The 72,089-nt window shown below is 37.0% G+C and overlaps 1 long non-coding RNA gene across 1 annotated transcript; it reads left to right on the forward strand.

Annotated features, from left to right (window-relative positions):
* The first annotated feature begins 19,051 nt into the window (after positions 1 to 19,051).
* LOC143668320 (uncharacterized) lies at positions 19,052 to 39,037 on the forward strand. The gene is made up of 3 exons (XR_013168385.1): positions 19,052 to 19,124; positions 23,402 to 23,485; positions 38,799 to 39,037. It is a non-coding gene; the product is annotated as an uncharacterized LOC143668320 (long non-coding RNA).
* Positions 39,038 to 72,089: the final 33,052 nt, after the last annotated feature.

Raw genomic sequence — 72,089 nt, forward strand, 5'->3', positions numbered from 1 at the left:
GGCTTGCCATGAACTCAACTCAGCTTCATGACTTCTTTTTAGCTTGAACTTATAACACCAACTGGCACAGACTCTCTGCAGCATTTAGGAGAGAGAATTTAGTTGTTCCAGCTCATCTATTTTTTTTCATTATTCTAGTAAGCTAAAGGATTAGCTTAGCCCAGATGACCACCATTAACCTAATTACCTGAAGCCCTGAGTGGGGGTAGGGAGGTTAGAGGAGGGTGGAGAGAAAAAGAATCATGTGGTTCAATGTATAATTGTCTGATATTAGGAGCTAAGGGTAGAAAAACTTCCCTTAAAAGACAGTGTGTTTGAGTAGGCACCAATTGACATCTCCAATTCAGTGAATAAGATGGATCCTTCAGGAGGAATTGAGACTCAACTGGGGAGTTTAAATACCAGCACTAACTACAGAGAGATATTTGTGGAAGAAAATGGAACCAATATTCAGGAGCCCAGCGAAGCCCAGGTTGGAATAGGAGCAGACAGTGAGCTATCCAAGAAGGGCTTTAGGGAACATCTCTAATGGAGGCTGATCTGTTTCTTTTCAGAAGTCACCATCTGCCACTCCTAACCTACAGGGCAAGTTTTCCAGGCTATCTACACATACAGAGCATATAAGACTAACCCAAGACATGAGCTGAAGGGAAACTGAGAGGCAATACAACGATGTTTAGGGTGCTCCCATGCTCTGTTCCTCATTCACTGAAGACTAATGTGGTTCCAGGCACGATTGTGGACAGTGGGAATATGGCGACTCTCCCCAACCCTCAGCACACCATAGCCTCCTTCTCCGTGTTGTTTTTGTTCATAGAATTTTTAACTTTATGAAACACTGCCTATTTTACTTGTTTCCTTTTTCTCTCGCACCCTTAGAATCTAAGCTACATGAGGGCAGTGTTGTTTCCTGTCTTATTCACTATTGTGCTTGCAGCGCCTAGAAAGTGCCGTGTTCAATACTTACCTGTTGAATAAATGGATGAACTTACATCATGCATCTGAGTTACTGGCACAAGAAAGAAGGAAGATCACATTCATAAGACCATAAAAACTGTATGTTTCCTGGACACACTGAAGGGGCACAAATAAATGTTTGCATTTTAGGGTTTCCTCTCTTATTGGGTTTAAATAAGAATGTTTTCAACATGTTAGCCAGTATATTCATCAGTATGGGGTACACTGTGTTGTGATAACAAATTATCCTCCAAATCTCAGAGGCTTAACTCGGCACAACATATGCAATACTGAGCACCAGGAGGATCTGCTCCATGTGGTCACTTCAGGAGTGTAGGCTGGACTAAGGCTCCACCGTCCAATACCACCTCAACATGAGACTTCAAAATCTGTTCCTATAAGACAAGAAGGAACAAGAAAAACTCATAACTCTCTGCATGTTTGTTCCAAGTTTATTCAACAGAACCACACCTTTCCCCAGTATGACCAACATACAGGGAGATCTTCCTATATGTCCAGGAAAGAAAGGGGATCATTGTGTTAAGCACAGTGATCTCTGTCATAGCCAGTGCCAATGCTGTGGAATTAATATTTAATGTGGAAACCTTTAAAGGCAAATAATTTCCTTCTTTAGGTTAAGTTGTTCATTATAGCAAGGTTTTAAATACAGGGTTAGAGCTAAATAATGATAATTACGTGGGTGTTATACTAGTTTGAAACTGTTATATGCCCCATAAAAGCCGTTTTCTTTCTCCTAATCCAATCTTATGGAGAACAGACCAATTGTTCAAGGGGGAAACTTTGATTGAATTGTTTCCATGGAGATGTGACACATTCAATTCTGGGTGAAATGTTTGATGAGATTTTTTTCATAGAGATGTAAGTTACTCAATTGTGGGTGTGATCTTTTGACTAGATGGAGTTGGGACTCCACCCATTTAAGGTATGTCTTGATTGGTTTACTGGAGTCATTTAAAAGGGAAACATTTTATAGAAAGCTCAGAAGTGACATGGACACAGACATTTGGAGATGCTTGGAGTGCTGAAGGAGATGCTTTGAGGACTGACTGAGAGCAGACATCTAGACATGGATATTTAGAGATGCAGAGCCCAGCAGACAATCACAGGTGCCTTCCCATGAGAATCTAAGCAAGCTAGAATCCAGAGTTTTGCCCCAGAGAAGTTAAGTGAAGGCCTACAGATGCTTAGAGAGGAAGTCACTGGAATTAGGAGCTAGAAGCAATGGAACCAGGAACAAGGAGCATCAGACGCCAGCCACATGCCTTCCCATGTGACAGACATTGACCATTTCTTAAAAGTCAAGGTATCTTTATCTGGATACCTTAGTTTGGACATTTTTATAGCCTTGGAACTGTAAACTCATAACTTAATAAGTCCTCTTGATAAAAGCCAGTACATTTCTGGGAATATTGCATTCCAGCAACTTAAGCAAACTAAAACAGATGTTATTGCATGTGTATGAGCAACACTTAAAGTGAATTTTTCTCAGTAAATAAAAGGAAAAAAATATCACTAGGATGTCAAGAAGTGATTGTTGACCCACTCAAGTGATTCAATCCAGACCCTTTGGACTGTCATGAAAATGTTTTCTTGCCACTTCTGCCAGCCCCCTCTGAATTAGTGCTTCTCAGTAGTCATTCTCTTTTCCCTCCTTGAGGGAATTTGTTACCTCCCATTGTTGTGAATTTGTTCTAGTTGAATCTATGTTTTGGAACAGAAATGTCCATGTGGACCTAACCCTCAGGCCCCATTAAGCAGGAAAAGCAAGTACACACTATCTTCAAAAGATGACAAATTCTGGCTTTTTATCTTGTGGATGAAATTCTGTCATAGCAGCTCAGTCACTGACCTTGAACATTCAGGCTTGGCAGGAGGGGCTGTGCACTTTGTCACTGGGCCAGTTTTCTTAAGTTCACCCTGCTTTTTTGTGCAAAATGTTTGTAGACAGCATTTTGATGAGCAAGCACTGCAGGAAAACAATTAGACATTTCTTATTCCTCTTAAATTTATTTTATTTTAATTTCTGGATAGTTGACAAATTGCCTAAGATAAAAGCAGAAAATTAGGTTTTGTTAAAATAACATTCTCTTTCATTATTATAAATGTACTTTAGATTCATTGTAAAGAATTTTAGAAAATACAGAAATGAACACAGAATGCAACTCAGCAACAAAGATTCAAAAATATATTTATTATCTCCTGGTAGGCGCTAGAGATAAAACTATGAGTAAAAAAGAATCCCTGCCCCTATGGAGTACTATTCAGAGATAACTGCTGTTAAACTGTTTCATATATATCCTTCCACATTTTTATTTGTGTGTGTATATAAATTGAAATTAGGCTTTAAATATTCTTTTGAAGACTATTTTATTCTTCTCTTTCTTCCTCTCTCTCTCCCTCTTCCTTAATCTCTCTCTCCATTGTGGTAATCTTTCCATGTAATTAATAGAAATTTAACATTTGACTTTAGAAGACTGAAACAAATAGGAACATCCACAACTTACAACTAGTTCATGTATAGCCTATTTTCAAATCAAAATCATTGTCAGAGTATATCAGATCTTCCAGACTGGGACACAGATATTGGCCTGATATTTTGTATTACAAAAATCCTCATATGCAACGTGATTGTTGCTCCATTAACAGTTCACAGCTACCTTTCAAGTATGCGAAACCTCTCAATCCATTACAAGGTTTAATATTAAGTTGAAGTCTTAGTTAATGTTAAGGCTAATGATGACCTGAACTACATGCCAAATTTTAGCCAAAACAAATATGTTTCCTAGAGGCCAGAGTTCAAATTCAGTAAAATAGCAAAGGCGGGGGCAGGGGGACTGCCTGGCCAAAATTGGTAAAGCAACTCTTCCTTACTTTTTTGAATTCTATTATATTTTAATTCTTTCTTTTATACTCTCCTTCATTTAGTAATCAAGTACTAGAATCTCTTTCTTTTTTTGTTTAATTTCTTAATTCTTATCACACCAGGTCAAGTACGGTCCAGATATAGGCTAAATATAATGATAAATTAAGGTGGATGAACTTTCTTTTTATTTTTATTTTCTTTCTACTCAAACTATTAACATATGATAAGGTGAAAGGGTAAAATCTAAAGTTAAAAAGAGAATGCTAAGAAGAATATAATGATCGTGTTGCCATGTTTTATTTGCCTTTTACCCTGCTTGAAAAGTTTAAGTAAAAAAATGACTAAAACTATGCACAGGGGAACAAGAAATTAGAAGGAGAGTAACAGAGAAACTAAGCACTAGGTTGAAGCACCTTTAGCAGTCCTGCCTAACAAAAGGTTTCAGGCCAGTAATCATGGCTTAGCCTCTGGGTTTCTTAGGTGGAGATATATATGCATATATATTCAATTTCAGAGCCTAAACTTATTACTCTGTACCAAGAGCTAAATTCCACTTCAATCTCTTTTCAGCTATCAAGTGCATTTTCATGGTTGAGAAGGGTCATCTATTGTTTTAGGATCATCCATTAAATGCCAGGGACACTTGGAATGAATAGCCATCCATTCAGAGATCTGAGGATTAGGAAGAGAGTATTGCTTGAATACCATTACTGTAGTTTACGTTTTCCTGGTACCGCACAAGTGGGCTTTGGCAGCAGCGGAGTGTCTGCCCTTCTCCAGAAGTAGCTGCCTTTCTGTGACATTGGGAAGGCTTTTCCCTGCCTATGAATAAAACCGAAGGTGAAGTACCCTAAGGTGTTCAAGATCACTTGGTGTGATTTATGAAGGAGTCAGCTGCCCACATTCTGAAGGCTGCAGGGCACCACTGGGAGGAGCAGCTGGTATGCATGTGGCTGCTAAAGACTCGCATCAGTCCAAGATGCAAAAATAGAAAGCACCAGCACCAAAAATTAGCTTTGCATTTGGATGGAGGGCACAGTTATCACTTCTCTTCAGGGCTGATTAATTACACAATTTGCATCTAGCAATCAATTGTAAATTATAGGCAGCAGGCAGCAGATGATACTGTAACTGTGTCTGTTCAATAGTAATTTTCAGAGAGGGGTGTTCAAAATAGAATGGTTTAGAAACAATGTAATTAAATAAGCAGCAAAAAGAAAATATTTCAACTCTTCTTATTGCCCTCTTCCTTTTGGCCAAGAGAAGTCCTTTCTTAGGGTTGATTGTTACCGTTGCTTTCTAAGGGGATTCCAGTGTTAACTTTATAGCTGCAGCTCTGTGATATCCAAAAATGCTTTTAATGTGTGCCAAATCTATTCAGCTGTTTTAATCTTCCTTTTATGTTATTTGTGTTCTAGAATCATAGAAACTTAAGAATTAAAAGAGAATCAAGGAAAAAAAGAGAGAGATTTAAGAGAAATTCCATCCAAGGAAGGAATCCTCTTTATTTGAATAACATGTCCCTGAAGAAAAGACCAGTAACACTTTATGCCAATCAAACAACAAAAAAATAACAACAGTATAATAACAACAGAAAGACCAAGCACCTTTCCACACCAAGCAAACAACAGACCAATCCAGTCACCAAACAGCCAATCACACTGTATTAATCTTACATTCTGCAAAATTCTTACAGGTTAAATAAGTACAGTATTTTTATAAGCTCATTCAAGTTCATTATCTATCTGCAGGAATGAAATAAACTAAGAAATAACAGTAATTTAAAAATTACATTCATCCTCTGCTCTGCACTCACACTAAAATAATGGCATCTTTAAAGAAAGACTCGAGTGTAGATGGTAAGGAAACATGTTGTTCTTGAAGACCTGTGCAATATTCCGACCTGTAATGTTTGAAGGATGCAGAATGCTTTTTGAATATGAGTTACCTTTATTACCTAAGACTGTCTTTTAACAGAGTTGGAATGTAGCATCAGTAATTGCCAGTAAATTAAGAACATTGGCAAACAATTTATCATGCTCTCCACTCCCTGGAATATTCTTTCTCTTCCATGACACTACCACCGTCTTTCCTGGGATATTCTACATAGACTCTGGAGAAAATAAATAACCCTGAATTAGAGTTGGGGGTATTTGATAATGTTCAGAATAAACAGAATCTGCTCTAAATAGCCTTCCAGAATTCATCACATCTTTTCTTGATTTTCAAAAGACATAGTATCAATATGGTGAATAGCACAGTCTGTGAAGTGAGAAACTGAGCTCAGATATCTGCTTTGTCATTAAATATAGGTGACCTTAACGAAATTACCTCAACATATCAGTTTCCTAATCTGCATAAATGTTAATCATACCTACTTCATAGGATTTTGTCTAACACAGTGCTTGCCACAGAACTGCAAAGTAAGAATGACTGAGATTATTTCTTGCTGGCTATCTATCTTGGATGTGTGTGTATGTTTGTGTGTGTGTGTGTGTGTGTGTGTGTGTGTGAGTGTGAACACTTAGACACATATCTGTATGTTAGCAATCAATATAAGGTAGTTATATAATGTCTACAGTGGACACTCTCCTTGCTATTCTTAACTGGGAATCTCCTCTTCAGATTCTCCACATCTGTGAAGTTTATTTTGTGAGCAAAATGAACCAGCTTTGCTTAATATAAGCAGAAAAGAAAGTGTATTAAAAGATACTGCTGAAAGAAGTATAAATTCAGTGAAATTTGCATTGGTACAACCACTTATGGAAGGTTAATTCAGCATTGTCTACCAAAACTGAATATATGCATATTCTATGATCTGGCAATTCCATTGCAAGTTATATGTCCAATGGTAAAAATGTATATACATGCACCAAAAAGCATGGATAAGGCTACTCATAGCAGTATTATTTGCTATAGCCCTAAACTAGGAACAATGCAAATGTCCATCAATAGTAAAATGGATAAATTGTGATATATTTGCACACCGGAGGACTAGATAGCTAAGAAAGTGAATGAATTATAGCCATACACAATGGCATGAATGAATCTCACAAACATAATGCTAAGGGAAAAAGGAAGATATAAATACTGCATTATGTATATGAAGTTCAAGAACAGACATAAATCTATGGTGTGAGAAGTCAGGAAGGTGGTTTCCTTTTCAGTAATGAAGAAGAGGTGTAGAAGTCTCCATCTGGCTGGGGTCCTGACTGGCCTCCAGGTTACTGTCACTGAGACATCTGGGAAACCCTAGTCTGCGTTGCTTGGGGATGTAAGGAGAGAATTGAGTTCATTGTGGGACATGGGGCAGGGACAACTCTATTTCCTAAAACATGCCCTATGTCTGACTTTTTATTTTTACTTTTCATAATAAAATTTCAAATAAAAATGGTATTGGTATGCATCCTTTATTAAACTTAATATTACTATAAATTCTATATCGTATTTTAAAGAGAAACTAACATTTGTATGGCACTATTCATTCTAGTTTGCAGGTCGTGCTCATATGCTGTATCTCATGTGGGGTGGTATGATAGTTAGTTATATGTGTCAGCTTAGCCAGCTAGTGGTGCCCAGTTGTCTGGTCAAGCAAGCACTGGCCTAACCGTAACTGTAAGGACATTTTGTGGACTTGAATCATCAGTAAGTTGATTGCATCTATGACTGATGATATCTACAATCAACTAAAGAGAGTGTATTCAGCATTGTAAGACATTTAATCCAATCAACTGATGACTTTAAAAGGTGAAGTGATGACTTCAGCAGTCGGAAGAGAAAATTTCCATTTCTACTTCAGCCAGCCAGCCTCTCCTGGGGAATTCATCAAAAACTGTCATCGGAGCTCCCAGCTTCAAGCCTGCCCTGTGCAATTTGGACTCATGCATTCTCACAGTTTGCATAAGCTACTTTTATAAAATCTCATATTTGCAGATATCTCCTGTTGGTTTTGTTTCCCTAGACAACCTTGACTAATACAGGTAGTGTTGGGAGAATTATAGACACTGTAAATATGCCCCTAAGACTGGGTCTGAACAGAGTGGCCATTTATAACAAAACAAATTGGCTGAATGGACTTGTAAGAGAAACATTAGTAGTGTCTTTATTTTCTTTTTGAGAAATCAAAAATAGAAAACATCTCAAGCCCAAATCTTCTGACTCTAAATTCCATGCCCTTCCATTTTAATGCAGCTTGGATAGTAGATGACACCTGCTAATAAAGAAAATGAGATAACTGGCTAAAGGATTGAAAAGTAAAGTAAGTGCACAATGTTATGCCATGAAACCCCACTCCTCCTGCTTCCCTGGACCTTCCACGTAGGAGTCACCTCTGGTCTGTCATGAGGAGGCACTCATCTATTAGATGGATCAATAACTGCTTCCATAAAACACTGTTCCTGTTTCTGAGATTAGAACCATAATCACATCTAAATACCTAAAGGAATGTAGATTATATGATGTAGAGTCTTCTATGTGGACAATAATTTTAGGAATCTTTTGCCCCTGTTAAACTAGAGATTTAAATGGGTAGGGCTGATTGGGGCCCATAAATCACTGTGATGTGAACATGCATTCAGGCCAAGACCCAGTGATTGACAGATGCAGCTTCTGGTACCTTGTTGCACTCCTTTCTCATTTGCAGTCATTGCTTGTTCCTCCCTGCTCTATTTCTTATCAAAACCTAGTCTTCAGAGGTCATGCTTCCTCACTTATTTCCCCCCTTATTGTGAATTTAAACCAATTTGCTCTCACTCTTCCATGGAACTTTACATATAAAGCATTTTGCAAACTATTAATCACAGAATGAATGGCTTTTCCTTGGAAAAGAAATTTCAAGGGGGTGTAATCAATGAGTGGGGCATTCTAACTGAAATTGCATCATATATCTTCTCTCTGGGAGAATTCTATCTATGTGTTATGACGCCAACTAGAATGTGATCTGCCAGCTGACTCTACTTAGTTTCTTAGTAACACTGGAAATTCTTGTGAAACCTAGTTAATGGCTAACTTGTTTGGAAATATTATTAATGTGCATGATTTTGAATAATCAATTCTGAACAATCTGTTAGTTTCAAGGAGTGAAGATCGATTATATTTTCCTCTTTACTATGTTCAGAGCTGTTTGTCTTATAGGAGTTAGTATAATCAATGGTTCCAAGAGTTATTATAAAGTAAATGTAAGAGTAGTAGCCAAAATGGATCTGCCTGGGAAACAAGGAAGCCTCAAAAATGTATTATAAAGGCTTGTTTCCTTTTCCTTAAAAAAGTTGTATTTGGGTATAAAGGATGCATGGGTATTTTCTCTTTTTATTAAGTTTAGCATTGCATAAAAGTTTTACTAATATAATTGATTTTATCTTTGATAACAGAAATTTTGTTTGTCTGTGTAGTCTCAGAATCCAAAGCTTAGCTTGAGCCTATAATTAGAGTAGTCTCAGCTGCTTAGACCAGATGAAGTTCATATACTTTCATTCAGATTTTATTTGGTGATTTTGGAATCCAATTTTTACTATCTTTGTCACTTGTGTATTACATGAGCTCCTGATTTGGGAGAAGTGCTGCAGTGTATAGAGTACAGTTTACCATAGTCCTCCTTTATTACACCAAGATAAATTTTCCTGAGAGTGTAAGTTTCACCGAGTGGCCATGCACTCCATGGCAATTTATATAAACAAATCAGTTTTTAAACTACAATTGAATTTTGTCAGTTATTTCTTTAAATTGTTACTTACCAACAGGATTGGCAATTTTCTTGCCTGTGCTTTAGTACCTGACAATGCTTTTGCTTTCAGAAGAGCTGACTACATAGTTTGTAGGGCTCAGTGCAAAATGAAAATGCAGGGACCTTTGTTCAAACTATGGGGAAAAGTACTGTTAAATGTACTGAAATATAAAGCTTTTCCTTTCTTCTATTTGTCGTGGTGGTTTTACATTTGCTATTTGTTATTGTTCTGTATAAATAAAAGTTTAAGTTTTAAATCATTAGCATGAATTTTATCATTCATTTTTATATTTTACAGTCTGTTTTAAATGTAAATATAAGAACATTTGACTCATACACAGAATCACTGGAATTACATAATTTATATTTTGTAGCTCATACATAGCTGTATATTTCATTCTTACCTGAACGGTGGCAACACTGCACATCTGACTCAACTATTTTTATCCCACTTCTTGATACACACACATAATACCAACATTTTCTACCTTTGGGTTACTGATGAGTACAGGACTTACTGATGAGAATGGAAGAGCTGAAAAGAGAAGGAACTATGGATTTCCCTATCTTTCCCTGTCCTTTTATGTCATTATTTTCAGCACAATTGTTGGTTAATATAGGGAATATAGTTTTTTTTTTTTAAAGGATATTATAGGACTCCTTGGTTGTTCATGTTTCTTGAAATACCATTGCTTTCATGCTGCCTTCGAAGCAAGTTCTGTTTGGAATGGAAAGCATAGTCTTTTGGGGCCGTCAGCAACCCTGCTTACTCAGTTGTAGGCATAGCACATTTATAGTCTACTTGTTTTGAGTGTTTCTGAACAGCCACACATTGTAGATCCTTTGGAATCCTGTGCTCGTGGTTTATGGGAAATAATATATGCAAATATGCCACAGGAGCAGTGGCGTGCATTTTGTGCTTTTCTACTCTGCTCATGTGCAAGCTCCATTGTCCCAGTAGGCTTCTCTTATAAAATAAAGTCTAAAGATAAAATTATAAGGAATTTCAAAACAGCAACAGCAGAACATTTTACTAAGTGTGGGGCCCTTTTGAACACAAGTTAATACTTCAGGTCTTATGCCTGTGAAGCTGGTTCTGAATGTCAGAGTGGAACTATTAGCAAAGATAATGTGTTGCCAAAAAGTCATCCAGAAGCGTTATCTTCTATAATTTATTTATATCTTGATTTTTATTCACATCACCTGTGCACATGCTGTTGCTTTACCCTAAAGCAAAAATATGCCTTATTCTAAAAGTGATGGTGAGACCCAGAATCCTCAATTCAGGTGAGGTTCTTATACCTTTGATTGGCACCTTTCCTTTCACATACCCCAACTAAACTCTGATAATCCCTCTGTTTTTCTTTAATTTGGGGTCACAAAGGCACAATACTAACTCAACATAGATCTAGATATATGTATAAAAGATGGAGAGAGAGCATTCACCAGGTACAAAGAACCAAGTCATATAAAGCTTTAATGTAGTTCAGCAATTTCTGTGACCAAACTAGTGAATTGGTTCTCCTGAATCTGACCTCTTCTCTGTTTCCCTAAATGCCAGTACCTTATTTCAGCCCCCAGGATCCCACCTGATCTCAGGGGTCTCCGGCCTCACACTATTCTGGTACATTCTTCACTCTGGTATTGAAGTGATTCTTGTAGTACATACAGTGAATTCAGATGAATTCTGCCTAAAATATTTCCCTGGCACTCATATCTTCATGATAATCGAAAGTCCTTCACAGTCTAGTCCTGTCATCTCTCTAGACTTTTAGATACCCTATGTACCTCCAGACAACTTGCAATTACTCAAATACTTTGGGTCTCTTGTTTCTCTGTATGTGTGTATGTACCCACTGCCTGGAAAACTCTTTCCCATTTTCTTTGCCTGCCTTTCCCTTACTTATCTCTTAAGGAATGTCTTAGGCATTCATTCGTTCATTTAGTTAACTATTCATTTATTTACTCAAGAAATATTTGTTGAGTGCTTGTACTATGCCAAGTGCTGTGCTAGAGTGTGGGGATATAGAGATGGGCTGAACTTAGTGTATGCACAAGAGAAAGCAGAACATTTTACTGTAACGAAAGTTTAAGCTGACATCTGAAGGCAGCATAAGGACAAATGCATAGTAGAAAATTTAGGTCAAAGAATAGTATGTTTAAAATCAGAGGTCCAAAGTGGTGAGTGTTCTTTATGCCTTGTGGTGCCTGCCCAAGGAAGACCTTAATCCAAATAAACTTGCCCTCCTTGCACCTCACCTGCATGCTCCCTGTGCCCTTCCCTTCTCTTATATTCCTATAAAAAGAAGAGTCTGTACTCCTGGCCTCTATTTCCTTACCTCCCAGAAACCTGCAAGTAATCGTTTCTAACTCAAATTCCACTTCCAACTACTGCATAGGTTCTGATGATCTTAATTCCTGACTATATCCCAAATCTGTTTCCCTCTCCTCTATCCTCTGTGCTACTTTCCTTAGCGTAAATTTTCTGGTATTATTCCATCTTTTCTGGATTGTTGCAATAGCAGCCAAAATAATTAACTGGTTTACACTCTTAACCTTACTGCAAATGACTCCTTCCCTTTGCTCTCCAAATAATGCATTGAAAACCTGTTATACCAAGACAGATAATAAACAGAAAGAAAGAAAGAAGAAAACAAACATACAAACAATCATTTGGTTTCTGCTACCTCTCCTGCTCCTTCTGTCCTCCTCTGTCTTACTCTATAAGATCTGGGCACCAAATTATTTGTGGTTCATGCAAAAACTTTCAACATTTTTTTATACCTTTTTACTTATAACATTTCTTCTTTCTGGAATTCCATCATCCTATTTCCATATCCCCAAGTCTTCTCTCCCCTACTCCCCTGTCCTCCGCGCCCATCTCCAGTGCTGCATCTGGAGAACTTTTGTTCCACGCGTTTATGCTCAGCTTATTCACCACCTCCTTCTGGAAGTGGTTATCTGTTGCAGCAACAGGTAATTTCCTCCTTCTGACTGGGTTAGATGTTCCTCTTCTTGCTTCTACTGTATCTTCTGCTACCTCTGTCCTTAATATTTACCATTCCTTTTTAGTGTTATTTGTTCACCTCTCTCTCCCACTATACTTTTAGGGAGCTCCTTGAGTGTAAGAGCAGCATCTGAGAATCCCGAATGCCTGGTCAGTCCTCACTTACAGAACCCCACTCATTCACCCACTTCTGCGTCTCCTTTGTCACTGTCTCTGCACCCTCTTACCAGTTAAAGAACTTTGGAAACCTCCCCTACGCTACTGCTTTCTGCCTTCAAAGCCCTCCCCACTGATGCTGATGCTTTTTTTGCTGGAATGCCTCCTACCCATTGATGCCTTCCCTCAAATTTGCTTTGCCTTAAGTCTCCAGGTAGCTTCCATCCCCAAAGGTGCAGATTACAGCATCCCTCACTCCTCCCTCCCTCTGACAAAGCTCCATTGTAATCACTTAAGATTCAGACCTCTCAGAGCTCAGACATCTGGGGTCATTCTGGGTATGAAGTTGATTTCCAGTGAAATATGGGAACTATGAAGAACCGTTCTTCTCCTATGTGATATTTTCTCATGTTTTTAAATAGATGACTTCTCATTTTTATTTTCCTTTTTATCCTTTCTGAATTCCTAGAGAATTTAGAATTCATATCAGACAACTGAATGGACTGCTTTTGTGGTGTAACTATAATGTGGCTTTGTCTTGGTGCTCCAAAGAAATGTATAAATTTTATGCATTGTTAACTGGGTGTTTTTAGATACCCTGTTATATTGAATCTTGTAAAAAAAAGTATTACTATCTCCTTTTACTGCTGAAGAAATGGAACTCCAAAGAGGTCATATATCAAGTAAGTGTCAAAGAGGTTCTCAAATTCAGATCTTCAGACTAGTCTAGCACTCTTTCCACTATATTATTGTCATCTTATTTATGAGGCCCTTAGAGGCAGATATATATATATATATGTATTTTGTAAATATTTAGTTTTATGACCCTAGCTTATTTAATTAACTCATAATTGATTACTCTTAAAACATTCTAAATTGTGCTCATTGTTTTATAAACTTTATTTTAATAAATTTACAATTATACTTACATGAACTTTTAACTAAAAGTTTTGAATATTTTTAAAAAAATAAACATACCTCTTTAACTTATTTAATCACTGTTTAAACAAACTATTTTGTACCTTTTGTAATTTTTCTAGTTTTTACTTTTTATAATTTTTATTTAAGCATTTTAAACATTTGTATATTACTCATAAATAAATAATTTATATAAAAATTCATATACACTTAACACAGAGCTAAGTTACAGTACTATGATGGTTTGGTTTATGTATCAGTTAGCCAGGTAATTGTATCCAGTTGTCTGGACAAGCAACCATTGGCCTAACCATTACTGCAAGGACATTTCATAGCTGGTTAATAAATCAGAAGGCTTGCTAATTAAATCATTAGTCAGTTGATTGCAACTGTGGCTGATTACATCTATGATCAACTAAGGGAGTGTCTTCCACAATGAGAGGGTCTAGTTAGCTGAATTTAATCCAATCAGTTGAAGACTTTTAACGGGGAAGAGAAAATTTTCATTTCTTCTTCAGCCAGCCAGCTTCTCCTGGAGAGCTTATCAGTGACCTTCATCAGAGTTGCCAGCTAGCACTAGTGGCCTGCTTTATGGAATTTGTACTCATGCATCCCCACAGTTGAGTGAGACTCTTTTATAAAATCTCATATTACAGATATCTCCTGTTGGTCTGGTTTCTCTAGAGAACACTGATTAATACATATTGGTAATGGGAGTGGTTCTTGAGAAACAGAATATTAAAAATGGGTTTTTACAATCAATTTTCTACTCTGATTAGATTCAAAGACACTAATGACTATATCTCCAATAACCAAGATGGCCCTGACAGCCCATGGCACAAGCTGGCAATACAGATATCAGCATTTGATTGTCCTAATCATACTCTTATATGAGGTCAGGCTCTGGGTGACAGTGTTTTTGACACTTTAACAGACTCTTGTGGAGTTAAGAGATATAATGATGCTGGCTGGTTGTTCTTAAGTTACTCTCGATATAATTATGAGCAAAAAGGATAAGCTGAGAGCTTCAAATTTGCAACTTAAATGACATATGAAAGATGTAAACGTTTCTATGTATGCTCTGAAAGAAAATCTTATTTTCTGTGGTTGCAGGCTTGAGATCTCTGAAAACCAGTCCCAGAGTCTCATTGTGTGAGTAGCAGATTTATAACATAAACTAAAATCTCAACCTTGCACTGTGTCTGCTGTTAAAGTAAAAGTTTTGATTGGAATAAATGGGATCACGGAACTTGGGATGGGGACATATGTATTGATAATGAAGGCACTGGGTACATGGAAACCCTGGATTCTGCTGAGTCTTTGCTAGATAGACCTGTAGTGGACTGTCTTGAGGAAGCAGCTGCCCCACCTCCAGCCTGCCCTGAGGAAACAGCCACCCAGTCTCCAGCCTGCCATGAGGAAAGAGCTTTCTGACCTCCAACCTATCCTGAGGAAACAGCTTTATGGCCTACAGTCTGCCCTGATGAGTCTGCCAACCAACAGATTAACACTTCAGTGCCTGCTAAACTTATAACCACCTCCCCTGGGGAAACAGTCCTCACTGTTCTATCTGGAGAGATTAATCCTGTTTCACCAAATGAAACTACAATAGAATGCCCTGGCTTATTAAGTGGCTTAAAATACACTTCTAATTCTTTTCATAACCCACCCTCACTACCCCCTTTTCTTCAAGAACTGTATCACTAAACTAAAGTCCCAAGAGGCCCAGAAAGGTGAAATACAAAGTGTGACCCATGTGGAGCTATGCTATACTCCAAAAGAACTACATGAGTTTTCCAATTTATATAGATAGAAATCAGGGGAATAGGAGTGAGAATGGACATTAAGGGTGCCAGATAATGGTGGAAGGAATATAAAGTTGGATGAGGCTGAATTTATTGATATGGGCCCACTAAGCAAAGATTCAGCATTCAATTTTGTAACTTGAGGAGTTAGAAAGTCTGTTAACAGTTTGTTTGGGTGCTTGGCTAAAACATGATACAAAAGGTAGTTGACATTACCGGAAGTCAAAATGCCAAAACTGCCTAGTATAATGTAGGCTTAGAGAGATTGGAATGTTAGAGTGGGTTTATCATGGAAAATGTGCTCACACAACCCAGGAATGTCCAGAGGACATACCTATTACCAGAACTTAGAGGAATTAATTTATGAGACTAGCTCCATCATCCCTGAAGAGTTCTGTAGTCTCCCTTCTCTGTAGGTCAGATATTACTGTGGGAACTGCTGTCACTGAGCTGGAATCCTTAAACACCATGGTGATAATTGGATTCCAAGTTGACAGGAGCCAAGTGGCAACAATTGATCGCCACAGACCAGGTGAGCATGGCTACCATAATGGACAGTAGACTCAAAGCAGCAGTCAAAATAATCTGACTTGCAGAGACTTGTGGTATTGGCTAGTAACTTATGGGGTATCTAGAAGTAAAATAGATGGAAAGTCTATTAAATTCTTGTTTGAGCTATATAAGCAGAAGAGTTCTCAGTCTGGTGAACAGAAGTCTACCTTGAATTACAAAAACAGAGAATCATAGCCCCTTAATCAATTCCCAGATTGGAGACAATTTACAGACCCAGAGTCCCTTGAATGAGGGGAAGGCCAGATACCCTTGAGAAAGGACCCTGTTAACACCACCAAAAATTTATACTGTTAACCTTTCTCCCAGCCTTCTCTAGGGAGACCTATGGCCTTTTACCAGGGTAACTTTGCACTGGGGAGAAGGAAATGATCAGATATTTCATGATTACTAGACACTGGCTCAGAAATGACACTAATTTCAGGGGACCGAAAACGTCACTGTGATCCATCAGTCAGGATAGGGGCTTATGATCCATAGAGTTTTAACTCAGGTCCTTCTGACAGTGGGTCCAGTGGGCCCCTGGACCCACTCTGTGATTATTTCCTCAGTTTTAGAATGCATAATTGGAATTGACATAGTCAGCTGGTAGAATCCCCACATTGGTTCCCTAACTCCTGGAGAGAGAGAGGGCTATTATGGTAAGAAAGGCCAAGTGGAAGCCACTAGAACTACCCCTACCCAGCAAAATAGTAAATGAGAATCAATACCTGATTCCTGGAGGGATTGAAGAGATTAGTGCCACTCTTAAAGACTTGAAGGATTAGGGTGGTGATTTCCACAACATCTCCAAGCAACTCTCCTATTTGACTTGTACAGAAAACAGATGGGTCTTGGAGGACTATAGTGGATTATCATAAACTTAACCAGGTGGTGATTCCAACTGCAACTGTTGTTCCAAATGTGGTATCATTGCTTGAGCAAATCAGCACATCCCCTGGTACCTGGTATGCAGCAGTTGATCTGGCAAATGCTTTTTTCTCAATAGCAATTAGTAAGGACCACCAGAAATAATTTGTTTTCAAATAGAAAGGTCAGCAGTATACCTTTATTGTCCTACCTTAGGGATATATCATTCTCCTGCCTTATATCATAATCTTGTCTGCAGGGAACTTGATCATTTCTCCCTTCCACAAGAAGTCACACTGGTTCATTATACTGATGTCATCATGTTGATTGGACATAGTGAACAAGATGTAGTAACTACTCTAGAATTACTGGTAAGGTATTTGTGTGTCAGAGGATGGGAGATAAGTCTGACAAAAATAAAGGGGCCTTCCACCTCAGTGAAATTTCTAGTTGTCCAGTGGCATAGAGCATGTGAAAATATCCCTTCTAAAGTGAAGGGTAAGCTGTTGTATCTGGCCCCTTCTACTTCTGAAAAAGAGGAACAATGCCTAGTTGACCTCCTTGAGTTTGGGGAACAACATATTCCCCATTTGGCTGTTCTACTCCAGCCCATTTACTGAGTAACCAGAAAAGCTGCTAGTGTTGAGTGGGCACCAAAACAAAAGGAGGCTCTGTGCTAGGTCCAGGATGATGTACAAACTGCTCTGCTACTTGGAACATATGATCCAGCAGATCCAATGGTGCCAGAAGTGTCAGTGGCAAATAGAGATGCTGTCTAGAGCCTTTGGCAGGCCCCTATAGGAGAATCACTTGGCTTGCTATGGATCTTAGAGACTGAATGCTTAACCATGGGCCACCAAGTTGTCATAAGACTTGAGTTGCCTGTCATGTGTTGGGTGTTATCTGACCACCAAACCATAAAGTTGGTCATGCATGGCAGCACTCCATCATAAAATAGAAATGTTACATACAAGACAGGGCTCAAGTGGGTCCTGAGGCATGAGTAAGTGGGTCTCGAGGCATAAGGAAATGGCCCAAATGTCCGTAGCTCCCACTTCTGCTACATTGCCTTCTCTTTTCCAACCCAAAGCTATGGCCTCTTGGGGAATTCCTTACAGTCAGTTGACCGAGAAAGAGAAAACTCAAGCCTGGTTCACAGATGGTTCTGCACAGCAAATTTAGTGTGTTTCTGGTTGTACACAGGTCAGCTGAGTATTGTTAGGTGAAACATGTCATTATTGTGTTCTATTTAGAGATTAAGTATGGTTTAAGTTAATGTGTACAGCTGGCAAGTTGACAAGGGGTGAACCTGATGCTCAGATTCATGTGTCAACTTGGCCAGGTGATGATACCCAGTTGTCTGGTCAAGCAAGCACTGGACTAACCATTACTGTGAGAACATTTCATAGCTGGCTAATAAACAGAAGACTTGTTCATTAAATCATTAGTTGATTGCATCTGTGGCTGATTACATGTATGATCACCTTAGGGAATGTCTTCCACAATGAAAGAATCCAATCAGCTGAAGTTAATTAAATCAGTTGAAGACTTTTAAGGGAGAAGAAAGAATTTTCATTTCTTCTTCAGCCAGCCAGCCTCTCCTGGAGAGCTCATCAGTGACCTTCATCGGAGTTGCCAACTACAGTCTGCTCTATGAAATATAGACTAATGCATCCCCACAGTTGTGTGAGACACTTTCATAAAATCTCATATTTACAAATATCTCCTGTTGTTTCTGTGTCTCTTGAGAACCCTGACTAATAAATCTACTCAAAGAATAATTTATTGACTGACAATCAAGTAAATCTACCTTTTAAATTATAATATTCATAGATATCCATTAATTCACTCTGAAGAGGACACTTGGGAAGAGTAAGAGTAACAAATTTTTCATCAAATGAAAATAATAGTACATATAATGTGTACATTCCTTTGCTGAGCTAAACTTCAACTGAATATTCAACAAAAGCCTATGACATGGGTAACAGCCTGTTTTACATTGGAGAACCTGAGGCTTAGTGAGGTCCAGTAACTTACTCGAGGTGTCAATACCAGTAAGTAATGGAGCTCAACTTTGATCACATGACTCTTTGACTCTCTGAGCATTGGTTCACTATGACACAAGCTGAAGAAATTATAGGATGGTGACATAGTCAGCAATTGCTCATTGCAATGAGGGACACATTGAGTACAGACACTGGAATCCAATGAAGCTCATAAAAGGAACATTATTTTCCTGTGGTTGGTCATCTGACAGTGAGTTATTTAACCTCCATGGCCTTTATTGTCTTCATCTGTAAATATGAGGCTAATTATGGCATCTCCCTCATAGGTTTGCTGTAAAAAAGGTCACTATATGTGTATATGTGTATACATATATATATACCAGTCCAATCCTTTTGAAAAGCAATAATTGAATGGTAAATAACAAGAGCCATAAAAATGTCTGTCATCTTTGGCTCAGGAATCCAACTGCTGGAAATATATTCTAAAGACAAAATAAAGTATTTTGTAGAAATGGAAATAATCAAAATATCTATCAAGATATCAAATACATTAAGCTCTATCCTGTCGATGAGGTATTATATACTTCTAAATATTATAAACTCAAAGACTATGTAACAACACAGAAAATATGTGATATATAATGCTAAGTGGAAGATACCTAAGAGTGGGATTTGAAGTGTGTTCTAGCTAAATGTACATGCTTTGGGATCAAAGCTAGAAGGAAATTCAGAGAGACATTTTAGTGAAAGGAATGTGCCTCTTATTTTAGAAGCCCCATTAGTGTTATTGAAGTATTTCAATAGTAGTTGTTTAATGTTCTTGGTAATGGTAGCATTTTGGGAGGTACAGGTGGTACTGAAAATGCATAAAGCATAGGGAGAGAAGGAAAAAGCACAAGGGACCTTTTAGAAATCAGCTTGTCAAACTTCCAGTTTGAGAAAATTTAAATGCAAAAAATTTAGCTGTGCATTTAAGCAATGGGTACTAAGAGAAGTCTGAAACTGCAGAAGCAGGTTGGGTTCTAAGAGAATCCTACCTAGAAAATGTAAAACCATATTGCTTGTGAATATGTCCTCCCCTGTGGTCCTCCCTTCCCTCACAAGTTTTGAGGGGAGGGCGTTTTCATGTCCTTGAGCTGGTGTAAGTCTGTGATAATAGCTCAAGAGGAAGGAGGAAAATGTACCAGTATGCACAGTTTACTGAACTTCACTAAAAATGCTCTTGAGTGTGGAAAAAGGCAGGAAGTCTGTTACGGCCTGAGTGAGTCAACATTTAATTACCCTCCACCCAGTTCTCCTCCCTTCCAAGGCCACTTCACCTCTACATCTGTGTGCTTGACCCTTCCAAGGAAGTAACTCTAGCTGGGATGGGTACGGCCAGTCAAATCCCTGTTGCTTGGCCTTAACAAGCAGGTTAGGGGTTCCCAGAGTGAAGATGGCTAGAACAATGGTGATTATCTACACCCCATCCTCTTTCAGGAACTTCTCCTTTGTTTGTTCCCACTGAGTTTTTGAAATGCCTTTTACCGAGACATCCTAGGTCCCAGAAATTGCTCCTAGCTTTTAAACAGTGTGAGGAGAAACTCAAGTGCTTTATTAACAGTTCTTTAGGTACTCTGCAGGTGCAAGTTATGATTCTCACTCCAGATAAATAGTGGTGACTCGATGAGGCTGGGTATAGGAATGGCACTCTTTAAGGTAGAATCTGCTTCAGATTTCAGAACAAAGCATGCTGTTCCTAGCCTCGAAGTATGAGGAGGATACAGTTTATGGGCATCAGTGTATCGAGAATAAGTCAAAATTTCTTGGGAAGGATGCATTTTTCCTTCATTTATTAGATACAGCCTTAGACATCACATGGACCAATCCTGCTGCTCAACCAACCAACTGAGCCTGCCTGATGTCCTTCCTCTTTAAAAATACAGAATCTTCTTGTCCCTATGCACCAGGAGTTGCTGTCCTATTTCAGGCACCAGGATAAACCCTGAAGGTTGTAATCACAATTTGGGCCTTACACACTTGTCTGATCTCCTTTGAGGGGTCCAGTCTAGAAAAGTAACATCAGGTACCTTTCATGTGGAGATCTCTGAACAGTTCAGTAGCTTCCCAGGAGTGCTCTGAAGTTACTATGGGAAAAAGATATGGGGTAATAATTGCCCTCATCTTGCAGAGTTCTGGAGAGGATGGCTGATTTGCTTAAGGCTTCAACAACATTCCTCTAATTCTCCACTTTGTCCATGTCCACTCCTTGTGCCCCATCCCCCACATTCAGCAAATGGTGAGTTAGTGTAGAACATGACTAAAATACCTCTCAACCACCCAAACAACAACAACAAATGCTGCGGGGAAAGATGGAAATGCAGAAGGGAGCGAGGGAGAAGGAAATGCCTGCCACTACCTGTCACTACTCTGTTTTGTATATGAACCCATTTTTCAGAAATTCCCTTTCATGGGTCACCAGAATGATAACATATTTTTCCAACAAACATATAATTTACAGGTAAGAAATCCATGCTTTGCAAATGCTATACAAATGTATCAAGGGAATCTTTGGTCTAAAGAAAACCAGGTGCAGAAGGCCCTAAGAAAAGTCGTTCCACGTTGCCTTGGCAACCCAAACAGCCTCAGAGTGGAGGGCAGAGTCCTTCAGATTCATCTACTGCCACTGCAGATTGACTTCCTCGAAACAGAATCATGTTGCCCGATCATCAACACTGCATCTGTTATTTTCATTAAAAAAGAAGAAGTTGCAGTGTTAAGTTGATATGTTTTGGCCTTTTCCCTGGTACCATGCAATGCCTTTTTATCTCTGGAAGGTGGGAGGTGGTAATGGGATCCTCTGGAACTTTCATTCATGCATTCACTAATACAGTTGAGAGCTGTGCCAGTGGGGGTTGATGGTAATTAAACTTTGATGGCTGTGACATGACCTGTGAAATGAGTTGCTGGTCTCAGTTAAACTCCTCATGGACAGAAATCCATATCCCTTGGAATTCAACCATACCTTCTGTTTTCAGACCACAGGAAGAAGTTAGAGCTTTGAATGGCTTCTGCGTCCTCATTTCAGGCTTTCTCCACAGCATTTGTTGTTGTTGTTTGGGTGGTTGAGAGGTGTTTTGGTCACGTTCTACACTAACCCACCATTTGCTGAATGTGGGGGACGGGGCACAAGGAGCGGACATGGACTAAGTGGAGAATTAGAGGATTATAGGGCCTCCTCCCAGGGAATTATGCTTTGCCTCTATGGGCCACAGATATCATGCAATTAGTATCAAAATACCTTGTGAGATGTGAGTAAATAACTCAAGCCGTATTTATAGGCAGGGCCACCCTAGAAGAGAGTACAAATAATTTGCCCTGGGTGAGATAATTAGTAACAGCAGGGGTAGAGATTCCAAAGGGTCCTACTGCATTCCTTTGCTAAAATCACTGAAAAATCTTCCTTTTACTCAAGAAACACACCCAGTGGGAGGTAGGAGTGGGACAATATTTGATGGTTCACTTAAAAAGGTCATTTTTATTTTATGAAGTTATTGGTTGCCCACATTTTTTTTTCAGTAATATGCTTCTTGATGTCTCCTCCAATAAGGTTGAAAAGAGAGCATAAAAAATGTATGCTCTTGCAAATTAGTGTATGTGTAAAGAAATAGATTCAGTTGACAAAAGATGCTTTTTTTAAAAAAATGAGGACTTAGGTTTGTGATATAGACCATGCTAGACTGTGAAGCATGCAAAGATTATATGAGATCTGCCCTCAGAAGTTCACAATTCCCAGCAGATAATGACAAGTACGCCAGTAATAGTCCCATGGGGCTCTGTGATAGGGCAGAAGTTTTTCTCACTTTATTAGAAGTGGAGGAAAATAACAAAATGTTTCCTAGGAAATTTGAGCTGAGTTTTATAGGGCAGATAGAAGTTGTTAGGTAGATCTTGAGGAAAGGACATTTAGGAGCCAGAAACAGTAAGAACCAAGGCACCTCCAGGAGTCTGTTCAAGAAAAACACATTGACCCAATGGCTAGAGGGTCACAGTAAACTGTGGAAGAGAGTTGAAGCTGAAGCTGAAAAATATAAAAGCCACATGATGAGTATTCTGAATGGCAGCTAGAGAACTTTGGATATTATCCCATATGGAAGAAAGGAATTGAACACTAGAGATTTACATGTGTTTGTTTGTGTGCAGTGAGATACTCGCATATATATATATTAAGATTCACCTAAACTGACGTGTTCTAGAAAAATGCCTTAATGGATAAAGCTGAAAATATTCTGTATTTATGTCAACATGTATATATGAATTCCTTCAAAATGACATAAATTGTTTTATTCTTTGTCTCTGTACAAGGTTAAATGGGTTTGCACAGGCTGCAAATGGAAGGGTCCATGCAAAATGCTAACTCAGGTATTTCAAGTGACAAATATTAAGTGCTTGAGGCACTATTGTGGGAAACAAGGAAATGGCTCCATGCAGCAGAAAAGGCAGAGTGCCTAAAACCTCTCTTTCCTTCTCTCTGTTTCTTTCTTGCAGGAACAGCAATGGAAATCTTCAGTGTATAGTAGCGTAACGCCAGCCTGCTTTACAAGCCCTATGATTGAGAAGCCGACAGAAAAAGTAAGAGTGGATCTGTTTAACATAAGATTTTAGCCTATTGGCTATTATTTCTTTTCATCTTGAAACATTTGAGGGAAATAATCAAATTCATTTCAGAAAAGTGGCTGATAAAATCCAAAATTTGAACTAGTTGCTTGACCATAGGGAGACTTGCACTAGGTAAAAATGTAGAGCTGAGAGACATTGGTGCAAGATTCCCTGGTCTCATCATCGCCTCTACTTCCATCCTCACAATGTGCTCCCCAACTTCCTCTTAGAGCCTTTTTTTTCTCAATTTTATGGCTCACTGTTGTGGGTTGAAATTTGCCCCCCCAAAGATGTGTTGAAGTCCTAATCCTCAGTATTTGTGTTTGTAACCTTGGAAACAGAGTCTTTGCAGATGTAATCAAGTTACAGTGATGTCATACTTGATTAGGGTGGGCCCTAAATGCAATGACCAGCACCTTTGTAAGGAGAGGGTCACAGACACACAGAGAAGAAAAAGGCCACACGAAGATGGTGTGATGACGCTACAAGCCCAGGAAAGCTAAGGATTGCTGGCAGCCACCAGACCCTAGGATGAGGCAAAGAAGGATTCTTTCTAAACCCTTCAGAGGGAGCCTGGCCTTGCTGAAACCTTGATTTTGGACTTCTACCCTCCAGGACTGTGAGAGAATACAGTTCTGTTGTTTTAAACTACCCAGTTTGGGTACTTCATTATAGCAATCCTAGGAAACGAATACAGTCCTCTTCCCTTGTCGATTCGAACTTGTTAGAAGAAAAGGGAGTGCTCAGTCATTTATGACGCACGCAGTGTGAATACTACCTCCTCCTAAGATAGTTGTCAATTAAACTGTATTGTAGAAGTAAAGGCTTTGTCTACCAATAGGGAAATTTCAGGCTTATGCCTAAAATGCTGGATTCTGGATCTGAAATCACAACCATGGGTCCCACAAGGGAGGATTAGGCCCAATGTTAAGAGTGGAGCCATCCTGCCTGGGTTCAAATCCTAGCTCTACCACTTATTGGCTACATGATTTTAAGCAAGTGTCCTGTAAGAAAAAGACATAAAGTCACCTGTAGAAAAAAGACAACCCACCTTGTGGAGCTGTCAAAGAATCAGAAAATTTAATGTAAGTACATAAGAAATAGGAATTCTGTCTGTTTTATTCACTATGTATCTAAACACATATTGGGCTCAAGGAATTATGTAAATGACTTGAATGAATGAATTCGTGAAAAGCCCTTTAAAAAGTGTTGTACATAGAGTACGCTTAGCAGAAACCCATCCCCAATTTGCTTAGCTCGAGTTGGAACCTAGAGAAACTAGTGAGGGTTTATGTCTGGAAGAGAAGCAAAATCCTGGTTGTACATCAAGGACAACATTCAGAAAATCCTTAACAGCATCGTGGCCTTCCTGAGATACCCACCACTTTCCTAATCTTGGCCACTGCTGTGATTCTCGGGGCCACCTACAGTCCAGGTGCCAGGATGACACACAGACACTGTAGGAAAAATTTTTTTTTAAAAAATGCTTTAAATAGGATTTTTCTTTTCTCTTTAAATATGAGCATAACCAGAGTTTTTTCAGCTTTTAAAGTGAAGTTAATCTATTTTCTCAGCTAATTCCTGGTAATTCTGCCCTGGCTCCAAGTCCTGCCAAGGCAGCTGTATGCAGAGTATGAACTCCAGGGGGAACAGGAAACCTCCCACCCTGCGCTGTCAGCGGTGCTGACGTTTTGCAGGCGTAGCTAGGGAGCAACCCAAGCTTCTTGGGACTGTTTCTGTACTTTGTGTTCAGTAAAGTCTGTGCTTCCTTTCTGCTGACTTAAACTCTTAGTAAAGGGAGTATCATTTGAACCCGAGATTAAAACAAAAAACAAAAACAAAATTAAAAAAAAAAAAAAAAACATATCCTGAAGGTTCCAAAATGTGCTGGTAACTGTTCCAAGATCCATTGCCTTTGCCTCTTCCCCTCCAGCCCCACGTATTTCTGCTATACTTAGGTCCTAAAAAGACCACCACCTGGCCCTATAGACAGAAGCCCTTTCAGAGGCTGAGGTCAGAAGTCAAGGAGCCCCTAAGGGGTCTCTTTTGACCAAAGTTCATTTCAGTCTAATAGATGGTCCTGAGTTTACTCAGTGTTTTTCAAGAAATGTTGAGGGACACTACCAGCAGTATCAAGAAGACAGGGTGTGACTTTTGGGCGTGCTTCTCAGACAGCGGAAGGCAATGAAGTGCAGTCTCAGCACTGTTATTTCCCTGTATGATTCCCCAGTCTCCCCCACCAGCAAGGGCAGAGTTAGCAGTTCTGTACCCTTTCACCAGGATGGTCCTTGGCTGGGTGGGATTGCTCCCAGAGGAACCCTTTGCTCCCTTTCATCCCACAGCTCTGATGTCTAGTCTAATAGTATTGCTGTAAATGCTCTAATGGATTTATTTTGCAGTCAACTCTGTTATCAGTCCACCTAGAGGGAAGCTATGGCACTGAACAATTATAGGAGCCAAGGTTAGGCAGCATTTGGGGTGGCTAATTGAAACCTATGGTTAATCTGCCCCAAATTCAAATTCTTTCTCACTACCCCACAAGTTTCTGTTGGGTGTAAGGCTGCAAACTGAACCCAGATGGGATTTCTACCACCCAAACTGTCTTGCCCCAAGTTGAACAAGGAACCAATGTTTTCTTGTTATTGAGGAGGGAAGATCTTGTGACAACCCCAGTTGGAAAACAGAGGATTCCAATGTGAGCTCATAATAGAAAAAAAGAATATTTCAGTACTGGCTCTAATCTTACAATAAAAGGATAACTCCTTTACTTAATGGTTATGTTTGGAGGGGAGGGATAAAGGAGGGAAAGTACTTAGAGCAGAGAGGGAGAAGCTCTGGGCAGCCAGAAAGCAAGCCTGAAATATGTAGATTTTTCCACCCTCAGATAAAGAGGAGGTGGAAAAGTTTTATTTTACATAATTGGAGTACTGCATTTTGAACACAGTATACAAATTTATGTAAATAAAAATGCAAATGTTAAAGATACACGTCTTGGGATTTTCTGAGGGTGACCTGGCAGCTCTGTCTTCCTTTCCTTTGCAGCTGCCAAATATTGTGCTGTAAAGCCTGAGCTGAACTTATTCTCCAAACCCCCACAATGCTATAACTTGATGACTTTGCAATTTATAGGAGATACCTTGGAAAATGAATTCAGATAGAGTATTTTAACATATTTGACAATATATCAAATATGACATGTTGACACGTTACCCCCAAGAAGTGGTACACTTACACTAAATGCAAAAGGGATTTCAGGGTTTCAATAAATTAATAGGAGAGTCAATGTGGACTACTGAAAGGGAATTAAACAATGATGATGGAGACTAAATCAGGGATGTAGGGAGATATACAACATATAGGAAGATGCACAAAATTCTCATTGGTGCTACTGACAAGACAAGAGATTGGGCTGAAATAAGTATTATTTCAACTCAGCAATGCACTTTGCAGAAAATGCAAAGTCAAAATAGCCTAGTGAAGTGCCATGACCTTGGCATACAGCACAGAATCTTCCAGATACACAGCAGACAGAGCTGTTTTGGGTTAAGGGCTGCCCATGAGCACAGCTGTGCTGACCTGCCTTTCTCAAAAAATTTGGGTGTCAGGTGAACTTGTCCTCGCTCAAAAGGAATGTAGCTTTAAATGCATTATTTGATTTGTGCGGAAGGAAATGGAGAGATTAATAGCTTTTTAAGGATAACAGTGTTATTAAATGGAAGGGAGGCTAAGAAAGTAAACAAAGTTCTGTAGGCCTTCTGTAATTCTGGGTGAGTGAAGGGGAAACTGAAGGATCCAGGTGGAAGTAACTGGATAAACAACAGATAAAAAGAAAGGAATTGGTGAACTCAGAATCAACAAAATACAGAGCTGCTTTGTTTCAAAGTTGGGAGATATCCATGGGAATCAGAAATAGAGGAGCCCCTCTTTAGTTTTAAGCTCCATTTAGCACGGAAGAATTTTTCTTACTAATGGAATGTTTAGTTTAGCAAATGGGAACCATTTTAAGTGTAGCCTTCTAAGTCATGGCCCATTCAAAACCACTGAACACTAAATCATGCCATCAGGGCTGGGTCTACGTGGACTGCACTGATCTTATGAGAAATGCCTTGGGACTCTCAGTGACCCACGAAGATGGAGAAGCTCACCCACAAACTAGTCTGTGGCCTTTTACTGCCTCAAAAACTCCCAAAAGTTAGGAATGGAATAATCACATGATAATATTCTTAGTAAAGCAAACCGTTACTTTACCGTATTTACAGATTAATGTAACTTTAATGTTTTATGTGTAATGCCCCTGATATGCTGGATCCCTTCCTCTATATATTCAGCTTCTGGTCACTGAGGCAAATGCATTAAGCCAAGTATTTTTCTTCTGGTATCCTTTGTGGTAAGGTGAAAGAGATGTTCAAGTTCAAGGGTCTATTTTCCTCTTCTGTGATAGAGGAGGTTTTAGTCAGGCATATGGCTGCCCAGCTAAAGAGTAGATTTTTCCAGCCTCCCTTGCAGCTAGATGTGGCCATGTGACTAGATTATGGCCAATGGGATGTGAGAGGAATTGTTGTATGAAATTTCTGAGCCATGCCCTTACCTGTATGCCGTGGCTAGCATATAACTTAGGTAGCAGAAGCCGGAGCAGTCACCTCAGACCACAAGAAGATGGCAGAGAAACAATGTTGAAAGAGACAGGGTCTCTGACTCCGTAGATCCCTCAACTGCTATGCTCACACTGTTATAGCCTGAGACAGAAATCAACTTTCATGATTTTTTACAACACGCTATTTTGGCTATTGTTTCGGTAGTTGCGAAGTTATCTAAATATACAGTTAGCAGAAGAGAATAGGCTGCCTCCTCTGCAGGAAGGATTTAGAATTTAATGACGGTACAGAGCAGACCCAGTACAATAAATATCAGTTAAAGGAATGAAGATAGCTGAGTTGCTGACACCCAGATCCCAAATTTAGCCTGGAAGAGGAAGGAGAGACAGAGGCTAACTTTCGGGTGTGAGAACAATATGATGAGCAGGACTCTGCTTAGCAGGGAATTTTGTAAACCCACATATCTGTCATATCCAGCTCTGAATTTAGTAAATCCACATATCTATTATATACAGATTTCTAGAGACATTCTCCTCAGGTCAAGGCAAGCAAATTTCCACTGAAAATACTCACACCCAAGGACTGTGGTGGAACCCATTGTCTGGTCAAATAACATTTCTATTGATACTTATTGTGCCTAAGAGGCTGATATTGTATTAGAATTTTTTTACAAATAATCTACGTGTCTGTATATGGCTTAATATTTACTTTTTAATCATCTGAAGCAGGTTCAAGTTCCCTTGGAACTTGATACATTTTGGGCTCCACCTTCTGCTAGAGGTGTTATGAAAAGGATGTTAGGAGAAGACTGAATACTTACCTTATTCTAGACCCATTCAACTTTTATTTAACTTTAGCACTTATTACTTTGGCTTAATAAATTAACCCTCTTAATATGTCAAATGCTACTGCTATCATGCATTAGAGTCACTGTCATTTTTTTCCATCCTCCCTTTCCTCAAAATACCTGACACACTGACATGCATGTAGTCGATAGACAGTGCTTATCTGTTGATGGTTAGATGAATGCAGATTTTAGATTGTTATTCAGTCAGCTGTTTTTATCTTATACTTGCTCACAATGGTTATTGAAGTGATATTCTATTCTGTTAGTGGCCTCCCAAATGATGACAGTTGACAAAATTTCTGAAGTCAATGTTATTAACAATGTCCTGTAATTTTTAAATAGCCACAGGGAGAAATACATACCTCTTAAATCCGGATTCTTGGATAATCCCTAGTTAGTAACTAGGTACAGCCTAGGCTGAAGTTTACCACAGGAGTTCCATTGGTATGAGTTCAAATAGATAAGAAAAAACAAAAGCAACCTGATACATAAAAGCAAGAAGTGTGTCTATCGCAACACTCCCAACAAGCAAGATGACTCTATAAACAGGCTTGAGAAATTCAAAAATGGTGTGATAAAAGTTAGCAACTATGCTTAAGGCAATGTTAGTCCAATTTACATCCTTCTGTGGGCCATATAAAAATAGTCAATGCTATGCAAAATAAATGAAATTTGAGCATTTAATACCCACAGAATATACTTATTTTCCAGGTCTTTAAAATTCATTAATTTCTGAAACATGTAGATTCCTATACTCTACAAATGCAAAACAATATTTCTTGTTCTTCTGATCACCTTATCTATAAAGGCTGAAATAAATGATAAATTATGTATAGACTAATTGTATACACATAATTCAGCACATTTATTATTTAAATATGAAAAATGTTTACATATGAAGCAAATGTCGTATTAATAGCATTTATATGTATGTGGAAGTGTACACAAGCATACACACATGTATAGACACATGCATGCATGTTCCCATTATAAATTTCCCAGACCCTTTCTATTGGAGAATATGCCATTATCAAAGGCATAGAGTCAATTTTGTACTGTAGAAATACTGTTTATTCTTTCCTTGTCTCAGTGTGCTGACATTTTCCCATTAACACTGCCCTAGAACCCAGCTGAAAAATATCAAATAAAACTTCTGATGGAAAAATGCTAAATGGACAGCCTCATTATTGATAGAAGAAGAAATTTTTGCTCTGTTGCAGTAAGAAATAGAAAAAAAATATGACCTAAGGTTGCCATAGGATGCATGTATTCTCTATTTACATAGACCAGAAAAGAAAATATCAATGACCTCTGAGAAACAGCACTATAGAATTATCAGCAGAATTAGTATAGCAGTTGTGCAGTCTTTCTACCTTCCCCAAACTCTGGGATCCACTGAGAAAGCCAAAGGAAGCCCTTCTAAGGAATATTAGGTTCTAAGCTAAAAACCAGATTGGAAATAAATAGACATTGAATGCCTATCATGTATGAGGCAGTGGGCTGAAAACAGTAATCCAAGGCAGTTTGGTTTAAATGATACTAATAATAATTATAAAACCTACCACTGTTTGAGGACTCTGTGCCAAACAGTAACATAAATTCTTTATATGCAGTTTCTCACGGAATCATTTTATAAATGAAGCCTAGAGAAGATAAACAACTTGTTCAAGGTCACAGAGTGAATAAATGGTAGAGAAGGCATCCAAAACTAGTCAAGACCTATGCCTTAACCACCTGCTGGAGAGGTGTTTTTTATTTGGACAATCTCTTTTCTATTCTTAGTTGAGATATAATCAAAGTTTCCTGAGAGGACACAGAAGGATGCCATAAAAAAAGTATGACCCTGCTTATATTATGGGTCAACTCTGGCTACAGTTAACCAACCTTAGATTTTCATTTTCCAAAGGTTCCAGTTATAAATAGCAACCTTGCAAAAATGAGAAATAATGTGTGAGCATGCAGTTAGGCTAACCCTTTGAAGGCAATTGCTTCACAAAGAACTTTAAAGTTGGTACGAGCTGCGAAGATGCCACCACTGGGGTTACTCAGATCAAAATGGTATTCTTCAGAAGAGATTCCGTATATTTAGGTGCCCAGTTAATCCTCTCTTGGAAAAGGAGGTTTAAGGCTCACCTCACCCATGAGGCTGTGCAGTTAATTTTGAAGAACTTTAATATTTTCATTAAAAAAAGAGAGTGGTATTATTAAGTATCATTAAAGCTCAGTTTAATGAAAGAATCACAATAAATCCAGGACTGGAGCTGAAATCGTTTTCCTCCACTTGCCACTAATGCCTGTTAAGTTTTTGCATACAGGCAGTTTGGATGCCTGTTAAAATAAATGAGTACGAATGAGGTGAACAGAGAGCAGATCGCATAAAAGTTTATGGTCTGAAGAGTAGGAAGGTAATTAGTGGTGCTATGAACTCCCCAATTGTGTCTGTGTTTTTAAAGGTCATTTCCTGTATTTCATAAGAGATGGGGAATTACATTTGGGTCCCATAGTACTTTCCTTGTACCATTATGAATGCTTATTTCAACCCACTTTACTTTAAGGTTGGTTGATTGCACGTCTATCTTGCACTAGTTTGCAATCAGCTTGGTTGGGGGCTGAGGTGGGGCAGGAGCAGGATTGTACCTTATTCATTATTTATGTGTCCCTAAAGCACAATTCTTTCCACAGAGTAGCTACTTGTTAAGAAGGAGAGGGAAGTAGTAGAAAAAAAGAGAGGGGGAGAAATTCCCATTTTGTTGGATCTGAAATCATTGCTCTCTGGTTATGTGGGTTCAGATGCTTTTCATTAAATGCCTTCTGAAATATCTCTCACATATAGCATGTTGAAAATTCTGACTTTACGTTAAAAGAACATTGCTTGCAGAATGATGACTCTTGAAAGGCCTATTTGCAATTTTTACACTCAGGATTTTCAAAGGGAATCAGTGAGTAGAGACATTATTGAGATTAAAACAAAACAGAAAAAAAAGAGAGAGAAAATGTTGTTCTCATGCTTTGTGGTATGGAAGATGTTTCCTTCCTTCACTGTACCACTGAAAGGGATCTTGCCAGGTCAATAGGAAAATCCTAACTGCCAAATCCAAAGAGTACTTTTCTATCCTTCTCTAACTTATCTCTGCAGCATTTGGCTCACTTGACCTCTTCTTGAAAATTCGTTCCTCTCTTGGCTTTTATGAGCACAGATCATTCTAATTCACCTCTGACTTTCTTAGTTTCTTTTGCTATTTTATCTTCCTTCAACAATACCTCAAATTTTGTGTTCTCCAGTTTACCATTGCTGGTGCACCTTCTAAAATTTAATTGATTCTCTTTCCTTGAGCAATTTCTTTATTCTTTTGTTTCATTTATTCATCATGCTCAAAATAAACTAGTTAGTTTCTCTTTCTCGTCTTCTGCCTCTCCTGATCTACAAAATGCTCTGTTCCTCTCTCAGTGAATGGGTCGAACTTCCACCCAACAATTCTAGCTACATACTTGGGTGTCTTCCATGCCTCCCTCTTTCTCATCCATTCAATCAGCCAACAAATTCTGATGGTTCTGAGTCCTTAACATCTCTCCCTCTCCTTTCCCATTTTTATTGCTGTAATTCAGGCCCTTGCCAGGGCTAATCTGGCTGACTGACGGCCTCTAATTTGTTTCCCTTCCTTCATTCTTACCTTCTTTCACTGCATCATCAGTAACACTGGCAAAATTATCCTTCCAAATTGCAAATATGATCAAGTTACTTACATGATTAAGAGGTGGAATGATTTCCTGCTAGCTATTGAATAGAGTCTAACTCTCTCAGAACTGGTAGTGAGGCATATATGGTGTATCTACCCCTCCACTGCTTATTCCCTAGAATCCTAAAAACTACTCTCTACTTCATAACTCTGCGCCATTGTTCATGCTGCTCCCAGTGCTTGTTCCTACCTAATTTCTTCCTCTCTTTCTAAATCTATCTTGTAATTCACCTCCACTTCTCTTCCTCTGCTACTACAGCCCCTATTCTGAGTTAAAACTAGACTACATATTTTCTTCTATTACAGCATTTCTCTTGCTTTGTTGAAATTTTTGCTTGTACTTCTGTCTCTTCTTAATAATGGAGCAAGTTTCTTATCTGTGTAATTCTCAGCGTGGGGCACAATTATGTGGCACATATTAGAAACCAAACCAAATATCCTTTTCATTTCACCACATACTCAGAATTCAGACTTATTCAAACCTAGAATTCAGAACTCCTTCCCTACTGACACATTTAGGATTCTCTTGGCCAGAATACAAGACTATCAAGTTTCATGAATAAAGAAAGTAAAACACTTCTTTTCCTCACAGATGATTAATGCCCATTATTCCACTGAACTCATCACAAGGAAAGGAGAGATTTTTATCAGAGGCCATGAAGACAGGCCCCTTGGCCAATGTGAATTCCTTCCTATTAACTGATAACGTGGAGATAATTGAGCAAGATAGGCATATTACCCAGTTTAGATGATTCCACCACATCTATTTTATTAAATGGAACTGCTGGAGGAATCATGACATCCTCTAGTGCCTTTAGATGGCAAGAATGATCGTGGTCAGTGTTTCCAGATGCTGTATGTGTAAAGAGAAGGAAAAATGGTTACTGACTCCAGCTTGGACTTTTGATATGAGGTCAAACAAGGAAAAAATGTTAGGCCCCTTATAGCTTTAAAATATCTGCCAAGTTTAAAATTATGCATTCAGGCAAGTAAACCCCAAGGGTGAAAAGGTGAGAACATTGTATATATGAATTTAAACAGCTAACAAAGAAGAGTTTATGGCAGTAAAATTTGTATTTCTTAGTTTTAGTCAATACTGTCAATTATAAAATTAAATTTTAATGATATATTTCCAGTGGAGAGAAATACAGAAATCAAGAATCCTCATGTGTCTTCATTTCAGCATGGAATGTTTACAATAAGGAAAGCATTCATTTATAATTATATATTCAAAAGAAGTGTTATAAAATGTGATAGATGTACATCATTTGATCAAGCATGCTAAGAATTCTGGGAGCTACTAAGTAAGTTATTCCTGTCTTAAGGAACATAGAATGACATATTCAACATTGGAAGCTAACTTAAAAAGCACATAATGACTTTAAGAATCCTTCCAATGCTTAAATCTATCCTACCAACACATGCCAAGTCTCCCATGAATATCTCCAGTAAGAGGCAGCTTTCTAACTTCCATATTTACAAAAGCCTTTATTGTCAGTGATAATAAATAAAATTTATTGAGTGCTTCCTATGGTGCCAGACAGAGCACTCAATATTTTATCTTCAAAAATCCTATTTGATCTTCATCAGGATCTTAAAAAAAACAGTGCTATTATTGTTTCCATTTTACAGATGAGGAAACTGAGGCTTAGCGAGATTGGACAACTTGCCCAACATCAAACAGAGGGTAGGTAGACAACGGCTTTGATGACATAGTCTGTACTGTTAAACAGTATATATGCAGCCTCACTAGCTTAAGTTATTTCTTAATGGGTATAGACTTTCTATGTTGGGTGGTGAAAAAGTTTTGATAATAAATGATGGTGATGGTAACCCAACACTGTAAATGTAATGAATGCCATTGAATTGTATGTTTAAATATGATTAAAATGGAAAATTGTACGATCTGTCTGTCTATCTATCTATCTATTCTATCTCCACGATAAAAAACGCCCCTTGAGTCCTGAGCTCAGAACAGGTACACTATCACTTCCATTGCATTCTATTGACCAAAACAAGTTCTAAGGTCTGAAAGCATTCGACAGGCTGAGGAATTAGACTCAAGTTCTTGATAGGAGGAACTTTAAGCATACATTATAAAAGGCCCAGATACAGGAAGGCATGAAAATTATAGCCATTTTGAAAATCTGCTGCATGATTAAGATCATGTTATTTGTGGATTTGATAAGCACACCATAAAAATTATTCTTATAGTAATTCATAGAAATTTCAATTGAACAGTCTGAAATAAAGTCCTATAGTTTATCACTTTTGCTATTACAATCTAGTTAGAAAATTATGACAAATGATTTACTGAGTAAACAGTAAAAGAAAATAAAACAGTAAAGGAAAAACTTGGGTGCCAAACTATAATATTGGTTGTTTTTTATTTAAATTTCATTTTTTTAGATCAGTTGTAGGTTTATTGGAACATCATGTAGAAAGTACAGAGTTCCCATATACACCCCTCTTACACACAGTTTTCCCTATTAACATTTTTCATACGTGGTACCTTTGTTATAATTCATGAAATAAAATAATTATACTATTAACTTTAGTCTCTTGTTTTGTTAGGTTCAATTTCTGTGCTGTACAGTTCTATGTGTTTTGGGGGGGGGACTTAAATACAGCCTAAGATTTCCCTTTCTCCCCTTTTTGAATATACAATTCAGTGGTGTTAATTACATACTCAAGAGTTGTGCCTCCATCCCCATGATCCATTGTTAAAACTTTTCCATCTCCATAACAACTGAAACTTAATACTCCTTTTTCCTCCCCCACTCTGCCCCTAGTAACCTACTTTCTAGTTTTTTACTTTATGAATATGAATATTCTGCTTATTTCATAAAGTGAGATCATACAATATTTGTCCTTTTATGTATGACTTATTTCATTCAACATGATGTCTTTAAGAGTCATCCATGTTGTTGCATATATCAGAACCTCATTCTTTTTCTCAACTGAGAAATGTTCCATTGTGTGTATATACTACATTTTGTTTATCCATTCCTTGGTTGATGGATACTTGAGTTGCTTCAACTTTCAGCAATTGTGACTAATGCTATGAACATTAGTGTGCAAATTTCTGTCCACCTCCCTTCTTTCAATTATTTTGGGTGTATATATATATATCTAGAAATGGGATTGCTGGATTATACTAGTCTGTTTTTAAAGAGGTATAATTTAAAGAACAGAGAAATCTACATGGGTCATTACCAGGGAAATGTTTGTAGTTTAGTTTAAACTCAATCTGGATTTGGAAAAAAAGGCTACAATATGTGTTGGGAGAGAGAAATGAGAATAGTGTCTAGATTAGAGATGAGCATGTAGAAAAGTGCAAAAGGTCAGAGGATAGACTAGAGTGAAAATATCCGAGAGTTACTCTGAAGAATGGATGGAGGAAAAAGGGTGGCTAAGTGGTAAGGCATCTATAATGAGAGAACTGGAAAGGAAGAAGTTGAATTTGAATTTGATTTTGTAAAGTGGATGGGGAGCCAAGGATGGTTTGTAAGCAAAAAAAAAAGATAATGTGATTAAAATTTTGCATTATTTGAATGGGACAACTTTGGAGTCAGGGAAATCATTGAGAATGTCTTACAGCTGTTTTTATCCTGATGGAAACCAAGTAACTTGGTTTCCTAAAAAGTGACCTAAATAATTGCTCTTCCAATACATTTCTTTTCTACCAATTTAAGGATAAGACACAGGGTACCAATATCTGGAAAGAGGTGAATATTCTCTTTTTCTTAAAGAAAGGGAAAAGGAAATATAACTACTTCTGCTTAAGTGTGAGTAATTTTGTCATGTGCACAGACTTTTAAAGGTTATTTCCTTTAATGGCAAATGATGTTTTGGGGAAATAAAAGCTGATATTTTCAAGAATCAAAAATTTAGTTACTGAGTAATCAAAAAAAAAGTATTAGTTTTGCATCCAGTAGGGAAGTTCTACTTAATTTAAGAGGATAACAGATGCCCCAACTTCTTGGATATCCTCAGTGTGTGTACTCCTTTAGGGTTTCTGTAACAATGAAATCTCTCACTAATCAGTATTCCAGTGTTAAGACACTGCAAGAGTTGGGGAAATTAATGAATGTTTAGAAAGCAGTTTGGGTTCCTTCTTGGAAAAGCATGCAGCCAGTCAGAAGAGTTGCAGACTGTTGGTAATTATTGTGTTGAGTACTGAATACATGAAGCTTCATAATATTTTTCCCTCTACTTTTGTGTTTTAAAATGTCCATTCAAATTTTTTAAGTCATGGAAAAAAGTCACATATATTCTACTATATAAACAAAATTAAGAACTTCCATGCCTTCTTAAAAAGGCTGAGGAAAATAGTAATTACAAATATGGCAGACAAAAAGTTCATTTTCATACACATATGCACACAAACACATATAAATTGATAGGGAAAAAAACTAGGAAACCAATAACTAAATGATATAAATATGGAATTCAAAGGGGAAAATACAAACTACTTAAAATGCTCTTTTGGAAAAATCATTAAAAACCAACTTAATTGCTTGAACTGCTAAAGCAAGCTATCTTCCAGAACATATATGTCTTTTATGTCCTGGGAAACAGTAATTTCCTATGATCAATAGAGAAATTTTCAAAAATAGTAGCAGCCTCTTTATTAAATGCCAAAAAAGTGTCATGTGCTATACAGTAAGAACTATTTTTGGAAAGTTTCTCTAACACTTCTTTAGCACTGATAAAATCCTGGCCAAGAAACCCTGCCGGGGCTGAAAAGAGAGTGTGTCAGAGAAATGAACTCTGAGAACAGGTTGTGACAAGGAGGGAATTCACAGGGTGCTTCTAGGGGTGTTGACAATGTTCTTTTCTTAATTTGGTTGATAGTCAGATGGGTGCCCCTTTATAATCGTATCTTAAACTGTGCATATAGATTTTATGCCCTTTTTTTTGTAAATACATAATATTTTATAATAAAAATGCTTTTTTAAAAAGGCAAACTCCCAAAATCAAAGAAAGTGTGGTCACCTGGGATCCTTGGAGTTGCCTTATGTGTCGGTTGGCCTTAGATAACCCTGAGTGACCAAAGAGAAGAACAAGTACCTTGGAATGAAGTCCAGCATGGGAATGGACTTGGGGCTCTGCAAAGGTAGAAGATATTTCCAAGAGAAACTCTTAAATTCATATTTGACAGTAGGGGTTCCCCAGAGGTATTGTTGGCTGTTGGGAGAGAGTTCAACTCTAGAACTACCCTAAAATTGGTATACCCTGGGAAAACCCATTATAGCCTGAGAAGTCCTTAAAAAAAATCCCTTCTGGGTGGTGCAACAGTGGCTCAGTGGCAGAATTCTCACCTGCCGTGCTGAAGACCCAAGTTTGATTCCCGCACCTGACCATGCAAAAAAAAAAGTATAAATGTTATTTTAGGGTGGTGCGACAGTGACTCAGTGGCAGAATTCTCGCCTGCCATGGCGGAGACCAGGGTTCGATTCCTGGTGCCTGCCCATGGAAAAGAAAAAATTCCCTCCTGTCTTTGCTAGGGCTGTCATATGAAGGTACCACAATCTTTGTGGCTTAAAACAACAGAAACGTATTGTTTCACAGTTCTGGAGGCTAGAAGTCCGAAATCTTGATGTTGGCAGGACCATTCCTCTGAAACCGTAGGGAAGAATCCTTCGTTGCCTCTCCCTTACTTCTGGTGGTTTGCTGGCAATTCTCACTGTTCCAAGCAGCTGCAAAACTTGTCTTCATCATCACATGGCCACCATCCCTCTGTCTAGCTGTGTATTCTTGTAAGGACACCAGACATAGTAGATAAGGACACATGTCCTACTTCAGGGGGATCTCGTTTCAATTTCATTTCATCTGCAATGACCATATTTCCAAATAAATTCATCTTCTGAGGTATTGGGAGTTAGGATTTCAACAAGTCTTTGGGGAGACACAATTCAACCCACAAGACTATCCACGTGAGATGTTTTTAATAATCAGAAGAGCTTTGTCTATATATATTGTATATAAAGATTCTCAACCAGCAGTAGGACTTCCTAAGATTGGGCAGACTCCAAGATGACTTTGAGATGGTTTTCTAACAGTGAGGATAGATTTGTTCTTAACTTTTGCATCTTCTTATCTAGTTCCCACAGGTGACTAACACCACATATTTGCAAGATGGAAGGCTGAGGTGGATGATTTCATTAAGAAATTAAGCCAAGCTACGAATGTTGCTCTGCAACGTACAATCAGCTCCATGATGCTGTGCACCATTTATAACTGATGTGCTCAGAAGGGCTGTGCATGTTCAGAAGGGCAATGGTATCTGGCTAATATCAAATCCTGCTGTTAGCATCAGGTGCCTAACAATAATTTGTCGATGGTTATGCAATGAATAAATAAATAAGATAAATGATAAAAACAACCCCAAAATATCAAAGAAAGATGTAGCCACAATTGATAAAACTGTGATAATGTATTAAAAATTCCTTTAAAAAAAGAAACTATTAAGCATCTTAGACAATGGGAAAATGTAAATCCAATAACTATTCACTTTTTATGGCTTCTAATGATTTGTTGCCTTCCTTATCATTTAGAACAAGTAACTAAGGTTGTTCCTATAGCCATACAACTTTCTTTATGTTCTCTAATTCTCTCTTACCAACCCTTCCAGCTTTATCAAGTTATCTGAAACCGGAGTATTATACTCTATCTTCAAGAAAGTCTTTCCCAAGGATAAGGGATTTAGTTTATAAGTTTTTGAAATGTTAATGAATGACAAACAGAGATGACATTTGATTATTTATAGTAGAATATGCATGACTCTTCTTTGTTTACCAAAAAAACACAAGAAACTTTTTCTGATTATGGAAGTGATACTTCTTCATTCTTCCTCATTATGGGTAATTTGGAAAATTCAGGGAAAGTTGAAGAATGAAACAAAAATCTCCACAAATTCAAAGATAACCACAGTTAACATTTTGGTGTGTATCCTTCCTACTTAGGCATACATTTGTGCTATATAATAACTGAAATTATTTTATTCCACATATGCAGTTTTTTGTCAAATGTTTTCACTCCACATTATAGTATAAAGATTTTACAACATCATTAAATACATTTCAAAAATCTCAAATTCATAACCGCTTACTATTTGAATGTGTCACTATAAGAAAAAATAAAAAAATAAATGTGTCGCTATAGCTTAAATTATTTTTACAACCAGTTCTGGACATTTCGTTTCTGGTTTTTGCCATTATAAATAATGAATCAATACTCATATATTGATCTATGCATATTCCTCTGATTATTTCCTTATAATTATCCCTAGATATGGGAACAGTTGTGAACTTTTACAAGTTTCTCAATATGTATTGTCCTATTGCATTTTAAGTTTCCTCATTCTGTATTTCTACTAGCAATAATTAAGAATCCCGATCTCAGTATAGTACCTCCATCAACAGTGAATATTATCATTTTTTTAATCTGAAAAATTATCTATAATTTTTTTAAGTTTGAGAGGTCAAATCTTGGAATTTCATTGTTTTGTTACTGTTTACTAGGAAAGTTTGTTTTTTATCCTTGTCCAGTTTTTTAAAAATTTCTGCTTCTGTACTTTATATATTCATATTCCTGATTCATTTTATTCTATTGGAACTTCAGTATTTTTATACTGGTTTGTTTTTTATATATGTAACACAGATAAAAGAGAAATAATGTCTATAATTCCTCCACTGTTCTTTTCTTTTTCTCCTTCCCCTATTCCTCTACCCATTTGGCTCCACTGATTGCAATGAAATGGGGGTAAATTGCTGTTCTTAAGAAAAGGCATGGAAATATATCAAGAAATAAGATGTGGAAATATCTGATTGGAAAAAATGTTATATGAACAGCAGGAAATTAGAGACAACTGGTAGGAGAGAGAATAAGTACAAAAGAAGGCCAGCAAGGGCTACAGTTTAGGAACAAGATGATAAGCCAAATGAGAAGATGCTCTGATTAATGAGGCTTTGATTAGGACAATAAGCAAAAGGGTTTTTAGCGAATTTTACTGTTTCATGCAGTGAAATCTTATGTTCCACCTCTGTCTCTCCAAACAAAATTGAGCAAAACCATTTTCAGTAAAGTATCTACATTCTTCTTTTTTTTTTTTTTTTGTATGCTGTATGGCGGGCTCACATTTCATTATTTTCCATGTGAGTATCCCGTAATTGCAGGACCATGTGTTGAATTTTTGTTGTTTTTTGTTTGTTTTGCTTTTTTGTTTTTGTTTTTCCGGGGAGAGATGCCTCATTAATCAGAGCATCTTCTCATTTGGCTTATCATCTTGTTCCTAAACTGTAGCCCTTGCTGGCCTTCTTTTGTACTTATTCTCTCTCCTACCAGTTGTCTCTAATTTCCTGCTGTTCATATAACATTTTTTCCAATCAGATATTTCCACATCTTATTTCTTGATATATTTCCATGCCTTTTCTTAAGAACAGCAATTTACCCCCATTTCATTGCAATCAGTGGAGCAATTGAACCCGGATCTCTGGCACGGCAGGCGAGAACTCTGCCACTGGACCACCATGCCTCACCCTGTCCCCATTGTTTTTTTAAACAAATATTTTCCCCTATTGGCTATTTAATTTATACGATTTTACTTAGACATTCTAGGGGGCAGATAAAACAACGTATGAAACTTGGTGTTCCAGCCCAGCACAACCCCAAGACCAAAGAACACGGTTGACCAAAGATTATCCAGGAGTTTAATGAGGGGTTTACAGACAGGAGAAAGCGCCTCCCAATGGGGGCCAGTTGGGAGACGAAGGACTCCAACAACGCAAGGAGACAAAAAGACAGAAAAGACAGAGGAAGGGCTGAGCAGGAACGGCTTATAAAGTTTAACAATCTCGTGAGATTTGGTTAAACGCAGTTTCAGCAGACTCTCGTGAAATTTGGCAGTTAGGGAAGGGGAGACTTTTCATTCTTTGACCTGTAACCTCTGTCCTGGTCACGCGGGCGGCTTTGTGACTTGTTCTCAAAACGGAGGACGGGACACAGTGGCTGTGCGTCATCCCACCGAGATTGAAAAACAGTTCCCTTCCCGCTGGGAAAAATGTTCTTTCAACCAAACTCCTAGCATTAGACACACACGTAAAGCAGCAAGGTTTGAGAACACCTCCTGACTCCGCAGATCACTTGTGTCAACTCTGGCAGTGAGTTGTCACAACCAGGGAATCTTCCCACATAGTATATTTTTGTGATACGTTTTGAAGTTCAAATAAGAATCTGTATCCAAATATCCCCATCTCTATATGGCGAAATTTACAGGTGTGTGTGCATGTATGCACACGCAGATGTGTTGATTTGACCCGATATCATCACCTTCATTTTCTTTCAGTTTTTCGGTAGTGTCAGTTTTTATATGCAACACTTGAATAATTATTGGCTAAATGAGTTTTGAGTCTAAAATGAGGTGAGGATCTAAGACACCTTGACTTGTCTTAAAAAAAGCTTTTTTTTCTGAATATGGAAGTATACTTCCTCATTATGGTAATTTGGAAAATTCAGGGAAGGTCAAGAACGAAAAAAATTGCCCACATTGCAACAATTTGTCATATATCAATTGAGCAATTGAAATTCCTTGTCTTTTTTTTCTTTCTTAGAAGCATGCTGTATTGATTTTCATAGAGTATGGTACTTTTTGACATTCATTACTTTTTCAAAATTATTTTGAATATATTTTTTGCTTGATACTTCATCAAAATTACATTAAAGCTATAATAAATTTGCAAAGAATTGTCATCATTATCACATTAGTTCATCATATTCAGGATAAGGAATATCTCTCTACTTGTTCCAATGTTTTTAAACTCCATCAGAAAAATTTTATAATATTTATTTTTGTAAGTTACTGTGCAATTTTTAACCAAAGTTATTGCTATTTATTTTACATTTCATTGCTGTTAGAAGTGATATTTTCATTGCCAACACACGGGAAAACTGTCCAATTTTGAGTATTTATTTTGAATTTGGTCACACTCCTGAACTCTTATTATTAATTTTTAGTATTTTATCAGTTGATGCTTCTGGGCTTTCTAAACAGTGGTTTATACTATCTGTAACTAGAAATGAAATATCAAAAAAATATCAATTCTATATCTTATATTTAAATGTAAGATTTTTTGTTTTTAACTTTTTTATTGTATAGTATAATATATATATATACAAAGCAAAGAAATGAAAAAGCTATAGTTTTCAGAGTGCTCCTCAATAAGTAGTTGCAGGACAGATACCAGAGTTTGTCATGGGCTACCATAAGATCCTCTTGAATTTTTTCTTCTAGCTGCTCCAGAATAAAGACTTAAATATTTTTTTATTATCACAATCAACCTTCTTTTTTTTTGTGAAAAATTACATGTATACAAAACAATGAATTTCAAAGCACAGCCCCACAATTAGTTGTAGAACATATTTCAGAGATTGACATGGATTACAATTTAACAATTTTAGGCTTTTGCTTCTAGCTGCTCTAAGATACTGGAGAATAAAAGAGATATCAATTTAATGATTCAGCATTCATATTCATTTGTTAAATCCTGTCTTCTCTGTATAACTCCACCATCACCTTGATCTTTCCATCCCTCTCTTTAGGGGTGTTTGGGCTATGACCTTTCTAACTTTTTCATGTTGGAAGGGGCTGTCACTAAGATGGGGAGGGAGATGGAACTATGTGATATTCTGGAGAGGCTGTGCACTCTAGGTTTCAGGACTCATCTGGTCCAGGGACTCATCTGGAGGTTGTAGGCTTCTGGAAAGTTACTCTAGTGCATGGAACCCTTGTGGAATCTTATATATTGCCCTAGGCGTTCTTTAGGATTGGCTGGAATGGTCCTGGTTGGAGCTTGGCAGGTTATGATAGATAACAAGGTCAAACTGAAGCTTGCATAAGAGTAACCTCCAGAGTAGCCTCTCAGCTCTATTTGAACCCTCTTTGCCACTGATACTTTATTAGTTACACTTCTTTTCCCCTTTGGGGCAGAATGGAACCAATCTCACGGTGCCAGGGCCAGATTCTTCCCTGGGAGTCATCTTCCATATCTTCAGGGAGATTTTCACCCCTGGATGTCATGTCCCACATGATTTCACTTGCAGAGTTGGGCTTAGAGAGAGTGAGGTCACATGTGAGCAACAAAAGAGGACCTCCAGAAGTAACTCTTAGGCATGCCTGTAGGTAGACTAAGCTTCTCCACTACTTACATAAGCTTCACAAGAGTAAGCCTCATGACTGAGGGCATGGCCTAATGATTTGGGTGTTCCTAATGTTTGACACAGTGTCAGGGGATTCCCTGATGGTAAGGTTTAATAGTTCCATATTCTTTCTCCCATGTCTCAAGGGACTTTGCCAATACTTTTTGCTTATCTGCTTAATATACTCTAGGATGTATCCAGGCATTACAATAATCTATACAGGATTAAAGAACCTCTTTCTTATTCTGTGCTCCCTGTGTTTCAGTTGTTCAAATGAGCTATACATATAAATTGAATTAGATTATGCGCTACAGAATATTTCAGTTCCAGACCAAATAAACCTTACTTCCTTTGGTCTCAAAGATTTTCGAAAAACAATAGCTGACTCATAGCTAACTATGGAACAACAGAGGCATTCCTATTTAACTCAGAAAAAAGACAGATTTGTCCACTAATACCACTTGGGTTACATACACATTACAAATGTCGTTCAATTTTTCCATCCATGTAGAGAGGAAGGCAGCATTAATACCATTTTATAGATGAGGAAACGAAAACTCAGAGATGTAAGCAACTTGCCCAGGGTCAAGTTGATAGTAGGATTTGAACTCAAGTCTGTGATATGGCAGACTGTTCTATTAGTTAGGCTTTCGTACTTTATAACGTTCTAGAAAAAGGAAAGTATTCCATCTGTAAATTACTTGAAATTTTATAAATGCATTTATACACTTCATCTTACATTTTCTCACTGTCAAGTGGGGACATGATCATTCCCAAATAATCCTAAAAAAACATTAAAACTTTAAGTCCTTTGATTTCCACCTCATAGGTGACTAATAGTGTCATCCATTTCCTGAAAAGAGGTAGATGAAACACTCAGAGAAAGGCTGCTTATTTTGAGATACTCCTACTACTTAATTAGAACTATAGTTTTTCTCTCCCATACATAATACTGAATTGGTGTGATTTTTTTTATGAGAGAATTGATGTGAGTGTAGATGGTTGGGAGAGAGAAAGACTGATTGCCCTACTATGTTGGGAAAGGAGAGGTACAGGAGTATTTTCAGTTTACCATGTGGATGAAGTTTATGTGAGGGAAGATGATAAAACTTTTCTCCCCTAACAATTTCCAAACCTGCAAATAGCAGCATTTGATATTATATTTTGAAGCAGAGAATGGAGTCCAGATCTCACAGTTTGCTTGAGGTTTTACCAAGCATTGTGTTTGTGCCTTTCTTATAAAGGGAAATCATGGTATTTTACGTTCCTTCAAGCTTTCTATTAGGAAGAAAATATGCGTTTAGAGTTTAGGTACATGTGCTCTTAGTCTTTGCCTAACCTGCTCATCTGGACTTCATAGTGACCTTTATCCCAGATTTTCTTTCTCCCATGACTAAGGTCAGGTTAGGGTGGGGCTATTTTGTCCTTCTTCTGAGTTACAATGGCATGGGGAAGCTGGAAGACGCCCACTGTGCCCTCATAAAAATATCTGTAATGGATTCAGTTAGGAAACAGTACTCAAGGGATATTTAAAGGCAGGATGGTTTTCTCCATGTTAAATTGTACTGACTAAGCAGTTTGCGGGTGTTTTTCATTTTTGTTTCTTTTTCTTTTTGCTCCTCTCATAGCTGAAATGATTCTTGAAAGTGTGTTGCTCTTCCTGAATCAGTTGGGCAGCCACAGTTCTTAGACTTCTTAGTACCTGGAGAGTAATTTGTAAAACCCCAGTGGTAATAGACTTTGCTGTGATTTAGTTTCCTTACTTATGAGCTGGTACTTTTCTTCTATCAATTGCCTCCTTATGGAAATAAAAATATCATCATCACAGTTCCCTTTTCTTCTTCCTACAAGTTGATTCTAGGAATCCTAGCCTAAAACCTCATGGGGAAAAATCAGATTGGATAGGTTAAAAATCACAGTATATCCATATTATGAAATATTATTTAGCCATTAAAAGTTGTGAACTGAAAGCCTATGCAATTACCTGTGAAATGCTTACTTTATAATAGTAAATTTTAAAATGTAGGTTCAAATGTGAACCGGGTCTCTCTTAGCTGTGAAAACAGAGATCCAGCTCAAGTAAAAGGGGCTTTATGTTAATGTGCTTCAGAAGCCTTCTGAGAATCAAAGTATGGAGTCAAGACAGATAGGCCTCTTGGAAGCAGAATCTGGAACCGCATTAACCACTAGGGCTGTTTTCTCTGACTGCTGGATTTCTCTGTCAATCCAGAGAGAGAAAAATCTCCCCTGCATGCTACCTGTTTATATTTTTCTCTCTTTATCATGTCACCTCTCTTTATAGTTTTAGTTTTTGCTGTCTCATAACTTCAATTTGCAAAGCATCCAAAATGTTTTCATTAGCTTCCAATATATCTTGCCTGCTCATCTCAAATTCATTACTGTCTTCATCTCTCAGCTTCCCAATTCCAAATTCTTAAACTCATCAAAAAGTGAGTCCAAACTCATTTTTTGGAGTCAGACCACGACTCCTCTCTCCTTAGTCTAAGCAGAGGCTGCCTTTGAGTTCGGTAGCCAGAAGGAGTGAAAGCTTCGGGTTGGAGGAGTGCTTGATAAGCAAGTATCATAGATCTATTTAAATACTGCATAGAAATTTATATGGATAACAAACAGAATTATGGAAATAAAATATTAACAGTTGCTGTTTCTGGGTAGTGCTGTTATGAACATGTCTTTTTCTTCATTTTGTCTCATTTTTCTTCAGTGAACATATTTATAATCGTAAAGCACAATTAACTTCAAAATGCTTAAAACGATTTTTAGAAGAATGACAATGTTAAAACTAAAAGAGACCACAGAATGATATAATTCAATACCCCATCAATTTATAAAAGCTCAAGTAGGCCCATGTGGATTAAGTGACTTGCCCAAAATCACACAAGGGAGAGGCCAAGCTATGAGCTTCCTGACTCTCATTCCTGATCTGTCTCTGTTGTGCATAGGACTGCCCCACCATCTATGCAACTTGCCTGAACTGAATGATAAAAATGCCTCTGATTGCAAGTCAGAGCGTGTAGGTAGTGGTTCTTTGAGTGTGAGACCTCATTGTACACTGTGTGCTAAATCTTTAGAACTTGCAAGTTTGTTAAAATAATACCCAGTTGACTTGAAACAGAACTCCATTCATTTCATTAAACTGTCATTTTGCTTTGAGCTACAGGCTAGGGGCTTCTACCTACACACTCCAAATTATCAGCTCTGCTTCATGTTAAAATAATACCAACAGTGGAGGAACAAAGGAGAAATTAGGGAATTTCCAGACATGAAGTACAACCTGACTCTACTCTTGTGTGTCTCCACTTGGTTTTGGCTTCCTTCCCTTCTGTGTGTTTCCTCTTGAATAACATGATCTCTTAAGAAGAGAATGGAGTATTTTAGGGTCAGGGTGAAATGAAGGCTGGGAGGGGCTTAAAATCAGATCTAGTCTAAGAGAGTCAGAAGTCTCTTAAAATTTCATTCAAAAACAGTAGTTCAAGCTGAAATCAAATACCATGCCTGGCAGGAAACGGTTCCCACAGAGGTTGAAGCTGGCTCCTGCTTAACCTGGAGGAAACAAAAGCTCTGTGAGATTTAGTAAATTCTGGGCATCGAAGTAGCCAGAGATAATCCTGGCTCCAAGGTGCTTACAATGTGACAATTCCTTCTGCATCAAGCCTCCAAGCAGCTGAAAGTAAGATTCAGGTAGAAGTCACTGGACTTGGTTTGCACAGTCTATGTATTATTTATTTCACTGTGGCTTAGAAGAGGAAGCGCTAATATGACATATGTCATATGGATGATAGACTCAAGTTTCAAAAAGTCTCAACTGTCTATAACAATAGACTGAAATATCATCTAAAATAATGAGATGAAAAATTTAAGTATAGATAAATGTAATGTCCTAAGCCTAGAATCAAAATAAATAAAGCATATCAAGAAAAGATCGGCCATTGTTGTTTAACATAGTTGACATAAAAACATCTTTGAGGTATCAATTGATTTCCAGCTTAATATGGCTCAAGCATGTCCAAGTCAATAAATAAAGACAAAAAAATGTCAAAAATAATATTTTTTCAGATTTTAGTATTCCATGTTAGAAAAATGGCATAAGTCTGGAACTTGCCAGGAGAAGGGAGGAAGGCCTGGAAACAATGTCAGAGGGAATTAGGAATATGTTTATCTTGGATGAGGATATTCAGCTTAGAGATAGGGAGGGGGAGAAATACATTATGATTTTCAAGTGCTCAAGAACCCTCATAGAGAGAAAAGGGCTTTGATATGGATTCAAAAGTTTGAATTTATAGGAGGCAGCATCCGGCTCAGAATGAAGCAGAGCTCTATAATGATCAGAGCTATCAAAAAACTGGAATGAACTACTTTGTGAAGTAGTGTGCATCCTATTATTAGAACACTTTACTCAGAGGTTAAAAATGTATTCGATGTAGGGTCTCTCCTACCATTAATTATATGAATCTGTGTATAAGAAACTTAAGTCACATAAACGATCTTTTCTCTGTTTTATACCATCCTCTGCAATTACTCCTCTTGTTATTTAAATGTAGATATTGATAATATTAGGATATTAAAATGACTTAAAATAACAGCCAACTCCAGCAGTCAAGGTTGCTCTGTGCAATCTATAAGTAATGTGTTGGCTTACTCGTGTGGGGGTACTATTTCATATCTAAAGTTTTTACTTACAATTCCCTCAACAAGCAGTTATTGAGCATCCGCCTTGTGCTAGTATGGCACTGTGCCAGGGTTCAGGATACAAAAATGAAAAAGACATAGTTCACCAGGACTCAATTAGACTTGGGTTATAATCCTATAATGTGCAGGGTGGTGTTCTCTGAATAATAAAAGGGAATTTCCTTGTAAAATTCTTTCTTGATTTATTCCCCTCCCCCCACTTTGTTAGATGCTTTGACATCCTTAAGTGGAAGGTGTTCAACTATATGTTGGTGAGCCATTTCTTGGGGTCTAAACTTCAAAGTATAAAAGTTAAGAAAATCATTTTATTACATTCTTTGTAAGTGAATTAGAACCAGGAAAAACAAGTGTGGATTTATTTTCCTCTCTACTGCTACCTTTGAATATCGAGCAGGTCTATTCAGTACTGACACTTGAGGCATCGTTTACTCTTACTAGTAGTGAGCTGGTGAAATTTAAGTTCTAAAGAAAGCTCAGATAATTAGAGGCCCTTTGATCTGGAGTGTCCTACAGTTAATGTGTTAGCAGATGTTGGCCTGCATTAAACAGGAGATCAAAAAAGAGTTAAATAGGAGGTTAACCTTGCAGAAGACCTCACTGGTATCCGACCCATTCTTTGGACTACGGTTTAGACATGAGGCAACTAATAAATTAGATTGCAGTGTTATCTGCTCCCTACCTACTTTGCAGTTAGCTGTTTTCTTTGTATTTAGAAAAAAAAATTACATTATGTTGTCAAAACAAACAAAAAATACCATCTAAAGTTGCATTCAATTTGCTAAAAACCACCACACATCCTGTCTGTATGTCAGGGGCCAGGGGGTGGTGGTGGTTGGAGGGGGTGTGCTTGACCAAGCTGTTGTTGCTCCTTCTAGGGCTGAAACGTGATCCTTTTCAGCAGAAGAAAAGGCAGATAAATTCCTCTATGGAGAACAGCCAGAGCACTTAGCAAACTGGCTGTATCTTCATCATTACTCACAGCGAGGGTTGACTGTCTAATGAGTCTGTATTCTGAGGACTTAAGAGTTCTTAAAAAGCTTCATGTTGACTTTTCTGACTATATTCCTTAAATGGACAGTATGGTACAATCGAGTGTAGATTCGTTTACTTCAGAATATCCAACAACTACTTTAAAATAACAGTGCTAACCTGTTCTTGATTTTGTTTTAACATGTGTCATTGCTGAAACAGAAGCCACTCTTGGTTAAACCCACGTTCAGTCACCAAAGATACAACATAGGAAATCAGTTGGAATAACACAGAAACAGTGAACCAGTATCACCAGAATGACCCTTGGGTATATGTCTTGTTAATATTCTGCGTGACAAAATGGGAAGCATGCAAAAAGCACTTCTGCTGCATACCAAAGTAATGGGGGTTGTCACAAGGCAAAGCGCTTGTGCAATTGTTGAAGTTGCAAGATGAACTCAATCTACCCTCCCAACCCCCCCCAACCCTCCACCCCTGCTTTTTGTTAATGAAACATTTTTACTTAAGAAGATGACCAACACACAAACTGTAGTTATTCAGAATTAGGTATTTGGCATGTATTTTTCTCAAAAAAATAAAGCGAATTTCAACGAAGACTATGGAGCATATTTCTTGTCAATGATAAAATTTGAGCCTTCATGAGAAAACTGGAATTTTTGAAAAATTTATGTCTGCTCATGTAAACCTGACAAGTTCCCAATATTTAAAGACCTGTCTGAGGAGCTTAGTGGGGATAGTAATGGATATATTATCATAATGTGATATAATAAAATATGAAAACATTTGGAGGAGCTGCATAATTAGTGAAACATTTCCAAATGTTTTTTGGAATTTATACCTGAGTAAATGATCCTTTCAATGTATAATATAGACTAATAGATTTTAATGTAAAAAGGTAGGAAATGTTTATAATGAGGTTTCAAACTCTATATTGCAATTATCCTTTAAGAAAGTACCACTTTGTCAAATTTTCGTCTGGTCACAGTATATTCATATTTATCTGAAAAGGCTATTAAAAACACTACCTACTTTTCTGGCAGTATATCTGTGGAGGGGAAATTTTTTTTACATGCTTCAGATCAAAAGTTCATTTTGCAACAGACTGAACAGTGAAACAAATATGAAAATCCAGTCATCTTCAATTAAACGAAATATTGAAGAAATTCATAAAATTGTGAAGCAATGTCACTTTTCTTCCTACATCTTTTTATTTTGGAAAATATTTTTATTTGGAAAGAATTATTTCATAAAATGTGGTATTTGTACTAACACATGAGTTTATAATTATTTTTAAATTAATATAAATTTTTATAATGTACAAGTTTTAATTTCTAATAATAGAAATTTGTATTGGTATATATCAATATAAACAAAGAGCTCTTAAGTTTTCTATTAATTCTTTTTTTTTTGCATGGGCAGGCACCAGGAATTGAACCCAGGTCTCTGGCATGGCAGGCAGTAACTCTGCCTGCTGAGCCACTGTGGCCCACCCCCATTAATTCTTAAGAGTGTAAAAGTTCTTGAGACCAAAAAGTTTGAGACTTGCTAAGTTATGGTATATTAATAAAGTAGAAATTTTATTCAGCAGTGGAAAAGAGTAAGAGTTTAAAAGTGCCTACTGGAATTAACTTCAATATGTTTTGTTAAGTAAATGAACCAATTTGCATCATAATATGTATAGTATGCTTCTATTTGCATAAAATGGGGTATAAGATGTATATAAATGTATTTATATATGCCTATATACACTTTATTGTTTATGAATGGAGATTTCTTACAAAGGATATGTGAAGAATATTAAACACTGGTTACATCTGGGAAAGTGGCTTGAGATTCTGGTAGATGAGAGATTAACTTTTCATAATATATCATTTTGTAACTTTAAATTTTTTCACAATGCGCTATGGCTATTTTAAAACAACTACTTAATAATTTAAAAAATCATACAAAAAGGTGATAAATTGTATAGTATTAGATAATGCATGCTCAATATCATAGAATTAGTAATAAGTCCCAGGTATATTAACACTGCATTTCACAACTTTGGTTCATTACATAGTAAAAAGAAATGCCTTTTGATTTCACGATTTCAAATGTTAACTTCAATCATGGTGAATAAGTACTTTTTGTACTGCTTCCTATCATTTTGAAAACATTTGTATTTCATTAGTGTTAAACTCTTTTATTGGCAGTGCTTATTTTTGTTCAAGTGGAATGGTAAAATTTCACAGGCAGGAAATATCTTTTCTTCTTGCTAGGTTGCTATTCCCATAGGAAGAGGGCAAGAAGGACAAATAGAACATAAGGGATAGACAGGCTAAGGTTCACAGGCAGAAATTGCCAAAACAATAAGGGAAGGGATTAAGATGAGGAAGGGGAGGGAGGCAAGAGAGAGTGAAATGGAAAAAAGAGTGAAGAACAATTTGGAAAGTTACCAGTATAGGAGGAGGCAAGATTAGTACAAGATCAGAGGCAAGTGGCTGGAGATAAAAGTAAAAGGGAAAGGAAAATAGAAATTGAAACAAATGGAAATTTGGTTGAAAAAAACAATCTGTTGAAAAGAAATAGTCCCTTAGCAAGTAAAAGAGAAATCGCTGACTTTGATTCCAAGAGAAATGGGCTGAACATCTCTCAACAGCAATCCAGTGGGATTTGAGAAATCAGATGTCGTAACATAACTTGACAAGAGGGGATCCAGGGTCTTTTGATTTCGACTAGTTCTCTTTTTAGATGTAAATTCTGGGTAGATGGTTTCTAGGAGCAAATATAGGACTTTCTGTCCTTATATTTGATCCGGAAGGTTGAAGGTATAGGTAAGGGGACACTAAGTTGTGATGGGTGGATAAAGGCAGAAATGGAGAAAGAAACGATTGTGATGGCTTATCCAGGGAGGAGGCACAGCATGGTGTGTGGGATGGGTGGGCACAGAAAGAATCCTTTATCAGCTGGCCATGTGGCTGGAAACTGTGTGTCTGTCCCTCCAGCTGAGCCTCAAGCCAGTCCCTTCTGACCCAGCAGTCCCTGACAAACAGCGTTCCACCCACCAGTCTGGGACTCTGGCCAAGGAGCTGTGGGAGGCGAGGAGGGCGCAGAGCCACTTCTAGACTAGAATATTAGGAAAATGGAAATTTGGAGAGTGAAGGGGGAAAAGGAGATGGGTATCGGCAAAAGTGAAACTTTCACAATATAAAGACATGAGCATTGAAATTGGGCAACAAGGGTAGGAAGAGAACTCTCACTCAAGCAAGTAAAGAATGTATCCAGCAGGATTTTGACTGAAAGGTTTGCTGACTATTCGTTCCAAAGAGTATTAATTTTTCTGTGCTGGTAAAGAATTGGGTCAGTGGTGCTATCACCTGAACGCTAGATCCCCCAATTTTATCTATCAAGGCTGAACTCTGGCGACCAGATTATACTTAAACATGATCTGTTCTTTACAAGAAGTTGGTTGTGACAAAGGGAGGACACCAGCAAATTATAAAGGCAGAAGCAGAAGTAGCTGTACAGGAATAATCTACTGATTTGCTAGTGTAAGACATTTATTAGCCTACAATGGACATTGGACTGAAATTCCATAAAAAGCAAGCAAGGGACAATTTAGGTCCTATTATTTCCTCCTACCTGTATGGTATATGGTATCAGTCCATGGAGGAACTATTAGGCTAACAGTCCTGATATTGAGCTAATACAAAGAAGCATGTGTTCTCAAGTATTGAGAAAAGTGAGCAAAAAAGACTTAAAAATTAAAATAAGGATAATTTTACCCCGAAACATCTGGGGATGAATCATTCCATACAGTCAACAATTTATCCCTTGCAGTGCTAGAACATTTTAATTGCAATAGTTTTATGTGGAAATAACTTTGTGACATTATTCTCTTTCTTAAAAAATATATATTCTAGGGTGGTGCGACAGTGGCTCAGTGGCAAAATTCTCGCCTATCATGCCGAAGACCCAGGTTTGACTCCTGCTGCCTGCCCATGTAAAAAAATAATTATATATATATATATTCTATTTGTATTTTTTCTTTTCCTTTATTACTTAGGGTTACCATTATTAAAACAAAGCTATTGTCTTCTACAATTTTATGGTGATGCCTTAGGTCCTAATGAAAGACTGTAAACTTGTTTGCCCCATGCTCAATCCCTACATCGAATGCATTTTTTGAGGGGTGGGGTGAATGGCCTGGGAATCAAATTCAGTTCTCCTGCATAGAAAGTGAGCATTCTACTACTGAACCACCTGTGCACCCCACTGAATGCATTTTTAAAAGTTTTCACTCACTTTTTTTTTTTACAGCTTTCTTTCCCTTTCCTTATTGACAGTCTGTTAGCAGCTACTTCAACTTCTTTCTAACTTGTCTCTACAAGGGCTTGGAAGTCAGATAGCTATGTGTATAAAAATTGTGGCTAAGTTAACAGGATATAGGTTCTGAATTAGAAAACAAGCAAAACATTTGAACTTCATTGTGCCAAATTTATTTATCAGTTTGTTGATTTTAGGGTGTGAACTATGTGACATTGTTTGGATGTTCATAGTTATTTTTGTTTTATTTTACATTCTCATCAATGATCTTATTTAGAAAGACTGTCTGGAAAATTCAGGAAAGATGAAGACCTTTGAACATAAACCGAGGAAATCCCAGCCAATTGTTAAAACTTTACAAAGCACAAACTTGACAGTGGAAATGATATTTGTGGAAAAAGAGGGGAGATTTTTTCCAAAGGGAAAACATTTATTACTCTAAAAACTCAAATTCATGATTATTATACAAAATTTTAAATGAAGAAAAAGCCTCAGAATCCTACCGATGATTAACCGCTTTAATATTAAAGTCTTTGAAGAACCATCATTTAAATGACTATATTTCTTCTCAGTGGAGTTGATGAGACAGAGTTATATAGCTCTAGTTAATCTGTACAGAGACATTTGTAACCTCTTTACCTAATACATCATAAACATTGTTTGCCTTACTACATAATCTTCAGTAAAGTAAAATTATCACATAATATATTGAGTGGATATACTATGTGAACATTAGTACACATTTATTAATCATTGTTCATTCTGATGTATTTATATTTTTGCCTTTATTTTATGAGTTTATCTGATTTGTTATTAGCACTATGCAGATTGATATTTTGAACGTAATGGTTTTATCAGGTTGCTATAATTGCCCTTAATATATTTTATTTTGTTAGTTGTAGCCATACTATTAAAAATAAATTCATTTTTCCAGCAAAACTTTACAAAGATATGAACTTTAAAGTAGAGAATTCATTTAAATGGAAATTTTCCTACAGCAAACTATGTAAAAACACACTAATCAAAGACAGCTGAGGTTGTTTTGCTCTCTCAGATGTCAAAAAGTTTTTTCTCTCTTGTTCATCTTGCTTATCTTAAACTCTGCATCCCTTTTCTCATTTAAAATGAAGATTTTTTAAAAGGCTACTTGTTTTCAGAATCTCTTGTTGTCTCCAACCTACAAATAAAATCATTTGATTTCTTTTGAAGTAGCAGTAACTCAAGCCTTATACTTAAACCAGGTGTATTGTTTTTCTTTGTTTTTTTTTACATGGGCAGGCACCGGGAATCGAACCCGGGTCCTCGGGCTTGGCAGGCAAGCATTCTTACCTGCTGAGCCACCGTGGCCTGCCCACCAGGTGTATTGTTTTAATATGCATTGGTAGTAGATTTTATTTCACAGCATCCAAAAGGGCCAAGAAAATTGCTGTTATAGTATGTACATGCTGGAGGGAAACCTACTCACTATTGAACTTCGTCACAGATATTTTGAGAAAGAAAGCACAGCCTTCATTTCTGTTTCTCAAGTACATGGGAAAATAAGGAATTTTAAAACTGATTATATGTATTATCAAACTTATTAGCATTTATTAGTTTTTTTTTTTTTTTTTTTTTTTTAAAGAGAGAGGGAGGAAGGGAAGGAAAGATAGAAGGAAGGAAGGGAGGAAGAAAGGGAAACATCTTTAAACATTTTCTTGTTTTATTATATTTTGTTTGTTTGTTTGTTTTTTACATGGGCTGGGGCCGGGAATCGAACCGGGGTCCTCCGGCATGGCAGGCAAGCACTCTTGCCCGCTGAGCCACCGCGGCCCGCCCAGCATTTATTAGTTTTAATTCTCTAGAAGGAACTTCTATGAAAGAGGAGAAACTGCCATTGGGAAACTCAATGAGAAATTTTTAAATATCTACAGCCGGATATTACGTGTCTCCCAGGGAATTTAAGGTACTTTAAGAAAAAGTCTGAAGGCAGAAATGTAACAATCAATCTTTCTGGACATTTTGGTTCTTGCAGACATGCCAAGGTTTTCTGACCTTGAACTAGTCAATTTCTCTAGGCCTGAGTTCCTTATTATAAAATGAGAAGACAACAGGAGGAGGTCTCAGAGAATCATAGGACACTACACCTGGATAGAATCTCACAGAGAATCATCATTAGAATATGGATCAAGCTGAAAAGCTAAAAGCTAAGGTTATCCTTCAGGTAATGCATTGAATCAGCTACATATAGAGGTTCAGGGGGGAAGAATACTTTCCCACTGTCATTATGACAGCTGCTGGTTTCATTTCCTCTTATGTAGGAACCCCCTGTTCTGACGTGTAGGAAGGATGTTTGAAATGGAAGCGAAAGCAGAAACTCGAAGCAATATAGGAAACACCAGCCAAACCTAATATGCCTGCAAAGGAGCCTCGGTTATTTATCGTTTTTGAGAAATTTGGAAGAAAAGATGTTTAACAGTATCCACTTCTTCCTTCCTTTAGACAAGGAATGTCTTGTCTAAAAGAGATGTGGTAGAAACTCCCCAGGAATTTTTTAACAATAAAAATAAATATCATCAAAGGGCAATAGGAATTTTTTATTATAAGTTCCCATAAATTTACTAGTTAAACCAGTTAGAGGCCATTAAGCAGAAAAGCTCTTGAACTAGGAATGTTAGGCTGATAAAACAGATAGATGGCTTGTAAAGAGAACAGATTCACCAAAGATTTCAGTGGCTAGTCCAAGCCCATCTAAAGTACCATTTCATTCTACCAAGTGTGTGTTTGGTATATGGAGATGCGCTTGTGAGAGAGACATTGGCTAAAACTCAGCATCTCCTTGCTTGGTTGTTCATGCTCCAGGCCCTTTCAATAGCTACTGCCAACTCCAAGACTGTGTCTAGAATAACGTATTTAAAGCTTTTTTGTCCATGACTAACAATAAAAATTCATTTTAAATCGTGACCCACTACTTGCATACATAAATGTATGCATGTATCTGTTGAAATAAATACATACAAAACAACAACAACAACACCAAGTCTCAAGAAGTGATTGACTCAACATATGGGATACACTTTGATATTTTCTACTTTAGTCTATATTCCTTTATTTATTAGGAATGCTTTGGTGACCCAGTATATTGATTATATAACCCATAAATAGTTTTCATCCACAACTTGAAAAACACTGGCCTAGATTAATAATGATGATGATGATGATGATGATAATGATATAAAGTTTCAACTCTGAGTATTCTTTGGAAGAATGAAAGCTATCTAAGGACATGCAGAAAAGGAGCAGATATGGAGGAACTATCTTAGAGTACCCGAGAATTTTCTGAGATAACAATTTATAAAACTGCCAAATCACTTTGGATTTGTCCCCTTACCACCTCTGTACCTGATTCATCTAAATAATGTTGCACTGGGTGTTTGCAATATCTGAGATATATATACATACTCTGTGACCTTAGCCAGACTTGGGAGTAAGAAAACAATTCAATTGTTTGACAAACCACCATTATGTGCTACTACAAAATGCTGCCAATTATGATTATAAAGTGCTGTCAATTATATGCCATACTTCAATGTCAGTTAAAGAAATATACATTCTAAAATAAAAAAAAATTGACACTTAACTAATTATTCACTTGGGGCCCCTCCTCAAGACTTCCAGGCCCCCTGTTCTTCCTTTGATAGGGCCAATAGGAGCTTTATTTTCCATGGGAAAATTATCTAGGCTTATGCTTTGTTATTTAATGAAGTTTCACAGAACTCTAAATTTGGAAGTTCTCCTTAGTGATAACCTGGATTGTACCACTTTAGGTTACAGCTGAAGAATCTGCTTGTCCATCTTGGATGACTCATGTTACCTTGATTTGCTCATGTTTCCTTGAATTATAGTTTTCTTTTACCCTTTAAAACTGAGTTATGTTGATAGTAGCTTTAAGAAAGTTCTACTCATTCATTTCAATTCAGTTTATTCTCTATCGCTAGTGAGAATAATCCCCAGTGATGATGTTTTCAGAGTCAGTGAATAAATCCTCTTAAGGAAGCAGAAGGCAATTGAATAATTTCCAAGTACTCAATGAAAAACTTATCAGTCACTTTGCGTTCTTGGATTCATAGTCTGAAAAATATTTTAAGTCTCCGGACAGACCATTGGTGGAATTCAAATACGAGTTAGCGATCAGGACATTTGGCCTAGTAGAAACAGCACAGACTCTGGATCATGCCAGTGCATTGTGAAGCATGAGGCAAAGGGCACCTGAGTCACACAAAATATAATTTAACCTCCACTGCTGTTTGGGTGATGTTGGGTAGTTATCTCTGTGACTTAGTTACCACATCTGTAAAATGCAATTGAAAACGCCCTTCTCATGGCATTGCCCAAAGAGCCCTATAGATTGGGAGAAAGGTTAAAGGAGAAGGAGGTGGTATGACAGAGAAAATGGAATTTAACAAATGAGTATGGCCGCTGAATCACTGTATTAATATTTCTTCTAGCCTCCAGTGTTCTAGAGCAGCTAGAAGGAAAAATCAGAGATGATGGAATGGTAGCCTATGACAAACTCTGGGATCTGTCCTGTAACTGCTTGTTAAAGTGTGCTTTGAAAATTATTGCTTCTTTCTTTCTTTGCTTTGTATATATATTTTACAATTAAAAATATTTTTAAAATGTTAATGGTAGGATCAAGGTGGTAGGTATATGTGTTCACCATAAAATTATTTCAACTTGTCTGTGTGCTTAAAAATTTTCATAATAGAATATGAAATATGGAGAAAAAATAATACAAAATACTGTAGTACAGTTTTTAACTTGCTATTTTTACTCTACAATGTATCATGAAAACCCTCCTATGTATTAGCTTTCTCTATAATTATAATTTTATAACATTTTGTTCTATTAATTTAATTAAGCCACTATTCTATATAAAAAAGAAACATCTGCCTCATGGGATTGCTGTGGAATGTGTTATCTAAAAGAACATATGTAAAGATGCATATATACTTAATGTCAGACACCTATTTAAATGTTTTTTAAACAGTAGTTATTACTAGTATTACTAATTTCAGGATATTTTATAAAGTTATTACAATATTAAAAAATTTGTATTAGTATCACACATTGTACAAAAGTTTAAATTTGAAAAACATAGTTAATAGCGTATGTGTTTTGGCACAGGCATCGGCATTGTAGATTTTAGATTTCTTATGTAACTTGTTTTGTTTGGGAGATTTACTGCTGGCTTAGGATACGATATGACAGGCACTAATACTATTACAAAGTTGAATCACAGAGGGATGCAGATATCATTATTGATATTTGACAAGTTCCTTGTATGTGAAGTCCTTGGTACTGCTTGCTGGTGGTTTCTTTGGGCTGAATCAATTACTTTGGGAATGTTATTGATGCAGAAAAGGGCTGAGCTAGGGAGACAACATCATCAAATGTCTCGTAAATCTAAGAAGAAGCTTCAAATTATTTTGCCCATGATATGTAGGAAGAGTGCTCTCACCAATCAGCAGAAAACAAAAGGCTTATTTCAGAAAACATAATCATACCTACTTAGACCAGGAGGGGTGACCTCAAAGTTCTGCTTGTAGATTCAAGGTCGTGGGGCAGATTCTATGTAGAGCAAATCCGTTTGAAAGAATATGGAGTTGTGAAAAGTTCTTCACAATTTAGTGTTAAATGAAAGGACAGATTACAAAATACAGAAAATCAGTGCATACAGGCATTGAAAAGCTAATAGGGAGTGGTAGCATTGCAGGTGGATTTTCCTTTATTTATGTAACTTTCTGATTTTTAAACAGTAAACACATATACCTTTTGTAGTAGGTCATAAGAAAGAAAGTAAATGCAGCTCAAAATTTATCAGAATGAAGGTCAAGCACTTTTATAGCAGTTCATATCATCTGGTATCAAATCATCTTAACTATTGTTATTATAGTAAAATGAGAGGCAGGTTATATTTAAAGTGTCCAGACTGAGTTGCTCTTAGACGTTTCCGTCTTTGTAAAAATGCTCATCAGTACCTAGGAGTCCAAGTTTGACATCTACAGCATTCGTTTACTATTCATGTGGATAATAGCATCTCCTACAAAATACTTTCAAAGGGCTTTGTGCCAGGATCTTGAGACCAACATGCATCCTTCAGTAATTCAGCATAGAGTTGTTAGAAACTGTTACCTTTTATGAAAATTATGACCCCACTATAGAAAAAGAAGAGTTTGCTTGTCATTGCAAGGAAGTGGTACAGAAATCTCTTAGTAAAGAACTGATTTATCCTATTAGTAATAAGCTTCCAAAGCTTATACTAAACCCGGAATATCAAGAAGAACTGAATAAATATATAAAAATATTTCTATATTCATGAAAATGAAGAGACCAGAAACTTTCAAGGAAAAAGTGAGCCTGTCTTGCCTTTCAATGCTAAAATCTTAGAAATTAAAATTTAAAAAACAAACACTACAAAGAATTGCTGTATAATTGCTTACCATCAGAGAACAAAGTGTGCCAAACGTTAGACCACAGAACCAAACAGAACTCAACTTCTTTCTAAGCCAGGAAGTCATAAAATAAAGAAGATTTTGTGTCTTAAATTTTTATTTAAATTTAAGATGGCAGGATAAGAAGAATCTCCTTAACAAAATGAAGCCAAGTAATCTGGAAGGTGAACCCTATTGACAAGGAGCCTTTTGACATTGAACTTTCAGTTAGACCTCAGGTAGAATAGACTTCCAAGCTAGAGAAAGAAAACCCAAAGGTGGCTAACAGACATATTCCACATTTATACTTAGTGAGCCCCTTTATTAGGTAAAATATTACATTGGTCAAGTGCAAAGGGGTCTCAGGGAGAGGAAGGCTGCTGGGCATGCCATAGAAGTAGGGCATGTTGTGGGTTTGTTCAGTTTTGTATGACTGTTCCTCTTAAGTATGTGTTTTTTGCAATAGAGGAAGGAGACTGTAGGTTAATTATATAGTTCCTCATTCTAATAAAGTTTTGTGATTAGCCTCTACATTTTCTTGCCACTCTAAACACCACTTGTCTTGAATGACAAATTATATGTTCTATGAATCACTGATCATTCTTGGCTATTAATTCTTATTTATCTAGAATTTGATGAGAAGTACTAGGCAGTTCAAACAGAGACAGGGAGTGATATTGCTAATTTTCCATTTTTAGTCTTTTCAGGGGTGAGATATAAGAGGAAATTCTCCAAATCGTTAAATTCACACTAAGTTGAATAAAAGATGACTTCTGCTATTATACCAACACCATCCCAACAGAGTTAGGGAGAGAAAAGATATGTTATATACTGGAATTATTACATTTTACATAAGTTTGCAATTAAATTATTGGAGTAGACATGGTAAGAACTAGATTATGTGACTCCAAATGGATATCTAGTCAGCCTGTGCTTATAATACTAGTAACTTTAATTATAATAAAAAGTGTGGTTTCTCTCCAAATATCTTTTTTTGCTTGTTTGCTTTTGTTTTTTGCATGGGCAGGTACCAGGAAACGAACCCAGTTCTCCAGCATGGCAGGCGAGAATTCTGCCTCTGAGCCACTGTTGCACTGCCCTCTCCAAATATCTTTTTATTTTCAATTCTACTATCAGAATTTTTATTGGTGAAAACTATTTCCCCAATATTTTTAAACCAAGTGCTATCCCATTTCTTGCTTAAACATGATAATTTGATAATAAAAAAATCTGAATTCCATTTAAAAATTTTAAAAAAGTGTTGCTGCCAAACATCTACTGTGTGATTTTTTTTGGGGGGGTGGGGAATAGGTTCTGAATTGTTTATTCAAATAATTATTCATTGAGCAGCTACTATTTGCCAGGTAGTAGGAGCTTCTAATTTCAAATAATTTACAATCTAATGGGGAAATGGAACCGAGTCAGTAACAATTAAACATAAATACTGTGAATGTTTGGCATAAGGACCGTATGTTACAATAAACTTAACGATTTATTGGTTCTTTTTATTTTTTTGAACAGTACAAAGTTATACTAGCCTCAGGCCCAGCTATACCAAGGGACTCAAACAATGTTATCAGAACTAGCGTATCTTTCTCTCCATTTCTCAGCTTTCTCTTCTTTGTGATGTCATTTTCAAGCAGCAAATTGGTTCCAAGAGCTTCAAGCTTACTTCCACCAACACAGAAACCTCATCCCATTAATTCCAGCAAATGTCCCAGGGCTGACTCTGATTAACACTGTTTGGGACATTTGTCCACCTCTGATGCATGTACTATGGTCCTCTGACACACTACTCTCATTGGCCGCCCTGTCATGTGGACAGAGTTGGGAGTAGGCAAGTCCCCAGGGAAAAATCAGGTGCCATTTGTAGCAAAAGAAGCAATAATTATCCACCATACATGATCACCAATTACATTAAACTGTTTCCCACAGGCTTTAGATTCAATGTCTCTTTTGCCCATATTGATCTGTTTTATCAGTCCCTTCTATTCTCAACATGAATATAGTCTGTAAGGAGAGATCCATACAGGTCAGTCAAAATAGACACACAGATTGTATACTGAAATTGATGTCCATCAAAGAACTGAGCAGTATTCGAATGTACCAACCAAAAGCTTGAGGCATAAGCAGGCAAGATTCGAAGTGCATTACAAAGTAAGGTAGAACAAAGGAAAGGAAAACAATGTAAAAAGAAAAGACATATGATGGAAACAATAGAGTATACCCTCAAATCCTTCAATCTATTAATATTTAGGAGCTGCCTCTAGAGATAATTGTAGAGATTTGTCCCAACAGCCCAAGAGATAAGATCGAATGAACCATGACTTCTGGTTGATTTATAAACCTACTATTGATCATCAATTAATTAGCTTTCAGTTCCTGGAGTGTGTTCTATCCATTGGAACCACATGGGGAGTCAGGATGGATCATAACCTCTTCTCTCACATACCCCAGCCACTGCTATGACACTGTGGAGGCTCAGGAAATCAGTAGGGTTTGCCCCAGAGGGTAATGGCAGGACTGTCACAGTGCCCTAGAGAGGCCAGCATGGCAGGCCTGATGGGGTGTGGGTGACGCACAGTGGGAACAGCTGGGCCTGGAGGAGCAGGAGAGGGGCTGTGGTGCTGACCATGGCAGAAGATGCTGCTGAGCCCAGAAGGAATCTACTGATAAGTACACGCGAGATACTGGCTGAGGACTCTAGAAATTTTGGAGCGTTGGGAAGCTGTCCAAGGATATTGAGGAATTGCATTATGGAGGTGAAGCCGGTAAAAATTAAGTTATCGTTTTTGCATGATTTCATTCTTATTCACAAGCTGATGGCCTCAGGAAAAATCATGGTTACTCTTAATTGACTTTCAATCTGAGCACTCGTTCATCAAACCATCCCCTATAAAGAGGGTGATGATATTAGGAATATGACTGAATAATTCACCCCAAAATACTGACTATATCATATGCTGCTGTTTAAAGGAATATCAGTTGATGATTGTTGTTATGAAGTGTCAGTGTGCTATTTCAAGATTTTAAATGACTTTTGCTCATGTCTGTGAGTCCCAGGTTTGGAATATGGTAAAAAGTAAGCCCTAAAGCTAGAAATGAAAGCTTTCTTATATTTTTCCAGAACAGATATTACCATCTGAAGGTGATTTTCTATATCCCAAAGAAATTCCCTTTCTTACCACCTCAGAGTCACCACGCAGATCAAAACTGAATTTTTTTCAGCTGCTATTAATTCAAGAGATAATGACAAAACTATGTAGTTTACATTTGGAGGCTGAGTTCCAATAAATTGATGCCACTTAATACAATTTGCAAATGTGACTTTTGACTGCATCTAAATATATTCATATATATACAAGCACATAGAAATCATTTTTGAGGGGTACAAAATACTACATTTCCATCTACAAAGATTATGGTTATAATTTTAACTATCCTCCAATTGTTATGATTCATTTTCATTTTTCTATCATAAACAATTACCTTTCTCTTTCAGGTAGTAATGATACCTGTTTTCTATTTTCAATGACATGAAATCTAAATAATCCTGAGATAACTGATATAATTTTATTTGAGGTAGAATATTCATGTGGTTTCTACTCTTCTTCCTCTCAAGAACAGGATTCATATCAGTTATTCTCTGTGGCCTGGGTCAGTATTAGAGTTAGGGATTTTTCAAATGGCAAATTCACATCTAAATTGAGTTTGATAAACTTTCATTTCATTAATCTACTCCCATGAATTTAAAGGATTAGTTACAAAATGCCATGAGTTCACAATATTTGTACCAATTAGGCTATTCTTAGAATGTTTTCCCAACTGCGTTGACAAATTGGCTAGTGGATATACTTTTTTTCCTGCAATCCTGCCCCAGGAGGACTTATCTCAAAGAGAATGCTAATAATGCCTTGACCATGGAAAAGTAGCTTGGCAAGGTGGGGGGAAAAGAGACTTAGGCTCAAATATCAGCTCTACTACTTTTATCTGTGTGACCTTGAATAAGTTACTGCACTCCTCTGAACTTCAGATTCTGCTTATGTGAAATAAGAACCATGAACAGCTGTTTGGCAGATTAAACAAGACATTTCTAGAGTACCTGTAACACAGTAGGCACTGAAAATGGCAGTTTCATGATTTAATAGCATAATTTTTCCTGAAAGTTCAGAGATATCTATGTGTTTAATATGATACTTACCTTTGTAACAGTTGTAGTCATAAGACTTTGGAACTAGAAGTCATCGTAGAGATAAACTAACTGGGTGTCCTTCATAGGTGGGGAAGCAAGGCACTGTAAAATTTAATGATGATTATGTATTTTTATGGTAAATAAACTGGAGGCAGAATCACATAAATTGTTCAAGATTCCGTCTGAAAATGAGAGGCAAAACCAAGAAAATGGTGGCAGCTGAGGGGCAGCCTCCTCTGCCCATGACAGTTTATGGCTCATACTTCACAGTGAGGCAAACGCAATAAATTTTGAGGGACAATTTCCTTCATTTTGCTATCATAATGCATCTGAAGGCTTTGGAAAATCCTGAAACTATGAATTGAATTCATATTATTCAGTTGTCCAAATCTGTAGAAGTAGATATTTACTGTGATTGATAACTGTATATCCCAAAGATATTTGAACATGTAAAATATTTCTAAGATTATTACGGAGTTTTCTGTTCGATTCTGGTAAGTAAGAAATCCTAGGCCCTAAGTTCCAGGAATTTACAACTTAGAAATAGCTTCACTTTCATCAGCAGAGCAAAAGAGTTGGATTAGAGGAGCATTTCCCACATTTACATTACCATAGTCATCTTTTTAACTGTATAGACACCTGAAATGTTGTTTACTTTTTAAAAAATCCGCACTTTTTAGTTTATGTTCATCCAAAATGATAATATCTGGGAGGTGATTCAATTGTGAAATTGATGTTATTTTTGTTAAAGAAAAATTCACAGTTATTCAAGTAAGAGATATCTGTGTACCACTCAAAATCATCTCATGTGTCATTCTGAGTTTTTTACGGACCCTGCATAGTCTCACTCTTACTCTCATTTTCCCCCAAGTTTGGTCAGAAAAAAGTGAGGTCTGCATTGACAAAGTCCTTTCTATTCTCAAGTATTTAATCTTTGGAATAAAAAAGAGCCACCATCCTGGATCCATGTGCTTTATCTTGGGGGAGGAGGAAAGATTTTTGTGCTTTTGAATAAGCATTAAGGGAACATGAGCCAATATTGGTAAAATGTTCTGTTCAAGATATTGATTTAAACGATTGAACTGCCGTCATTAGAAAGTAGTATATATTTTCATGTTATTTCTAATAGCATCAAATTAGTCCTCATTTTACAAGCATTTGTATACTTCCTTCATATCAATTTCTGTATACCCAAGTGAACTTGCTATGTCATCTAAAAGCTAACATTCTTTAATAGCATTCTTAAAATCCTATGGAAATTTTAACGGCTCCCAAAATAACATTCCTTCTAAAAATAAAATATTTGAATAGGAACAAGTGTAAGAAAGTGTACAAAATTCACCCTCATTAATGAAGAATGTGTATTTTGGAAAAGATATTGGAGAGTAAGAGGAAATTCCAGCCCTATATAAACATTTCCCAGTAGACACTAAACTTTTAATTGAAATGGCTCATTGGATGTCAGATGAAAGTTTTCACAGAATTCTTTCCTTTCACCAAGAATTTAAAATTGTACTCTGCCATTTCCCTCAAATCTAATAAATCCATTTTTCTTTTAGCTTATACTAAATGTATAAATAGAATGATGGCTATTTTCAAATAGACAGACAGAGAGAGAGAGAGATAGATAGATAGATAGATAGATAGATAGATAGATAGATAGATAGACAGATAGATAGATAGACAGACAGACAGACAGACAGACAGACAGACAGACGCATATAGAAAGAGAGAGTGCTTATCTAGGTGGTCCTTAGTGTTCATTGAGCCCACCATCACCCAAACATGGTCCCACAAATTCTATGCCATGTTAAATAGGTATTTCTCTATGAAAGGGATCCATGATCAAATAACATTGGGAAATAGTGGATTAAAGAATTTATTGGCCACTATATACATTTCAAATTTCCAAGAAGAACATATAGCAGTGCTTCTCAAATGTTAATGTGCATATGAAAATGCATATTTAATCGGTATTGTATGGTGTCTGAGATTCTGCCATTTCTAGCAAACAGTGCTACTGGTCCAGGGATCACACTTTGAATAGCAAGGGTATTTCTTAAAACCTATTTCACCAGTGACCTCTTATACACAGCTGTTTTTGGAAGATTTTTGGTTGCGTAGTTGGTGGGTTTTGGTGTTTATTGGTTTGAAAATAAACACTAGTATTCTACAGTTTTTGAAACTGTTAATATAGTTCAATCCTCATTTTATAGGATAGTGAATGTCATTTTAAAAAATCGCCCTTAAATTTACTTAATTAACTTTTACCTTTTCAATGGCTTTATCTTATTTTCAGTCGTGTTTTGTATGAGAAAACTTCAAATCCTATGCTATTCTGTAAGGCGTGAACGGTTTAGGAAATAAAAGGACATGTGTCTCAAGTTCTATTCCGATGAGAAATGAAAGATGTGCTCATTTTACCAGCACGCTATAAAACATACTTGACTCACATAACCAGACTAAAATTTTTCTAGCAATCAATTGTTTGGATTTGTATTATTGTATTTTTTTTCTTTTGTCTTTTATTCAACATGTAATGATTGAACCATAAAGTAAGTCATTCAACTGCTTTACTGCTTTAGGTATCCTGCAGGCTAGCTACCTTACCCTCATCACCAACTCATCAACCTATTACCCATTTACCTATCCATCCCCTTATCTCATTACCAACTCATCAACCCATTACCCATTTACCTATCCATCCCCTTATCTCATTACCAACTCATCAACCTATTACTCATCTACCTATCCATCCCCTTATCTAACATCCACTTGTTTTTATAGTTGTTGATCATTCCTTTGCATTGTCCCAAACACTACATGGATTTTCAATAAGTGTTACATCAAAGAGTGAAAAGAGGAAGAAAAGAAAAAGACTTTACCCATAGCTCAAAATAGGAGTCTAAAGTATTATTCCAAGGCTGAAAACAAGAGTGAATTTGTGCTAAAACTCTTATTTTCCTACAAACATATATTTTTAAGATACAGTCCAATGCTTTGAAGGTCCTGACTTGGGTAATTTTCTAGTCTTTGTTAATTTTCATGATTGTTTTGAGGTAGACCTGGGTTTTATGTTGCCCCCCTCCCCACTTTTTCATCAATTTTTTTTTTTTTGCATTTGACAATGATAATTTTGAAAACTAATGTATACACTTTTACTTTGAATGGTGACAGAAAATATTTAAAAGATTTCATTAACATTGGTTCAGGTGTCAATGTAAATTTACCTGGATCTTTTCAGATTGGCAATGGAATTGGGAACTGGCAAGTTCTTGGGGATGAAGTTGCTTCCACAAGGTCAAGAATTTCCTGGCATCATGAATCAATGCCGAGACTGGTGCTCTACCTCTTAGCCATGTTTGGTCAGCCCTGTTGGCTGAATGGAATCTTTAATGATAAAGAAATAATCTCACTTGATAACAGTGAATAATAGTATTTAACACATACATAAAATCTTCCCATGGCCCAAAGGTCTTTTCTATGGTATCCCCCTCGCTAAAATAACACTTGTATCTCTGCTGCTGCTGCGCTTCCCTTTGTCATCAGATTAAGGGTATATGGCCTTGGGCTCCCTGACCAAGAGGGATGGAATTGCTGTGGCTTTAGGCACCAGGGATTTTTGCCTCCTCTTTAAAAAGAGCAAAAGAATAAATAAATGAATAAATAAATAAATAATAAATAAATAAAAAGAGCAAAAGAGAAAAGGACAAAAAAGTATATCTACCAGTCATACAGTAGGGTTCCCTCTCTCTGAGCCTCAGAACAGTTTATTAGAAAAAAGTTTGGATGTACTTTTCAACTTCTAGCACTCCTGAAGGGCTTTTTTTTTTTTTCAATATTTAGAAATGGGTCCTCTCGACATGTTCTGAGAGTCTCACTGGATTACCTCCCTTCGAAAACCTCCCTTGGCACTGAAATTCTCCCCTGAACGTTCTTCCCTGACATATCCCCTACAGTCCCACTGTCAACAGAGCACCACGGAGAAGTAGGCCTCCTGGGACACCCCCCAACCTAGAGTCTAATAGCTTCCTTCTGTGGGTATTTCTGCTGACTGAACGATCCTGCCCCCCAACTTTCCCCCACCAAACCCTTCTGAAGGCCCGGATGCTGGGAGGGATGAGGGCGCTGTTAGTACTTTCTCCTTCAGTGGTCTGTAGAGGGGCACATTCTACAATTTCTAACATTATCTCCTTTGGAAAAGATGTTTTGACTTCTAAGCATCCAACTTTCCCAAAAAATTGGAACACAGCCTGTGTTTTATTTGAGAACTGCCTATACTTACACTGAGGAAGCAAGTTTGCATATATAGGTCACTGCCTGGCATCTGAGTGAGCTCTTTAAACAATTTTATAACCAATATTGTAAACAAGGCATTTAAATCTCTAAAGACAGGAAACTGCAGGCAGCTGCTTTTCTACACATTCATGCACCAGTTTGCTCCTTTACAGCAAAAGAACTGAAATATGAAATGAACTGAGCCATCTAGAATGGGACTAGGCATTTTGGCAGCTATTCAAGACTTTTTTGATGGTGTGTCCATCAAATAACAAGCTCATAATGTGCTGCTGTAGAATTGCTTGGATTTCTACCTCAGAGATTAGACAGGGGAGAGAAGCAACAGAAACCGAGTTACACGTACTTTGCTGGAGAAACTGAGGCAATGAGAACATTATGCAAGGTCACAGAGGGGAGTCTACAATTTTGTGAAAATGATCTTCATTTACTCTGTCATTTCTAGGCAGTAGGTTAAAAGCTAATCTTATTTTTAGATAAGCTTATTTGTCTGGGATATTACAGCCGTTCTGTCATTGGGATAGGTGGTGTGTTTTACAAAAAGGTTAGTTATCAGAATTCTATCAAAGACAAAATTTTTTAAAATACAGATTCATTTCCTTATAAAACTACTTTATCAAATATACTTTTGATTTTTGGAGTCTAGCCAAGTAATTTACATATCATAAATTCAAGACTTTATTTATTTAAGTAATGAAACATAATCAAATATATAGTCTTGAACCCACCCCCCAACTTAAGAACAGAGTATTAAGAACTCCACAGAAGCCTGTTGCATTTTCTTCCCTGATCTTATCCTCTCCTTCCCCCCAGCACTCTGTAGAGATGGCCATACCCCTAGATTTTATACTATCTATTCTGTGGCTTTATTTTGATAGTTTCATTATATACGCGTGTATCACTAGACAACATAGTATTTTACGTTTTGCTTATTTCTTGAGCTTCATAGAAATGGTATCATATTGTATGTATTTTCCTCAATCTTGTTTTTTCATTCCAATATTATGTTTCTAAGGTTCGTCTATGTTATGTAAAGCGGCAGTTTCCTCATTTTTGCTGCTGTCTACAATTCCATGATGAGACAAAACCAAGATATATTTAGTTGTTCTTGAGTGGACTTTTAGGTTTGTGAGTAAAAGATCAACAAGTAGACCTGCACTGGTGGAGGTCAATGGCTTTCAAAACTTTTTACTTTTTTACTATGATCAAAAAACAAATACATTTTATGTTGTACCCAGTACACATATACATATAAATAATTGAAACAAAGTTTAATTAAATAATACTGTTTTTTACCATGTGCGGTACACTCTGATATTGCTATTCTATTCCATTCTATTTTGTTTTATTTTACTTTTTAATATTGGTTAAGTATTACTAAATCAATTCCATTACTGTCTGTTTTGAAAATCATAATTTGAAAAACACTGTCTTAAATCTTACCACGAAAGATGTAATTACTTACTTTTAATGCCATGAACATTATTGGGATCAGGATTAAACAGTAAAGCCTTTTCATTCAGTTTTGGATATTATCAATGATTATAAGATCTTGTCCCACATATCAGTAAAGCTTCCTTAATGAGAAAAAGAAGGTCCATAGATTTAGATACATCTAGTAATTTTTTTATTTAAACTTAATTTTGATAAAGTCCAGCATAAGGTGGACAAGATTTTAGTTTAATAATTCTTCAAATCACTTCAGAAAATTTAACTTTTTCATCAAAGAAGAGCAAAATTTTTTTTTCTTTTACCCTTTTCTTTGCAATAGGAGAGAAGTATCTGCCCCGATTAGGGGTAAGAAATCTAAGCACCTGCGGACTCGATATCTGGGCATCTCACATCTGGGCATCTCACCTCTTGCTAAGCAGCAAGCAAGAGCTATCAATAACAGGAGATCTATACCCTTTTCTCTGTGACTGCCTAAAGACATGCTAGGAAGAACTCTCTATTCTAACCTCTTGAGGGGATCACTGGGGAAAAGTCTTTTCCATCTATCTCCAAATGTAAAGCAGTCTTAAGGCCCCCTTTTCATACTTTCTCAGAGTTGACTGGAAATTACCACTTCGCATCCCAGATTCCAGACAACTTCACATTTCAAGGGAAAAAGTTTCCTTCCAGTTGTAAGACAACTCTTGGAAGCTGGGTGAGTGTGTGTGCCAGGCTTTTTCACCCTAAAGGGGGCAGCATTAAAAGAGCTGATTCGTGCATTACTTTCCCCCTTTGCACCCCTCATACCCAGGAATTTGGGGTCCTCAATGAGGTGCCCAAGAATTTGGAATGTTCTGTTTGTCTCTCAACCCTCTCTCTCTGGCTTAGGAATGAAACTGCTCTATATTAAAGTACTTCGAGTTTCCTCTCCAGGCAAAGCAGGAAATACTTTAAGGAAGGATTAAAAGCATATTTTTATAATTATGATAACATTGGGTTATTCTTGGACCAATAGTTAGCCTCTTCATTCTTAACCTTCCCTCACTTTCTTCAGAGTCTAGTCAGAAAGCTGGAAATGTTTCCATTTCTAATTCTTTAAACAGGTTTTAGGCATTTCATTATCTTTCTTCCTTTTTGTGTGGCTTCAACGAGTTTTGATCCATGTACACGATAGTGCCTATCCACTTTCCACCCTTCATCTTTGTTTGCAAATCACTGGCTGTCTTACACTTTTTATTTAAGAGACAATGTTTATATAAGAAATGGTTTACATTTTGGAAAGAGTCTTTAGTGAATAAGAGTGAGAACTCTGGAGACTGACTTCTTGGATTCAAAGTACAGCCCTTCTACTTACTAGTTATGTGACCTTAAGCAAGTTAAACACTTGTGCCTCAGTTTCCTTATCTGTAATTTGAAAATATAATAATAATAATAATATCTTCTTTTTAGAGCTTTTGTAAGATTAAATGAGCTAATACATATAAAGGTAGAGACCAGTACCAGGCATATAGTAAAGGTTCAATCCATGTTATATATTCTTATAACTGACATCATTACTAAGTGAGTACATAGTTTATGGTTACTCATTACCTCTCCCTTACTGCCTAAGAAGCTAAGATGGATTTTTTGTTTCTAAATTTATTAAAACCAACACATTTTCCCACTTTTGGAGCTAAATAGTCAACATAACTTTCCAAAGAAAGCTCAGATTTGCTTGGTTATCAAATTAGATATAATATATAAAGTACTTTGCAAATCATAAGATGGTATACAACTGTCAGTTATTATAATGTGTGCTACCAATGCAA

Source organism: Tamandua tetradactyla, chromosome 24 (assembly GCF_023851605.1).
Source record: "Tamandua tetradactyla isolate mTamTet1 chromosome 24, mTamTet1.pri, whole genome shotgun sequence".
Classification (NCBI taxonomy): domain Eukaryota; kingdom Metazoa; phylum Chordata; class Mammalia; order Pilosa; family Myrmecophagidae; genus Tamandua; species Tamandua tetradactyla.